This window comes from Peromyscus californicus, unplaced genomic scaffold, assembly GCF_007827085.1.
Source record: "Peromyscus californicus insignis strain IS unplaced genomic scaffold, ASM782708v3 Scaffold_16__1_contigs__length_79575227, whole genome shotgun sequence".
In the NCBI taxonomy this organism is placed as follows: domain Eukaryota; kingdom Metazoa; phylum Chordata; class Mammalia; order Rodentia; family Cricetidae; genus Peromyscus; species Peromyscus californicus.
This window is the reverse complement of record NW_026294458.1, coordinates 12,719,608-12,784,948: the sequence shown is the minus strand read 5'-3', so window position 1 is coordinate 12,784,948 and position 65,341 is coordinate 12,719,608. Positions and strand designations below refer to the sequence as shown.

The 65,341-nt window shown below is 43.7% G+C and overlaps 1 protein-coding gene and 1 long non-coding RNA gene across 2 annotated transcripts; one reads left to right on the top strand and one right to left on the bottom strand.

Moving 5' to 3' along the window:
• Positions 1 to 6,302: 6,302 nt before the first annotated feature.
• On the bottom strand, positions 6,303 to 20,385 carry Ropn1 (rhophilin associated tail protein 1). Its single transcript, XM_052739746.1, has 5 exons — positions 20,086 to 20,385; positions 16,926 to 17,043; positions 15,459 to 15,620; positions 8,509 to 8,684; positions 6,303 to 6,659 (listed from the first exon to the last, which is right to left on the bottom strand). The coding sequence occupies exons 1-5, from the start codon at positions 20,199 to 20,201 to the stop codon at positions 6,593 to 6,595; spliced, it is 639 nt and encodes a 212-aa protein (XP_052595706.1). The 5' UTR covers positions 20,202 to 20,385; the 3' UTR covers positions 6,303 to 6,592.
• Positions 19,186 to 43,088, top strand: LOC128111487 (uncharacterized). The gene is made up of 2 exons (XR_008218658.1): positions 19,186 to 19,747; positions 42,311 to 43,088. It is a non-coding gene; the product is annotated as an uncharacterized LOC128111487 (long non-coding RNA).
• The last annotated feature ends 22,253 nt before the right edge of the window (positions 43,089 to 65,341 follow it).

Genomic DNA, 65,341 nt, shown 5'->3' with positions numbered 1-65,341 from the left:
GAAGCTTCTGTGTTTGCTCTCAGATTAGCTCAAGGAAAGCTCTCCTTCCATCTCCAGCCTGCTCCTGAATGCAAGGTTGTTGCCCCAGGCGAGGATGGAGTAGCATCAGTTCTCATCACTCTAATCTTACGGCTAGCTCTGTGTCTGCGTTCTCAAGTAGAATTTTGTGTCTGTGAATGCAAAGACTTTGCCTATTCAGTGCAAATCTGTTGTCTTAGCACAATGCCTTGCATGTGGTAGGAATTTAAAAATTATTCAAGTAAATACATTAGCCAATTATTTTGGGGACTGCTGTGGCAAATCAGGGTTGCCAGCTACTTGAATGCCCAAGATTCAAGGCCACCCAGTGCTAGTCCTGTGAGTCTGGCATGGAAGTTTTAGTTCCTCTGCTAATTTGAGTGCATGGCTCTACTTTCTTTATTCAATCTTTTTATAACTCAGCACATTGGACCAATGACTTTCCAGATGATTCATCCCTGAAGGGCATAAGTCTGTTCATGTTGGACCATGTTCCAAGAGAAAACCAGTGTTGCATGTATATGAAGGTCTGAATCTAAAACACAGCTTTAAAGCCAGATGTAAAAACCAAAAGCAAGAGGCTGTGGGTAATGTCACATGCTGGGTGCATAGTGAGCTCAGCTGGGCTTGGAAGGGTTTGAGAACTATTCTGTTGCCTTTCCCCAAGGCATTTGGTGCTTCTTGGAACTATTTCCAACCAAAAGGTTTTTGACCTTTACAACTTTGAGACTCACTAAAATCTTTGTAAATTTTTTTCCTCAGGAAAAAAAATGCTAATGTGTACATTTCTGCAACATATTTGCATGGAATTTCATCAGAGGTATACAGGAACCACTCCAAGAATTTCAAGTTAAGATTCTTCTAATCTAATTCAAACCCAGCTGTCCAGAGTCAAGAGTCCAGCTCCTCTTGCTCAGCAAGGTGACCCTGGAAGTTGTTAGCTAAATAGGGATGGTAGGAGGAGAATCCCCAATTGAACAGCATCAAGGAGGTGGCAGGGCATGAAATACAGTGAAACGGAATTAAACCATGTTTTTGCATTTTCCACTGAAGCTTTAAATGTATCTGCAGCTTTCACTTTAATCAAAATAGCTTAATTTAGGGGAAAAAGAACCCACTTCTTTTTTCTTTATAAAATCCTGAGTTTATTGCTTCCTGACTTTTTTTTTTCTTTTTAAGGAAGAAACACATACCATCTGCTCCGTGGAGCTCTGTTGGACAGCTTAGCCAGGGTCATGCTAGGATTCAGAAATTGCTGAGTGTGAGAGGGAGGCCTGAGGTGTGGGTCCGATAAGGGCATTGGCAGGAAGGATCAAGAGTCTCCTTGGAAAGATCTCAACCTAAGCAGTTTGGGCACGGGGGTGGGTACTGCCAGGCTTTCGGGTCACATGTGAATTTTAATACATCTCCTTGTCAGCCCCACCTTGCTCTACAGCCTCGGGGACTTGCATCAGACCCATGGAGAAAGAAAAATAGTGATTAAATATTAAAACTTCATTAAAGTCTATGTCAAGCCTAGCGTGGGTCCTGGTGACTGCTTATTGTACATACCTGTGACTTCCTGCCTGAGAGTTGATTCCTGCTGCCAAAGAGCAAGCCTGGGCAAAGAACAAGGGAAAGGTGAAGCCTTTAGACAATTACAAATAGGGGTTTGGTGAGGATGCCACCCTCAACATCGGTGGGTCAAGAGCTTCTTCACGCTCCAGACTGGGATAACCGCATATGTTCTACACTGTCTCCCAGAGGTCCTCAGCAGGACTGGGCTCCAAGGCTAATAGGCTAGATAATGCACCCTTTATTACTGGCTTTCTGTCCACAGTTTTCTTACTCTGTCTCCTCATACTTCCTGGGATTGTCTCCCTTATAAATTACTCTACCCTTAAATGCAGGAGTATCTCAAGAGTCCTTTTTAGGGGGGTCCTATGTGTAGTCAGGCCCTGAGCATGTAAACAAAGCAACACAGGCTAGGAGTCACACGGACCTGGGTTCAAATCGCTTTTCAGTGACATTGAAAAACCTACTTGTTCTAAGACGGTTTCTTCATGTATCAAATGGGACAACGGCATAGATCTCAGACAGTTTGATTCAAAGAAAAAGTTGAGACTGTGCTTAAACATGTTTCCTATAGTCTTTTGCATGTGGTAAATGATGACTGGATAATGGTTATGGTTATTGTATTCAAATTTTTATGTCATTGTGACCAAATACTCGAGAAAAGCAACTTTAGAAGGAAAGATGCATCTTCTCAGTTTCTGTTTGTCATAGTGGAGAGGGCGTGACAGAGCAGAGCAGTTCCATCATAGAAGCCAGGAAGCAGATAAAAACAGGAGTACAGGAAGAGGCCACAGCAAGTTATGTCCACCAAGCACACCCTCCATGGCCTACTTCTTCCGTCTGTGCCCCCATCTCCTACTTCTTAACAATCTCCCAATGATGTGATGTAATGAGTCCATCAAGGGATTATTTAAATGATTAGGTAAGAGATCCCAGAATCTAATCACTTCCCAAAAGCCTGTCAACTGGTAACCAACTCCCCAGTTATATGAGCCTGTGGTCAGCATTTCACATTCAATCCATACCAATCATTAACATGACATGGTATGAGATTTTGAATAAGAAATGTCCCCCATAGGTTCAGATATTTGGCCAGTTGGTCCCCAGTTGGTGATGCTGTTTAGGGATATTAAGGGGGACGGGTGTGCAACCTTGCTAGAGGGACATCAGTTGGGACCAGCTTCCTTAAGTTGCTTTTGGTCATGGTGTTTTGTTACAGCATCAGCAAAGTGACTAATACATACAGCATAGCACTGGAGGCCAAAGCTGTTTTCCAGCCTTGGGTGAATGCTGAGGATGACTCATTTGTAATCCCAGTGTTTCTATAGAGAGATGGGGCAGGAGATGGGGAGACGCCAGGAAAATCTTGTGGGCCAGGTAGCCTGGCATATAGAAGAAGCAAATAAGAGGGGGCTACTAAGAGTTAGACAGACTCCCTGATCGGCAAGCAAGGAGGACCATGACTAATAAAGACAGTCAAGTTGCAAAATGGATGGCTTCTTCCTCACCCTTGCAACTGGGACAAAAGCCTGGCAACTTAAAACAAAGGCCAAGTGGGTTTTTTCTCCTGCCAGGAGGCCCCTGCTGGTGGACTGATGCATCAAGTTCAAGGAAGGATCAGGACATGTCTTCGTAACAGTTGTAGGCCAATCAACCATCCTATGGTTCTTCTTCCAATGGACCAACTCTAGGCTAGGGCAGAAGACCCTTCAAAGACTTAAAAAAACAAACAAACAGAACAGCCCATAGGGACTTTGGTTTCCCTAGTCACTGCTCTGCTTAGCAGAGGGTCTTTCTCTGTGCCTGATCTATGTTTCTTCACCCTTAACAGAAGCCTTTCTTCAACTGCCGATTCTATGTGCTTCTGTTTGTGGTGTTTAAGATTTCTCTGCTTGGCCGGGCGGTGGTGGCGCACGCCTTTAATCCCAGCACTCGGGAGGCAGAGCCAGGCGGATCTCTGTGAGTTCGAGGCCAGCCTGGGCTACCAAGTGAGTCCCAGGAAAGGCGCAAAGCTACACAGAGAAACCCTGTCTCGAAAAACCAAAAAAAAAAAAAAAAAAAAAAAAAGATTTCTCTGCTTAAGTTTTTTTCCTGCCAGGCAGTGGTGGTGCAAGCCTTTAATTGCAGCACTCGGGAGGCAGAGGCAGGTGGATCTCAGTTCAAGGCTAGCCTGGTCTACAAAGTGAGTTCCAGGACAGCCAGGATGGTTACACAGAGAAACCCTGTCTTGAAAAAAAATTTTTTTCTGTCTTTTAATTATTTAACTGGCAGAGAAAGCAAACAGGATCCAGACTCCTAGACTGTAACAAAACCAGGTGAAAGACAGAACCGACATCTAGGCTGTCCCCTAACTTCCCACATTTGCAAACCTGAGGGGACACACACACACACACACACACACACACACACACACACACACGCACTCCGAAGATTTTTTTGCCAATTGCTTTGTCTCACCTGACGACTACAGTGCCATCAGTAACTTCATATCTGTATCCCAATCCACACACTCCCCGCCCCCCCAGCCAAGACAGGCTTTCTCTGTATAGCCCTGGCTGCCCTGAAACTCACAGTAGACCAGGCTGGCCTTGAACTCATAGAGATCCACCTGCCTCTGCCTCCTGAGTGCTGGGATTAAAGGCGTGCGCCACCACCGCTGAGCCCTAATCCACACACTATAATGGATGAAATTCCAGTCTTATTCTAGGATTATGCTCAGGGCTGCAGAGACTAGGTTTCTGATTTTTGTCTGTTTTCCCAAGTGTACAAGAACCCTTTTCTCTTTATGTTTAGGAACTTAACTTTAGAGTTTGGGTCAGAAAGGCCAGCAGGATTAGCGCTTCCCACCTCCTCCCTGCAGGTATGAGCTTCTGGAAGAAGCTAAGAATCCACAATGACTTCCCACTACAATCTTTGTTTACCTTAGACACTAGCAGACGCATTTCCCCCTAGTTTATGTAGAGATGTATATGGATACAAGCTAATGTGGCTCACTTGACCTTGAGAAAAACAATCAGAAGACTTAGGAACGGTGGGTGAAGGGCCTGCCATGTGAGCATGAGACTCTGGGTTCAGATCTTCAGAACCCAGCACCAGCACCATTTGTACTCTGGTTTATTAAAGCAGCAAGCAGATGAAGGTCACAAAATTGGAGGGGTAGGGAGATTGGAGGTGAATCTGAAAGGAACAGGGGGTGGATATGAACAAAACACACTGAATGGAATTCTCTAATTCATAGAAATATTCTCTTTTTTTAAAAGCTGGCCAAGGCTGCTGCAATCGGGGGGGGGGGGGGGTGGAGTGGGTGAAGAGGGGATGGGGGTTGGACCAAAACAAGTGCTGGGAACAGGCAAAAGCACCTTGTGCTAAGTGCTTCTGTTTTGACTTCAGACTCCCATTTTGCCTGTGGGGTGAAACAAAGTTCAGGTTCCCAAGCCCTAGGGGAGCTGGGAACCTTCCAATAACTGATCCGCCTCCTTCTTAACTATAGAAATAGTCACTATGCATCTTTAGTTCTCTAGAAACATCACGGCTGTTCCTAACAACACAAGGAACAAATGAATCTGATTGGTTGGGCTGAAAATCTTGCATTGTGTGACAGTTGACAATGACTAAACATTCAACCCCTTAAATCTCTAAATCCTGATTGGTGAAAACTGTAACTGTAACTTGGCAACAAATGTTTGTGATTTTTGTGCTTAAATACTTGCTGCAACTGACATTGGGTTGCACTTCAGCTCCCGAGTCTGTTCTGTGGCCCTGATGGATCAGCCCCTCCCCTTCCTGGCTTCTTTTGTGCTGCCCTGCATTAAATCTTGTGTCTGCTTGGGTTGATTGGGAGCCTAGGACCATGACCCAACCAGATGCTTGGGACTCACTGGCCATCCCAGTCTAGCTGATCAGTGAGTCCTGCATTCCAGTGAGAGACCCTGCCTAAAAAATAAGCCAGGTGAGGTGGTGCCCACCTTTAATCCCAGCACTCAGGAAGCAGAGGAGGAGGGTCTGTGTAAATTCAAGCTAGTCTAGTCTACATAGTGAGTTCCAGGCCAGTCATAAGACAATATGAGATGCTGTCTATAAAAGCAAAATCAAACAAGAAACAAACCACAAATGAAGAGTTGGAGAGTGACCAGGGAAGACACGATTGGACATCCTCGGGCCTACACACACACACACACACACACACACACACACACACACACACACACACACCAATAACCACAGTCTATTCATTTCCTATTTCCTTCAATAAAGAAAATCCCTTAAGAATGTGCCAGAGGATTTGCACTCATACAGGGGATGTTCCTTGGAGGGACAGATCACATACATGAATCTATTTCACAAGAACCTGTTGCAATGGATCTCTTGAAAGACTAATTTCTGGAACAGTCTATTAGTACTTCTCAGGTTCCTTAAAGTGACTTACAGTCTGTCTTAGTGTTAGACTAGAGTTTCCTAAGGGGAGAACTCGGATCCAATTAGCTACAAGTACCCAGGAGCTTCCTACGTTCCCACCTAGGATTGCCCAGTCTAACAAAATCAGCTAACCAGTCATGCAAATTCTTGTTATTCATCTGAAATTCAAATTCAACTGGGTGCTTTGACTTTTCCCTGGCAACTTTATACATCAACAAAAATTGACAAGTAGCTAAATGAATGGATGCCCGATGAGCACAGTACCAGGGAATGGAGCAGTGGATGAGCAAAGGTTGATGACCGTGACCCTCATGGACACGACAACCAGCAATCACAAAGCATCAAAATCACATCAGTCGGCCTCCTGCCTTTTAAAATCCAATCTGGCTTTGACTTGAGATGTGTTTTGTAGCCGAGCTTTGTCAGCCACCTTCGCACCATATGCAAGTGTCTTGCCCCAACAACTTTACATCTGAATTCCACACGTTCCTGGCTAATTGTTTATTAGTTGTGCCAGCTGTAAAAGAAAATTGACTTTGGATGGTGTTCAGCTATGCTGAATGACACCTCTGTATCTTCCTTTAAAACTGCCAGAATTGTGCTCTTATTCCAGCCGAACCCTAGGGTTTTGAGTGAAGTCATTCACCTTGATTAAGCCATCAGGACCAATTCTGTTTGGAAAAAACACATATCTGGAATTAGTTTTAACAATCAATTAAAAAAGTATATAATATATATTTACATATGTATATATTACCCCAAATTAATTTCACTGCCGCTGCCCTCAGGGCTCTTATTCTTTTCATTTTTAATTAAAAAATGTTATTATTGTATGTGCACAGTGTATGTGTGGAGGTCAGAGGACAACTTTAAGGAGTTGCTTCTATCTAGCATTACACGTAATGGTGGTTTGAATGAGAATGGCGCCCCCTAGGCTCATATATTTGAGTGGTCCTCAGTTGGTAGAATTGTTTAGGAAGGTTTAGAAGGTGTGGCCTTGTTTGAGGAAGTGCATCACTGAGGGTGGGCTTTGCAGCTTCAGAAAGCTCATGCTATTCCCACTGTCTAGATCTTTCTCTGCCTCATGCTTGTGGATCAAATGTAGGCTCTCAGCAACTGCTTATGGCCGTGCTCTCCCATCATAATGGTCATGGCTCTATCCCTCTGGAATTGTAAGCAAGACCCCAATAAACTCTTTCTTCTGTAAGTTGCCTTGGTCATGGTATCTGTTCACAGCAATAGGAAAGTCATCAAGACACATGGGCTCCAAGATCAAACTCAGGTCATCAGGCTTGGCCAGGAAGCTCCTTTGCTCCAGAGCCATCTTGTTGGCCCTTCTTTCTTTATTCTTGATTGCTTAATCTTCTGTCTCCCTCTGCCTCCACCTCTTCTTCCTCCTCTGTTGGTCAACTTAAGCTACCCAGAGGCACCTGGCAGGTTTATTAAGACCCAAGTTCCTGGGCCTCATCCCAGAATTCCTTATCCTATAAATCCATGGTGAGCCTTGGATTCTGCATTTCTAACATGCTCCAGGTGGTTGCTTCTTCTAACTAACCTCAGAAACCCTCCATGGGTAACTCCCCTGTTCTGTTCCCTCCTTTTCTCAAATCAGTATTTCATGTTCCTCAGAACAGAAAAGTGTGCAGATGTTCCTTGACTTATAGTGGGGAGCAAGTCTTTGACTCCCTGTTGTAAATGGAAAATATCACGTTGCGGGCCTGAGGAGATGTTTCAGGTGTTAAGAGTGCACATTGCTCTTGCAGAGGACCTGAGTTCACTTTCTAGCACCTATGTTGGTTGGCTCATAACCATTTGTAGCTCCAGCTTCGGGATAGCTGACATCTTTGACCTCCAAGGGCATGTGTGCTCACACCCACATTACCACAACCTCCCCGTCATTAAAGAAAATAGCAGACCTTTAGATGTAAAGAAGCTTTTCTTTTCCAAGAAAATATCGTGTCAATAATGTGCTTAATACACACCCAGCCTATCTGGGCCATCCCAGCTCAGGCACACAGTAAACTGTAAAGTATTGCTTTCCCTAGCAATATAAAAAGGCATGTTGGGCCGGGCGGTGGTGGCACACGCCTTTAATCCCAGCACTCGGGAGGCAGAGCTAGGCAGATCTCTGTGAGTTCAAGGCCAGCCTGGTCTACAGATCGAGATCCAGGACAGGCACCAAAGCTACACAGAGAAACTCTGTCTGGAAAAACAAAAACAAAAAACAAACAACAACAACAACAAAAAGGCAGGTTGGGAGCTGTAACATGGTGCATCTGTCAGTATCAGGAGAGATTACTGTACAGCGATACTGCTAGCCCAGGAAATTATATCAAAGTCCAAAAAAAATTGAAATTTAGTTTCTACTGAATACAAATTCTTTTATGTCATTACAAAATTAAAAATTATATGAATAAGATGAAGCTACTATATGACAGGGACTGTGAGTAGCAGCCTCACCCCTAGACCCATGCCACACCCCGGTACACTTCTGCTCTCCCTTGCTGATGGTTTACTCACACTTCTTGTTCAATATAGTTGAGCATCCTGCTAACATGGGATGAAGAGATCTCCCCATCCACCTCAGCGATGTATGTGTAGAGAAACTGGAAGGTGCTGAAAGGAATCCGGGGTGGTCCTCCATCATGGTCACAGGATAAGACTTCACACACTATCTTGAGAGTTTTGGCAATGGTCTAGACATAAGACAGAAGGAGGAGAAAGTCACTCTTCCAGGCTAGATCCCTGAGATCAGTTTAGACTCAAGAAAGAAAACGAAACCGTTACTCATGTAAGAAGGAGTGAGGCTGGATCCAAGACTCCAGAAAGCTTAACATGTGTCAACCAATTCATTCTAAACATACTACCTTTTTTTCCTTGGAGGAAATTCAATTTGTAAACTGATAAATTAAGATATTGTTAATTTTAATTAGAATAACCTCGTCAAAGGGGAACCGACTTTCATCCTATAAAACGGGCACTATCTAGGGCCAGTGAGAGAGCTCAGGGAGAAAAAAGTGCTGGGCATCAGCCTGATGGCCTGAGTTAGATTCTCAGGACTCACGTGCTGAAGGTGTTCCAGAATTAACATGCCTTCCCAGTGGGAAATCACACCGAGTACACAGAGACTAATAAAGGAGAAACTTTTCATCATAGTGCAGGAGTAGTTCTGGCTAATGCACAGAAGGGAGCCGGGCTTGAATAGAAATCCCCATCAGTTTATGCAGTTTCACGGTCCCAAGTTACATTTTGAGTAATTAAATACATTCCAAGGTTTGGTTGTTTGGACGAATGGGGAGACTTACAGTGTAAAATATTATTAGAGTTATCTCAAGCCAGCCCAGGCTGCTCTTCCCAGGCAGCTGTTGACCAAGGGTATCCTGCCTACCTGGTGATTCATGCTTTTCCTGATAAGAGAACCAGAGCGCTCCTTTGGCTAAATTCTGTTTTGTGTAACATAGCATTTCCTAAGCAAGTTTAGCAGACCCTTTTTAACATCAACTTATTATTCCCAGTCTTTCCTAGAAGAGAACCAACTCCTGCAAGCTGGTCTCTGACCCTGTGCACATGCACACATCCATGCATAGTAAGCAAATAAAAAAAAGAAAATTAGAAATATTTCTTATTGCCTTCCAACCTTATCTTCTAAAGCTTAGAGATATTCATCTATCCATCCATCCATCCATCCATCCATCTATCTATCTATCTACCTATATAAATACATATAAAATACTAGATACACACACACACACACACACACACACATACACACACACAGATACCTGGGGCAAAGCCATAATAAGGGAGAAAAGTTAAGAGGAGTATACTGTTTTTAGGGAGATAAGAGTCCTACAAGATACAAACCCATTCTTCATTGAGATCCACTTAAGTAAAATCATCTAATTAATAATATATATATATATATATATATATATATATATATATATATATATATATCTCACTGTCCTGGTTAGTTCTTATTGTCAACTTGGCACAACCTAGAAGTACCTGGAAGAGGGAGCCTCAATAGAAAAATTGCTTTGATCAGATTGGCTTGTGGGCCTGTCTGTCTTTATGACTAATTGATGTAGGAGGGCACAGCCCACTGTGGGTGGCACCATCCTTAGGTAGGAGGTCCTGGACTGTATAAGAAAAGCTATTGATATAAGCTAGTGAGTAGTAATCCAGTAAGCAGCATTCTCCCATGGATCCTGCCTTTACTTCCCTCGATGTGGGCATGGAAACATAAGGTGAAATAAATCTTTTCCTCCTCAAATTGTCTTTGGTCAGATATTTACCCCAGTATCAGAAAAGTGACTGTTTTTGCTTACACACACACACACACACACACACACACACACACACACACACACACACACACACACACTTTTGCTGGCTTGCTAAAGCTGCCAATGTAAAGATACACCCTCCAGGGCTCAGTCAAGAATTAGTCCTGAGTGGTGAGCTAAGTGTGCTGGGGTGACTGAGCAGCTGCTCTATGTCCTTATGTGACTGGCCAAAGATGTCCCCTGCACTGGCAACTTTCCTGGCTGTTCGGCTCCCATCCCTTTCTGGAATGCAATGATTGTCTAGATGGTGCTTCTTCTACTGTGAGGCTAAGAGGATGTGAATAAATTTGGCTCATCTTCCTAGAGACAGCTTTACTGAGTGGCGGTGATTTTAAAGGTCTTTTGCCCTAAGTAATTACTATTCATTTTGAGTTAATATTTAAATTTTATTTCCATTTAACTAACATTTTATAAAATAGGATCTTCAACATATAATAGTTTAAAAATTATAAGGGATAGATGTCAAGAAACTATTGAGGTTTGTAGTTTTGTAACAGGTCGGTCTGCTGGAGCCCCAGGAAAACACTCATCTAGGAAGCCTCATTCTGGGCATTTGCATTAACCTGGGGTTGGGTCAGATGGCAAGATGTGTGTGTGAGGCTGTTGTGGGTGGGGAAGGCCTAAGTGTGAGATAAGGTCAACAAGAGAGTGGTTAGGAGTATATTTGCAAGCATGAGTGTGTGTGCTGAGCTGCATAATTCTGCCCACAGTATTTCCTACTTCTCTAAAATAATTCTGTAACCCTACTTCATTATGCTGGCCTCTTTTTGGGGTGCTGCTGTAGGTGGAACTGTCTTCCCCTCAAGTCCTAAGTCCTAGAATCTGAGAATTTAAAGAGTTAATGAGAACTGAATGAAATGATGCACACATGTAATCACAGCACTCAGGAGGCTGAGGCAGGAGGATGGACAGTTCAAGGCCATCCGGAGCTATATAACGACCTCCTGTCAAAAAGCATAAAGCCAAACCGAAACACCACCCATCATAAGTGTTAAAAGGTGAATTAAATTGCAATGAGATGATTAGGCTGGGCAGTGGTGGTGGCGGCGGCGGCGGCGGCAGCAGCGGCGGCGCACGCCTTTAATCCCAGCACTCGTGAGGCAGAGTCAGGCGGATATCAAAAAAAAGAGATAAGTAGGACTGACCTTAGTTCAGCGTGACTGGTGTGTTAGAGTGACAAAGGACGAAGAAGTTCCCCATACACCAGCAAAGGAAGCTTCAGATGAAACAACCTGCTCACACCATGACCTTGAACTGTCTGGCCTCCAGAACATAAGACAGTACTTTTTGTTGTGTAAACCACCCAACCTGTGGTAAGCTGTTATCACAGCCCTTGCAAGCAACCAAATGCTTCCCACCTCAACTGTTTATTGATTATTGATACAGGCCTTTAAATTCTAATGTCCTCATCCTTACAAAATATTTTATTTTTAGTTATGTGTCTGTGTGTCTGTGTGTGAGCATGTGCACATGAGTACAAGTAACTCAAAGTCTAGGCTAGGGTGTTGGTTCACTTGGAGTTGGAGTTACAGGTGGCTATGAGAGGCCTCAAGTGGCTGCTGGGAACTGAACTCAGGTCCTCTGGACAAGTGCAAAGTGCTCTTAACCACTGAGCCATCTCTCCAGCTCTCTTCATAAGACTATAAAATATTTTAAATAAGCAAAACAATATCATGGCTAAATAATTTCTTGGAGTGGAACTTTTTGAAAATTTAATTTTAATGTAAACAGATCTTCACATTCTCATCTCAGATTCGTGTGTGTGTGTGTGTGTGTGTGTGTGTGTGTGTGTGTGTGTGTGTGTGTGTGTGTTGGGGGAAAGGGGGGATACTTCATACTGGCAGTCTCCGGCATCATACAAGACTTTGTTTTAAAGTCAGATGTGAACACACTTAGTCCATACATGACCTCTTCCTTTTTACGTGCAGCCATGGTGGAACCTCAGGGGGTCTTGTGGCAGCCTGGAGGGAGGAATTCTGGACAGGAAGAGACACAGGTCGCCAGTCGTAGCATGTGGAACCATGCATGTCAGGTCCAGAGAGCTCCAGGCTGGAGTCACTATCCCTGTTTTCTACTGGAGTAATAGTTCCAGCCATTGGACTCTCACAGTGGGAGCAAAACCTGCTCTCCCAGAGGGGAAAAGATGGTAGCTTGCTTGCAAAGGAAGGAAAAATTCCTAGTAGACTGGTCTCCAAGGACATATGCCTAGATGGAACGCAAGCCCTCCACTAAAGGGTGACACCTTGACTCTCTCAGTTGGCTCAGGCTTCTATAATAAAGTATTTTAGACTCAGAGATTTAATACAAATCAGAAATCTGTTGCTCACAGTTTTGAAGGCGAAAAAGTTCAACATCAAGGGCTGACGGTGACGATTCTTCGTAGGTGGTGATTTCTTGCTGTAGTCTCACATGGTGGAAGGGGCAAGCAGCCTCTTCCAATCCCCATTTATAAGACTCTAGGGTCCCTGTTCCTGAGGACTGCACTCTCGTGACCTAAGGCTCCACTCATAATGCCATATCCTTGGGGCTTAAGATCTCAACATACAAGTTCAGATAACTGCCTGGTTATAGCACTGACCAGCCCCACAATTAAGGTCCAACATAATACAAGTGTATGTAGTGGGCATTGGCTACGCCCATGACCTTGGGCTATCTGGTCTGATAGGCAGTGCAGCTTATATGCCTACTTGACCGCTTAAAAGGGAGGAGAAAGGGAGTCAAGATCTCTTGGGTGGTGAAGACCGGATCGCGTGGCGTGAAGCAGTGTGTGATCAGTTCCCAGTTTTCCAAGGACTCTGCAACTGGATTTACCTTATCCTGTGTCAGTGAGTCTGTTTTCCCCATAAAACCCCTTAATGGATATCTCTATCTCTATCTCTATCTCTATCTCTATCTCTATCTATCTATCTATCTATCTATCTATCTATCTATCTATCTATCTATCTATCTATCATTATAGATGTAGGCATTGTTCCTGGATCCACAAGCACCTTTGGTACACAGGCTATATTTCCAGGCTGACTTTACCTCTGTATGTTCTTTGATGGGAACGATGAAGGGCATGCGGCTGTTTTGTTTGGGGCAGATAAGTGGGACAGAATGACAGCTTGTTAGAGGTGAAAGTACCTTAGAGAGCACTTGATCCAACTTCCTTGTTTTGGAAGAGATGGAAAAAGATACAGCTCACCTCCTGGCTTCCTCCCAGTTTGGGAGGCAGGCACATCAGAGAAAACTTGCCAGGTACATGGTGTGCAAAACAGGAAGGGAATTGGAATGTGGCTTTCCAAAGTCACCCCCAGGCTACTATGAGATACGGGGACAAGATGATGATGACTCAGACATCTCACACAGTGGCAAGAGGCTTAGACCAAAGTCAGGGAGCAGATGAGGACAATGTACAGCAAACATTGGGGGTGAGGCAGGCAGCAGGGACATCTGAGATGGGCCAGTGGGGACCATTATGACGCTTTAATCAAACCAAGAGATGCAAAAGCCAGAGTGACCAGAAGGCTGCATTGTAAGTGAAGACCAGAGGGCCTAAAGAGGCCACACCCCTTCACTCCAGATCAGCCCTTTCCTAAAACACTCCATTGCTACCTTGGAAAAGTGCAAGGAGAGAGGCGAGGGTTACCTGTAGGTGGTTTCATTTGCTGCAACAATCTAAGCGCTAAGATCAAATCTGCTTAGTTCCCTGCTCTATCCTTCGAGGGTGAGGTAGATGGAGGTCAGAATTAATGGAGAAAGAGAGTCTCGGAGCATCCTGTTAACGTGCAGCCTTATGAGACTTTGATAAAATGTGTGCATTTTAAAACAGTTTTCTTTTGTGATTTCTTTCACTCCTTGAGGCTTTCCCCGACAACTGTGAGCTTAGTCCTGGCTGACAGCTCATTTGCCCCGTTGCGTTTACCTCCCCTCCTTGGAGAACAGCCATTTATTCGTTATATAATGTTTCTATGAAAGACAATGGGAAAAAAAAACAACCACAAATAGTCCCCTCTTTCCTTCTCTCTGGAGAAACGATTATGAAGACGGTTGCAGGGGAAACCCACGGGAAAAGTTGGATTACAATATTTCTGCTAAATTTACCCAGGCACAAAAATGCCAAGTACGTGTTTGGAGCACAGTTGAAAAGAAAGACCAAGATCGTGCTTGGCTGTGCTGAGATTCAAGTTACTTTCTCATCCTTGTTGGCCTGCGAGGAGGCAATGGTTTCCTTATTGACTTCCACATGTATCTCGGGGCTTTAGAAATCAGTAATGACTCACTTTCCACTTCTGATTCATTTTCATTCATTATCAGTGACTAACAAGAGTGAATCCACCTAGACGATACCTCAGTTTTAAATGCATATAAAAGCTGGTTTCAGCATTTTTTTCTTTCAAAACAGGAAGATGGCTTTTCTAATTTTCAAACTAATTTGGGAAAAGGCCTGAATTGGCATGAACTTCCTCTCTCCGTGATTATGATTCTAGAAATCAAAATCTTCGTTTTTCCCCCGTTCCTTTAAAAAAATGTTTAAAATACTCTTGCTTTCTCTTTTTCTGAATCTTATGTCCACTGTGTTTACCAACAGCTTTCTATAAGGCTGAAGACCCCTTTAAGGGCTGTACCAGAATAACTTCTAGGTATCTAGACCCCACAGGTAAACAAGACTTATCATACAGCTTAGAAGTCATGAACGAAGTGGGCAGAACAGGCTGAAAATTAATCTGAGGGCAGTGGCTGAAAGTCACAAATAACCCAAAGCCAAACTTGGCCAGCTCTCTGCAGAGCCTGGTGATAGCTGCCCCCTCCTTCCCCTGCTTCTTGCTTCTGGTCATTGAGCCTGGAAATGACCTAATTCAGAGAGCAGAAGAAGCACAAAAGGCAGTTTTCCTTTTTACCTTTTCTGGAGAGCTGGGAGGGGGCAGATGGATTGTCCTTCCAGGCCCAGAGACAAGTTATGGGACATTTCAAAGTTTATCTTTTGTGTACTGAGAACTGAACCTTGGGGCCTCACCCCTATGAGACCAATGCACTATTACTGAGTCATTCCAACCCTCTGCCCGATGAGACACAACACACACACACACACACACACACACACACACACACACACACACACACAAAAAGCTGACTTACGACTCCAAGGGAGCTACAAGCAAGAGCTAAAAACTTCAGCCATTCAATCTCCTCCGTGAAGCGACCCACATTCATCACACTGTTAAACAGATCTGTTGGGAGATTCAGCACTTTCCACATCTGGGCCAGCTCGTCGGCATGGATGATCAGTCTGCCACCAACCTGCAGGACAGAGGACACACAAAACACATATGAGGAGGGGGATGGGAAGCTGGAGAGGCCAGAGGTCCTTGCGAGGCTGTGATATCGCTTTAATATTTTTAAACTCCAGATGTTGGACTTATGGCAAAGAGATCCATTTATAGTACATTCTGTTTTTTATGAAGCCTTTATGGTCCCTAGGTTGTCCCTGTAATGCAGATGGCACACCAGAGGCTTGCCTGAGACCTCTAATGAGGGGAATCAAGAATGACATTGTCACCAGGCAATGGTGGCACACGCCTTTAATCCTGGCACTCGGGAGGCAGAAGCAGGGGGATCTCTGAGTTCGAGGTCAGCCCTGGTCTACAGAGAGAGTTCCAGGACAGCCAGAGCTTCATAGAGAAACCCTGTCTCAAAAAAAATCAAAACCCAAAAACCAGGAAAAAAAAAAAAAAAAGAGTGACATTTTCTCTCCCAGACTACACAGAGTTCTCTGCACTAAATCTCATGTGTGTCCCTCCTGTCTCTGAAACAGTGATATGTGGTACCCTGTGGCTGACCTATAGGGTTTAAGATGGATGTGTAACATTGTTTGGTCCCAGGAACTTGAGAGCTGCCATGTTCACTCCAGAGAAAACTTGGCAGTTAAAAGGTAGAGGGGCAAGGAGGGATGGCTAACGATACAGTGAGGGGGCAGGTGCCCCATTAAGTGTGCCAACACTTTGCTGGGGCCCCTGAGCCCGGTGAAATGCTGAGCCTCTGGAACCCAAGCTCCAGCGAGTCCCCAGTCACCCAAGCCTCCCCTCTCCTGCCCCCTAATGTGGGGCATCATGCTGCTCAACTGTATCCTGGGAACTGGCCACGCCACCGTTTTTCTCAAGCCAGTCCCTCCTTTTCCCTTCACAGGCTCACTCCTAAGAGAATGTGTGGGGATCGGCAGGGTTTGCTCTTCAGGCTGGGCTGTGTCTGCACCTGGGTTAGTGGTGAAAGTACACAGCACTCACTTCCTCTCCAGACTCTGGAGGACCTCTCATGGTCTGGATCCATCAGGGAAATGCTGAGGAGCCTGGGGAGTTACACTCTCTAAGAAGGCAACATTCACTCCACTGAGCCCCTGAATATCCTTCCAGATCTGGGGGAATCTGTGATAACCCCAGGAGACAGCTCATCATTCAACTTCTTCCAAACTGATTGCTGTTTCTCGGAAGGAAGACCCACTTTCACGCCAGGATTTAGTAAACTTTGGGGTAGTGCTAAAGACCAGCTGCCTGGCGGAAGTACAGGTGGCCCATTCAGTCTCCAACATCATCCCCGAATGCTCCATACCCGAGAGTGCAGGACCTTCAGCAACTCAGGGGTCAGCTCAGCCCAGTTGGACAAAGTGACTTGCTCAGACCTCTCTCTTGCTGGAGGAATCTCTCCACGGGACATGGCCCCGAAATATCTGCAAGAAAAGGGATAGGGAATAGAGGAAGGTCCCAGGCTCCAGCGACCTCTGGATGCTTTATTTACTTTTTTTTTTCTTTTGAAGGAAGTGAGTGGATTAAAAAAACAAACAAACAGTATTTTACCATGTTTAGTTCATTTGCATACGGGAAAAGTCTGATTGCGTTATTTCCACTTTAAGGAGGGAAGAAAGCCTAGGGAATATAAAGGTTTTCTTTTCTCTAAGAATAATGAGGAACAGCCAACAAAACTTTGGCATGCAGTCACCTGAGGCATATCCAATCAATTCCCCCCCCCATCCCTTCTTAGTGTTTTATTCACATAGACAGAGAGATCCTAGGACATTTACAGGCTATCTTATCTCTGTGTGTTTGGTTGGTAGGGAGAAGGTGCTTATATGAAAATAAGGGCAGATAGAATGTTCCAGGGGTGAGTGCTTCTGGCCTGAGGCAGTGAGGCCTGCCTGTGTGGGACTTCAGCAAGGGGGAGAAGGGCTGGCAAGGTACATCAAGGAAGGGACAAAACAGCTTGATATGGTGCAGATGAAGTAGGCCCCAACTGCAAAAATATTTCAGTTAAATACGCCTGCTGTGTGCCACTGCTCTGTGGGATGGACTTCGTTTAGGGGTGATGGGAAAGACAGGTCAAGTCCCGTTTCAAGGTTGGCCTGATACGGAAACAAGCTGCCTGCCACAGGGAGTGGATGTGAGCAACATGGTGCCAGGGTCTGTCCCCATCAAAAGTCTTACGATCCCTGAATCACACACTTCTGCCCCTTCCTATTCCCCCATGCTCCACCACTTTCTCCATTAACCAGGTAGTATAAAATACAGAGTGTTTCATAAAAGGCCATTTTAGGGTTGATATACACGATGGAGCTAACTGTTGCCCATCTCTGAGACACAAAGCAAGCAGAGCTAAAGAGACATGGATCAAAGCAGCAACTTCTAATCCCTGGCTGGAGGTCCTCTGCAGAACGGGCTGTAGAAAAATGTTTTGACACTTTTGAGCCTAAACATTGAGCACTCCCTGGAGGCAGACCAGTGTTTGGGTGGGAGCCAATGGGATGCCCAGAGTGGGGTTGTGGCCTCTGTAATGGCAAGGATAGCGGTACCACTACACCCCATTATACAGACGTGCCTGGGTGGAGTTACACTTGGCACTCTCCGAACAGCACAGCGTTGGAGTTGTTAGTGTCATTGGTTAGAGAACACGAAAATGAAGCCACACCCCTGGACTCAGTCCTCTAAATCTTTGAGTTCCATTTGCAAGTGAATGATTTCATGGTTACAGCTGTACAGATTTAGGCTGTCACACACACCTGCTGCAGGACAAATTGGTATATGCTCTGCTGATGTCAGGGGCATTGGCTTCTACCTTGTTGGGCCTTAGGGAAGGAAATTCCTGCATGTGATGAATTAGATACCTATTTTAACTTGGAGAAACTTGATAGAGTTCCATCTGCTGGGACGCTACAAGTTTGTAAGCCACAGACAATGATCCAGTGAGTGCTTTTGATGTCTAAATGTGATGGAGAACATTCTTAGGTCATGTTTTTTTTTTTTTTTTTCCATTGCAGTTGAAGTATAAAACTGATCTTGCACGGATGTCTAAAAAATCTATAGCACACCATATAATATGGAGCAAGCAGGCTACAATGGTAGGGAGTTTTCCTCCATAAATGTCAGGGACAATATCAAGAAATGTCATTTTTCTTAACGATAATGCAGGAGCACAAGAACAATAAAACGGAGTTTTAAGCAATCACGTGGCATAAAACAAAGTCTGTCTGACTGCCAAAAGAAATTAGTCTTCTGACATTAAAGTGTAATCTTAGAGGTAATACTTATAATTCAAAATAGAAAACGACACAGGATTCATGACTAGGCAAAGCAACTCTCTTTAGGCCATTTAAAAGCGCCAGGGCTTTACTTTCCTTCTATTCTAAAAAGCTTTCTTCTGGCTCAGCCTAGAGCAGGAGAGCTTGTGCCTTCAGAAAGGGCTTCACAGCTTGTCTCCACCATCTGCTGGATACACCCACTCACACCTCAGGTTCCCTTTCCCCAGCCCCTCCGCTCCACAGTCTGAGGTATCTTCCCACAGAGGCACCGCTAAGGAAGTAATCATCCAGCGAGAAAAAGCTAGAAAAGGACCCAGGAGCGTCTTGTTAGCTCCCAGCCCTGGCACCAAGGCTAGCCCAGTTTCCAGCAGGCACGTGTAAGAAGCAATTTCATAGTTGAGAGGCTGTCTATGCGAAGTGGCCACGGTGAGGTCAGCCTCTGTTGTGGAAGTTCACCCACTGAGAGCAGCCTCTAGGGGCTCTTGAAGGAGTCAGTGTGCTAGAGGCTCACCATAGAGCCCGACTGGACCTCCTCACCCAGCTCTGCCTCCTTTTCCAGAAAGCCATGTGACCACGGACATCTTCATGCAGAAGGGAGTTTAAAAAATATATATATAATAATAATAATAGAGAAAATAAGAGCCCCCTCCCCCTCTCCAAGACAGGATGCAAAATGTCTTTATTCTGGCACAGGTTTGAGTTTGCCCAGCCATGAAGGAAGGTGTTTCATTAATCAGAGGGAACCAACCAGCTTGGAGAAAGCCCACCTCCTTCTCCCCGCGGGGATCGCGCACCGCTCCACTAGGTGTACTGCTGCCACCTAGCGGTGAGAAGAACACGCTGAGGCGTAAACCAAGGAAAGGTGAGTGGAGCCGCAAATCAGATTCCCAAGCCCCTTCCAACCAGGACAGGCGGATGGGACGCAGTGATGAGCTAGGTGGGTGTGTGTTAAGCGTGACGTGGTAAGCTAACTGGTCCTCTTTGCCCCAGGACACTTGGCCTACTGTCCTCATGCTGCTACGAGTTTAGGGAAGGACATCCCATCCTCGTCCTGCTTGATGTATTTATGTGTGGATTTTTAAAACTCAGCTTCTCCTTAACAGCCCTCGCTGCCTGACTGCGGGCTTACCAACCTCTTCAGTTTCCCACAAACCCTCCTCTCTCTTTCCTCACCCCTGCCCTCTGAGAGGAACAACTTACTCGGCGGCCCACTGGATGAGATCCGGAGGCTGGGTCCGAATGGCAACCTTGGTAAACTGCTTTAGCAGTTCCGGCAGCTCCGGTGGGATGCATACTTGCTTGTCTGTCTGAGGCATTGATCTCTTGACCTAGGCGCACGACAAAAACAGAACACGGGAATATTATTTGAGTATTCAGCCATCAGGAATCGTAAAGCTACGTAGCAGTCTGGAACAAGAGATTTCCCCAGACCCTAGGTAGCACTTGTTTTGGAGGGGCGGCTAGCCCACAAGACAGATGCAGTCTAGAAAGCAGAGTACTAATCTCATTGTGCTGTAAATAGTTATGTCCTTTGCATGGAAAAAAAAAAAAAAGAATGCTTAAAACATAAGAGGCCAGCAGAAGTAAACAAAAATATTCCCTCATTATGTCGTCCCCAAATCTTGGATGTTTTCTTGTGAAAAAAAAATTTCAACCTATATATGTATAGTGTGTGTGCCTCTCTCTCTCTCTCTCTCTCTCTCTCTCTCTCTCTCTCTGTGTGTGTGTGTGTGTGTGCATAAATAAAAGATGGGGTTACACAAAGCAGCTTATGCAGCACTGAATCATGAACACCTTTCTGTGTTCCTTCAACACTTCACTGGATGAAAATTGTAGCAAAATTGACTTCACGAGTCCTCTTCTATGAATTGACTCTAGTTATTTCCAGGTCAAGGTCATTATTAAACAGTCAATCGATGAACCACTCTCCATACTTGTGTGTTCTTGTTTACTCTCACAATTTTCATGTGCAAAGGTCAGTAGAACCTAAATTTCAATTTTTTTTGAACTTTGATATAATTTCCTGGGTTAGCAGTATCACTATACAGTAATCTCCCCCGGATGCTGACAGATGCACCATGTCACAGCTCCCAACCTGCCTTTGTTATTGTTGTTTGTTGTTTTTTTTGTTTTTGTTTTTCCAGACAGGGTTTCTCTGTGTAGCTTTGGAGCCTGTCCTGGATCTCCATCTGTAGACCAGGCTGGCCTCGAACTCACAGAGATCCACCTGGCTCTGCCTCCCGAGTGCTGGCTGGGATTAAAGGCGTGCGCCACCACCGCCCCACTTCTGTGCCCACTTTCTAAGGAATCACATTTCCAGAGTATAACAACACATTTGTTTCTCCTTTTCCCTTGGGGAGTTACTGCCACTTGAATGACCTTCCTTCCTTTCTTCTGTTCAAACCCTACATAACCCCAGAGTTCATCTTTCCTAGAAAACCTAGGTAGCAGCAAATATTGTTGGCAGTACACATTTTGTATCAAATCCTGCTCTTCCTCTTTTACTCACTGGAGCAGAGCTCCTTAAGGTGACTGTGGAGATGGCTAACAGGTGTAGAGCGGGAAGGATGGCTGTAAACAGTTTATAGTGATACAAACTTTACAACCATTTACAAGTGTACAGTAGTTGAAATTATATTTGAATGCTGTTTGGCACAGTCAGTAAACTTCCAGATTTCAGTACTTTGTGTGTGTGTGTGTGTGTGTGTGTGTGTGTGTGTGTGTGTGTATGTGTGCTTAACCTTTTATGCATAACACCTGCCACCAGGCATGCATAGAGGACTTTCCCTGTCGTACATAACAATAAAACCATCCCTGTAAATCTGATTTTTGCTTTAACTGTGATACATTTATTATCAGTATCAATCTTTGCTCATGTGTGTTTCAAAGTATTTTTTAACTTGCTCTTAAATTTTCACCTTATTTCTTGGTAACCAAGTATATGCTTCCATAAACCATCATTATCTGTCTCTAATAATTTACATGTGTTCATTTATGACTAAATCCTTATTCTAGGCTTTTTGTGTTGGGGGAATTGAACGCAGGGTCTTGCACAGGGTAGGCCAGGGCTCCACCATCGACCTTGGGTTTTAAGACAAGATCTCACTGAATGGTCTAGGTTGGCCATGCACTCCAGATTCTTCTGCTTCCCAAGAGCCAAGATTACAGAACCACCATGCCTGGCTAGTTTGGCTTTTGATGTTAAACACCAATCAGACATTTAATGGATTAAAAAATAACTTCTTTTGTTTATAGAATTTACAAATGTTTCTTTCTAAAAACAGAAATGGAAAAGAATACAATCAATTCAATAAAATCTTACTTTAACATTGTAGAAAATTTCAAAATATTTAAATTTATTATATAGTTCTTGAAATAAATACCTATATTGAAATATTACCATTTTAATCATTACATTCAATATTTTCTAAAATTTTCCCTTACTTAACAGCTCAAATTTTCAAAAGCTTCAACTTGACTTTCTTTGAAAATTGATTTTTGCTGCAGCCCAAAACACAATCTCCTTCAGCACTTTATATACACTATTTCCTGCTGTAAAGAATAATTTTGGCTTGGGGTTTTAGTTCAGCAGTAGGGCACTTGCCTAGCAGGTGAGAGGCCTCTGGGTTGGTCGTCTGCTCCAGAAAAAAAAAGAATATTCTTAAATATTATAAATTTTATTAATTAGCTCAGCATTTCTTTAAAGACTTACAAATCATTCAGTAATTGAAATATAATTCACTTAGGATTACACAGAGAGGACTATTTTTAATTTGTACTCTTTTCTCTGTTCAAGTTTTGTAAGCCTAAAACTGCTTGGGAAGACCAGCAAAAGAACAAAACTGTGCCAGATAAATTACGCCAAGGCCTTAATAGAAACGTTCTAATAATAAAATGTCTCTTGTGAATGAATGCACTTATGGGGGTGGGGTACATGTGCCACAGTGCACCTGGAGAGGTCAGAGGCCAACTTCCAGAAGTTGATTCTCTTCTTCCCACCATGTGGCTCCCAAGGATTGAACTCAGATTCTCAGGCTTGGCAGCAAGTGCCTTTGCTGACTGAGCCATCTTGCCAGTCCCCAAAGAGATTGTTTTTAAAAATTACCTTGTGTGTGTGTAATTTTTTACTTTTTTTTTTTTGTTGTTTTTTTTCGAGACAGGGTTTCTCTGTGTAGTTTGGTGCCTGTCCTGGATCTAGCTCTGTAGATCAGGCTGGCCTCGAACTCACAAAGATCCACCTGGCTCTGCCTCCCAAGTTCTGGGATTAAAGGCGTGCGCCACCACCGCCTGGCATTTTTTTTACATTTTTTAATTGAGAATTTCATACATGTGTGTAATGTGTTTTGATCAAATCTACTCCTGTTCTCTCTCCTCTGGTTCCCCCCCCCACTACTTTTCGCTCCCAACTGCTTTTGTTAGTGGTTTAAGTCTATCAGCATTCGCTATTTTAGAAATCAAAACTGAGAAATTTAATTATATTTAAAACAGGAAGAAATCTCTTAGATATTATTGCAGGCGGACATGTGCAGGAGAAGTAGCCGAGAGCCCATCTTGCAGGGAACAGGAAGTCAGCTGAGACACTGGGAGTATCCTGAGCATCAAAGCCCACCCCCACAGTGACACACTTCCTCCAACAAGGCCACACCCACTCCAACAAAGCCACGCTTCCTAATAATGCCACTCCCCATGAGATTATAAGGGCCCATTACATTCAAACTACCGAAACTTGCCTCTGTGTTTTAGGATGCTGCGTGATAAAAGGAATTTACTGGCAGTTGTTGAAATCAATTTCTGATAAAAAGCTGAGCTTTTATATAGTGTTAAAAAAAATTAGGGGCTGGGGATTTAGCAAAGTGGTAGAACGCTTGCCTAGCAAGCGCCAGGCCCTGGGTTCGGTCCTCAGCTCCGGGGGGGGGGGGGGGGGGGGGGGATTATGACAAAGCAAACTGTAAAAATGCTGGTTGTTAGGGGAACAATTAGCTGCTAATTTTTATGACGGAACTAAAATATTGATCAGAAGCCAGGAAGAAATGAGGAGACAAGTTGACAGTGTGGACAGACTTCTTTTGATTGCAAAGAAATAGTTTCCAGGTGATCACATTGGTCAACAGTCCCTGGTACTGTCTGAACAGATTGGGAGCAAAACGGAACAAATGTGAAAAAGCAAAGTGACCCAGCGTAGACACGGGATAGCACTTGGCACAAGGCAGTGCAACCTCTAATTAGTTAACATAGACTGAAGTGGTTTGCCAAGTTGGTAGGACGATGGGATCTTTTAATGTTTCTGATCACCTGTTAGATTTATAAGAACACCAGCCAGGCGGTGGTGGTGCACGCCTTTAATCCCAGCTCTTTGGAGGCAGAGGCAGGTGGATCTCTGTGAGTTCAAGGCCAGCCTGGTCTACAGAGTGAGTTCCAGGACAGCCAGGGCTACACAGAGAAACCCTGTCTCAAAAAACAAACAAACCAAAACAAAAGAAGAAGAACACCCAAAAAAAAAAAAGAAATTTTGAGATGGTCATGTGATTCTAAGACTGTGCAAGCTAAGTGTGCCTCTATAGAGAGGCCCCTGTGGTATTAGCTCAGTTACCACATTAAGTGGGATATGCTGACTCTCCACACTTACTCTAGTGTTAGACTTGTGTCTAGTCAGGCTTCATATAGCTGGTAGTCACATTTGATCCAGGTGGTTCTTGAAGCCTTGCTCCATGTTCATTTTGTAAAACCCAAGCTTTACAATAACACATCCATTGCAATGATCCCCACTTTACACCACACCTACCAGGTAGCTGACCTACTAAGCGCCTCTGCCTAGTATCTGCTCCCCAGCGACCCTAACCCAGTTTCTCAATTCATCCCTAGCCTGCTCCCCACCCTATGACTGTCATCACTACGCAGAAGACAGGGTCACTTCCTACCTTCGATTTGAACTTCCACCCCCACCCCTTGGCCACCCTCAGTGTGTCTCCAGGTCTCTGGTCCCCTCCTCCAGCATTCAGAAACTCAGTTCTTACCCTGCACAAGGCCCAGTGAACAAGACTGTGACATTTATCGCTTTGCAGTCTCCGGAAAATGCCATCCATGTCACCTCCACAGCACAGCTTCCATTAAGTCAGTCACAATCTGCACTCTTTTTTAAAAAATGTTTTTTGATCTCATTACACCTCGAATGATCTCATTTTCTTCCCTGCTGGACTTCTCAGGCTGCCCCCAGATTGAGTCCCCTCCCTCTGCAGAGTGCAGAGTGTCTCCTTGGCTTCTGGAAAATCTTCCATCCAATGACTGCCTTGCCACTAATTTCACAGATATAAGTGAACAGTCTTTCTTGTTTCTAAATCTAATGGTTCTTCCGGTGACATATTTTCTTCCACGATTCTCTGTTGCAAAGGTCCCTCAAGAAACACTTCGTTCCATTGCAAATGGTTATGCCAACTTGTTTGTCCATACTGCATTTAGTTACTAAGTGCGCTTGATGTCGCTCATGTGACTTTTTTTGTTTTTGTTTTTTGTTTTTCGAGACAGGGTTTCTCCGTGTAGTTTTGGTGCCTGTCCTGGATCTCACTCTATAGACCAGGGTGGCCTTGAACTCACAGAGATCCTCTTGGCTCTGCCTCCCGAGTGCTGGGATTAAAGGCATGCGCCACCACCGCCTGGCACTCATGTGACTCATCACTTTAAGGAAACATTTTCTAAGGGTCTTCCCCCCCCCCCCCCCGCATCTGTGTTTCTTCTTTAGATTGTTCTTGTAGATATTGCATGTGCACTTGAAAAGGAAGTTGAATGTGTAGTTGCTGAGTGTCATGTTCTGAACATATCCGGAGGGTTAGTTAGGTAGTTCAAATCTTTGACATCGTATTTCCTTTCCTGCTTGCCACTCTATGAATAACCAAGGAAGAAGTAAGATCACCATCTAAACTAGGCCGAGTGGAACACACCTGTGACGCCAACACTTGGGAGAGAAGGGCAGGAAGACTGCAAGATCGGATTATGTTGCAAAATTACATCTCAAGGGAAAAAAAAGAATTAAAAAAGGAAAAATATGGGGAAAAGTGTCTACATGATAATCTTTGTCTGTTCTTTTAGTTATGCACATTTTTACTGAATTTTCAAGCTGTTATAGAGCACACATATGTATTATATATATAAATGTAAACACATATATATGTTTAGATTTAAAAATCTTCCTATTAAATGAGCTCATCATTATATTATAGTTTTTTATATATAGTTATATATAATATTATATATAGTTTTAATACTTGTCTTAAAGTCAACTTGGCTTGTCAGTTTTATTTTGTTAATTTTTTTCATGATGCATGTATTCCAAAACTTAGCTTTTCAAAGTATAAACTCTTAAAAAATACTGAAGATTTCTCAATTGAATTATTTCTATACTTTTCAACATATTGCTTTTTTACATTCATATCATCTCTTTTTGAGTTTTGGAATTGATCAAATATTTTTAGTGATTTAATTTTTCTCATTTATTAGATTTTGAGATATACATTATTTATTCCTCCATAGATTGCCCCTAAGGATTGCGATATGCATCCTAAATTTATTAAGTCTACCCTTAATTTATTCTTGGATGGTGAAGGGACTTATAATTTAACTCAATATTCTTTTCCTCCCCCCTTGTATTATTGTTATCATTTATTTCTACATATAGTTTTATCACTGTTGACAGATAACATGATCACTTCTTAGACCGTCAGTATTAAGCTATTTTTTCCCCATGTAATTACCCGGTGTTCTCCTTTCCTGATGGCCAGTATTACTTTCTGGGATCATTTTCCTTCAACCTAAAATGACTCTACTAGAGGATGGAAAGATGGCTTAGTGGTTAAGAGTGCATACTGCTCTTGGACTCTGGTTCACTTCCTGTGAGCACCCACATTGAGTACAACTGCCTGTAATTCTGGCTCCAGGGAAGCTGATGCCCTCTTCTGACCTTCAGGGGCACACACACACACACACACACACACACACACACACACACACACACACAAATGTACACCATTTTGTAAACCAAAAGCATTTTGTAAATCTAAAACCCGTTCTGCTTTCTTTCTCTTGGAGAAAAGATTCCCTGCAAGGACTATGCAGAACACTCAGTTCAGAGCCTGAGTTGGCAAATGTCACCAGGCAGGAAAACAGTTTAAGCTCCCAGATATCTTTCTGAGACTTTTAGAACACATTTTCAATGGGTCTGAGACTTTTACAACACATTTTCAATGGGGGCTGACAGGACAGTTAGGTAAAGGGCTTGGCACACAAGCCTTCAACCCGAGTTTGATCCTCAAGCCCCATAGAGAGATGGAAGGAAAAAAACTGACTTCACAAAGCTGTCTTCTGACCTACCTCCACATGCACACCATGGTATGAGAACTGGTATACACACACACAAACTCACACACACGTAACACACTCATATACACTCATATACACACATACAACACACTTGTATGTGCACACACACACAAACACATACATACACACACTAAAACCAATTTAACAGTTTTTTAATGTTTTCACTTGAGACTTGAACTCAATTTTACCATATACTAGTTGAGAGAAAGATGACCGTTTGTGACTAACTTGGACTCTATGCTGACAATTACCAAAAAATTGTAAATTCTCCACATATCAGTTACCTATGGTGGCATTCTCTTACTGCATCAAAGCATCCCTAACTGACTTCTCTTACCCCCCTCAATTGCCCGACTGTCACACATCATAACCATGTTAGGGTCATCTTTTTCTTTCAGTCCCCATTTCAATCCAGTGTGTTTAACTTTTTCCAATTAGGAGCATAAAAACAAGCGTCATTTCAAACCACCACCAAGAGGCTTACATTCGAGTACAGTTCAGTGTCCTCAGGACGGATGGATGAAGGGGTATATGGTGCACACAGGCAACAGGCTGTGTTGTGCTGAGACACCCATGTCCGCACTGTACCGTACTATCTCTCCTTGAAGGGGGTAATTAAACGTCAAGGATTTTTCTCCAGGACAGCCCCCAATTGAATAAATATTACGTTTTCCAGTTCTCACAAATAATTAAGATATCCTGGATAATCTCACTTGCATCATGTAAAGTTCATTCTTAGCCCCCAGGGTAGAACATAACTCATCCATCAGAGTAGGTCCTAATTTTATGCCCAGGTTTTTTTTTTTTGTCATTGTCTTTTTAAGCACTTCCTGACTGTTTCTGTACATGAAGGGACGCTCAGAATAGGGCAGGCATAAGGCAACCATCACACGCTCTCCATCGCACTAGTCCTCACAGGAACCAATGGGTAGGGAAGCTCTTATATTAAGAATTCTCCACACCAGGAAACTAAGGCGTTTCCTTAGTTCCTCAGATCAGTGTTCTTAACCACCCAAAGCACCACTCAAAAACCTTCAGTGGATCTTCATTTCTTTTCTAATCAAAATGATACCCCATGTGACTTTCAAGATCTCTACAAATTAAAGCCTGCTGTGGTGGAACATGCCTGTAATCCCATCACTCAGGAGGCAGAGAGAGGAGGAGGATTACCCAGGAGTTTGAGGCCAGCCAGGGCTACATAGTGAGGCCCTATCGGGAAAAAAAAAATGTTTTTAAACGCTCCACAATTTATCTTATTTATATTAGCTTTGTTTATTTCTCCAACTTTATATTATTGAAGCCTGGATCTTTTACCCTGGGCCAAATCCATGGTCAAGCCGATGCAGCGTTCGGATGCCAGCAGCAATATTGCTAGGAGAAGGCTCACTTGACCTTATCCTTTTTGGGGGTAGTTTTTTTTTTTTCCTTTTCTCTTTTTTCTCAAGTTCCCAAACTTGCATCTCTATCATGGTAGTACCACCTGCCAGAACCCATAAGTTCCACATTATTTAACAGCTGGACAGGTACTTCTTTCCATCTAGCCTACCTTAGTCACGCTTATATTTCAGAAAGTTCCTCCATGTTCACGCCGTGGCCCCCAAATGCCAGGCGAATATGGCTTGTCCATAGACTGCCACATGCTTCCTAAAGTTGTCTAATGTGACTTCCCGATTTGGGGATCTGGTGTATCTATTTGGTACAAGCCTTGCCTTTTCTAAGTATATGTTGGAAGTATTTTTATATAAGTATACAATGGAAGTATTTTTATCTAGGTATATGATGGAAGTATTTTTCATTTTTTTATGAGTGAACTATAAAAACACTTCACACCATTCCCCCTTTATGTGTTCTCCCTACTTCTAGTATAATTGTAGCAATTTCGACTCAGAGACTTGAAGTATAGGAACAAAAGCTCTCGGGTGAATGCACAATAGTTTATAATACAAGATCAGGACTATGTTCCTCTCCTGTTTCCATTACCATTCTCTATATTTATAACATTGCACTGTTCTTTTCTAACATCACACACACACACACACACACACACACACGCACACGCACACGCACACGCACACGCACACGCACACACACATAGAGCTACTGCCTCTCATAGCAAGGTGTAGCATAACACTCCAAATGGCTGGTGCTCTAGTGAAGGAGCTCTCTTGGCTGCTGGAACAGGACTCTAGACCTGGGCATAGCTTTAATTACTGGATCCTGGGAAAGCCATCAACCCAATCAAACTTCATGTGTTTTCTTGGAATTAGACTAAACACTGGAATAAAATAAATAGGTAAAATAAATAAATAGGTAAAATAAATAGGTCATACACACTGAATTCATGAAGGAATGGAAAGGAAGATCAGTGATTAAAACAGAGTATGATATCCAGCAACTTATGGGAGCAGATGCAGGGTCCTTCATCCAAATATTAGGCTGAGCTCAGGGAGTCCTGCAGAGGAGGGGCAGGAGGGAATCAGAGGAACCAGAGGGGCCAGGGACACCAGGGGACGAGGTTTATAACATCAACTGACCAGGACTCCTGGGGGCTCACAGAGATCAGGGAGCCTGTACGGGTCTGACCTAGGTCCTCTGCATATGTGTTCTGGCTGAGTAACTTGGTGTTCTTGTGGGATTCCCAGTAGTGGGAGTGAGGGCTGTCTCTGATTCTTTTGCCTGCTTGTGGGACCCTTTTCCTCCTCCTGGGTTGCCTCATCCACCCTTGATGTGATGGTATGTGCCTGGTATTATTGTAGCTTCGTATGCTATGTTTGGTTGATGTCCCTGGGAGGCCTGCTCTTTTCTGAAGGGAGGCAGAGGAGGGAGGATTTGGGGGAGAGGGGAGGTGGGGGGAGGGGCTGGGTGGAGAGGAGGGAGAGGAAACTGCAGTCAGGATGTAATATATGAGAGAGGAATAAAAAGATAAGAATATGGTAAATGTCAAGGAGCCTGTACTAGATAGAACGAAGGAGTGGGGACAGATTAGAAGATAGTTTCCAAAGGCTGGTGCTGATATTTGAACTGAGATTTAGGGAGGCCCGGATGTTTATTGCTCTGTTCTCATCTACCAGAACAGTCCCGAGTAGACAGCAATTATTCAGTAAACATGTTTACTGTTGAGAGAGAAGAGGGAATTCATCAGTCTTAAGCAGCTTGGAGGTTTTAGAAGCCAGTGAGTTCAGTAACTGTAGTCATGGTGCTAGTGTGGATGGGAGGGGACTGGTTGGGTCTAAGGCTGGGTCTGTTAACAGCTCAAGGTCTGAATACAAAAGCCCTTCTGAGGCTTTGTACCTCAAAGGTAATAGAGAGTCTCGAGATGATTTGTGGGCTGGGGTCACACAGTCAGATTTTGCTGATACACCGACCATCAAATCATGACCTCTCAACTCCAGAGCCATCCTTCACTACCTCAGCAAAAATGGAAGTAGGTTCTTTTAATGTTAGCCCTCTACCAGCTATCATCATGGTAAGCTTTGCCTGTACAGAGCACTGGAGGGACATGGGAGGAGGCAGCCATTTTTCTTGAAGGTTCAGGTGTGTTCTTGCTGAACTCCAGAAACAATCTGAGTGTCTCCAGCATCTCCCACTCTGGACCCACAGGGTCTCTAGCATCCTATTCCTGCTCCATGCCATCTCTCGAGTGTCTTACCGCTACAGTGCATGTCTGTGGTACCCATAGCTGGCATTTCTGTTTGTACCATGGTTTGGTAAGTAACTAAGTCTGTATGTTAAAAGATCTGGTCCCCAGGGGATGCTCCTGAAAGAAGCCTGAACTTCTGAGAAGTGGGGTCTAATGGTAGATTCTTAGCATATTGTGAGTTTGCCCCCAGCAGATAATGGGATCTTAAATTCTTCCATTTCTCTTTGCTTCCTGGCTCAGGACATGAGTGGCTTGGTCTGCCACAGTTCTCCATCCTTACTTTATGATGTGTTGCTATCGCCAGAGGACAAAATTAATGGGATCACTTGCTCTTGAATTGGGACCACCAGAACTGTGATCCAGAGTAAGTCTTGTCTCTTTACCAGTTAATTACCTCAGGCACTCTGTTATGGTGAGGGCAAGCTAACACATGCTGGGTGGCACCCTCTTGGGAAGCTCTGTAGCCGAGTGCAGCCAGTGAGTCACCATCTCATAGACTGGGTCTCTGACATCCTTGAGAGTCAGTTCTGTCTGGGTGGCATCTCCGAAGTTTCTCTGACCTCCAGGGAACTGTGGCCACAACCCTCTACAACAAACTCTGGATTAGTCTTTTCCTGGAGGGGTCCAGCTCACGGCTGCTCCTTATATTTGTGACCCCTGCATACTTCAGTTCTTCCCTATCTCTTTTTAGACATTCCTCCATCACGCCAAACCCATTGGTGTTAACATTTTTTATTTTTGTGATGAGCCTTCTTTGTTAAAATTACTTGGTGCTATTTCTCTTTGTTGGACCCTGAAATACACTGGCCAGTAGCTTCATGAATGAGTTAAAGAGAGTAGAGTGGGGTTTTGGGTAGGGAGCCCGGATAGGAGAGCCTGGCAGTTCTTAGGGCACGAGAGCTTCAAGTCTCTAGTAAGTAGGGAGGAACAGGAGGAAACAGACCTTTGGGAGATTGGATATACAGGATTCAGGGAGAGGTGGGGGAGGAAGGGGAGGAGGGGGAGGAGAGAAGAGTCTGGAGTAACTCCCAGCCTTCAAGCTGGGATGGCAAGGGAGGAGGTGGTGTTACCTTTTTGAAACGTCCAACACAGCAGGAGAGTCCAGAGCAAATCTCCCTCTACTGTCACTTACTTTCAGGAGTTCCGTGCACTCTTGGGTCACAAAGCTTTGGAATCTTAGGTTCTTTGTCATCCAGACTCAACTTCTCAGCCTTTGAGGAGCACGGCCGACTTACCTTCCTTTCTTAGAGTAGGGGAATGGTCTATTCCATCTGACTATTTGACCAGTCCAACACTTTGCAAAGTTCCTTTCCATTCTTAGAGCTCTTGGTTCGGGCAAGCTTCCTTCAATTATACATTCCAGGGCTCACCTCCAATTCTTACAACCCAATAAATGCCCGATTAAGCGAAACCTTCACGCCTCCCGGAGGAGAACACTGAGCCAACACATACTTGCTAAGTGCTAAAGAATATAGGTTTATCAAGTATCACCTATGGGCTTGTTTCTGGAATTTCATTTGGTTTTACTGGTGTGGTCTAAAGGTTCGTTACAGAAGTTAAGCTGTCCAGTTGCAGGAATGAAAGGCTCCACACCCTGGGATCTGCGTTGTTTTCGATGAACAGTTCCTGGAACTCAGGACCAAGCCACCGAACATCCTTGCTCTTATTTGAAATAGGGAGCAGTGGGCTTGGGACACACAGTTACTCTGGCTTGTAATGCACTTCCTACTTTACACAGGCTAATTTTTTCCCTTAGAGCTCAGCTTAATTCTTCCCTGGCCTCCATACCAGTTCCATTACACCCTTTCAGTGACACGTAGCTCCAAGTTGACACGATTTATGTGATTCTTCGATTAACATATTTTTTTTTTCTCCATACACTGCAAACCCCAGGGCGGGCTTGGTCAGTATTTTGCTCACTATAGAATTCTAGTGCTAGCCTAATGCCTGGAACTCAGAGTTCAGTAGATATTGGTAAAAATGAACAAGTGGTACCAGTTTATAGTGTGTCAGTCACGCCTGTTAGTCCCCACAACTGTCTCTCCAAACGTGTTCTTACACTCGTATTACAAATGGAAAAGCATGGGGGAAGGGGCTCCCCAGATTCCATTGTGTTTCCAAGCCACAGCATACAGTATTAAAAGAATAAAATAGCAGTTCTGGGTAAAAAACACAATTTGGCCGGAAAGCAATACACTCCCACTTAAAGATCTCTGCGTGCCCTTTCCCTGTTCTGTGGGCAAGGAAGGGTTGGGAATCCGGATGGGTTCCGCGCGGCCATGGCAAGGCCAGGGCTCCCCACCCCTCCTTCCCCTCCGGGGTGGCTACCTCAGATTGGCTCCCAAAGGGGCTGTCCGGCATCAGGTGACTCCTGGTCTCAGGAGGGAGGTGTGGGGAGTGACTGGGACCCTTGGCAGTGGGAGAGCAGCAGGACCTACTCGGAAGGGCGGGATCACCACAGACGCAAGCACCACTCAGGGCTTTGTTAGCGGAGTGCCTCGCTGGGCAACCCTCTGCCTGCCCACCAGGGAGCAGGAACACTATGTGACGTCATAGACTCCCCAGCGCTCAGAGTTTGCAGGAGGCAGAATGCTGAAGGCCTGGGGTGGGGTGGTGGTGGTGGTGGTGGTGGAGAACGCATAGGATGGGGGCGGGAATTAGGAACCCTGGGCAGATGGGAAGCAGTGGGCCCTTAGGTTTCGTTCACGCCAGGGCATATTGTGAATGCAGTTCAGGCATTAACTCAGTTCGTCCTTTCGGCCACTTTTACCTCCACATTCTCAGTTGAGACAACTTGGGCATTAAGCAACTTGCCCAAGACAAGGATTAAGTAGAGGTAGGTCCAGGCTAGCTCCAGATTCCTCCCTCCTAAACTCTATCATACTAAGAAAGGGGTGGAGCTAGGGTGTATAAGAGCTATCCCAGAATGCCTGCAGACACAGAGCAAGAAGGAATATGTATTCTCCCCGCAGAGTGTGATCATATGTGATGGGTGCTTTTACACACACAAAGGCAATGAAGTCTCCGAGTACCTTTACTGTAGGGAGTAACACCAGGCTCAAAGCTTGGGGTAACTTGTGTATGGTTAGATCCCTGGCAGTTGCCCCAAACCCAAGTCCGAGTCTTTTGAAGATGATTTTTTTTTCTTTTAGAGGCAAGCAAAGACCCACTGTGGTCTGCTACCTCCTTTGTTACTCTACATCCATTTCTAAGGGGCTGGTCACAACCATCCAGTCTTCCAGTCGGTTTACGCAGTGGTGTGCATTAGCTAGAATCAATGAGTTCCTTCACCCAGGGCCTTCAAAGGTTTCTGTAGTTGTGAGATGAAAGCCGTTGTCTCTCCTTAAAGCAATTTCAAGCCTCAGTGAGCAAGTGGGGTTTTGGTTTATGTATGCAGAGGGCTTCTCACAGCCCGCTGCCATCCATTTGCAAAGGGCCTGTCCTGCTGTTATTTGTCAAAATCCTGCAGGTGCTTGCACACCTGGATGATCTGAGAAGCCACTCACCCACAGGCAAGATCTGGGGATGAGAGAAATTAATCACTGGCTATCTACTGCCTACCCAAGGCCTTGGTGGAGGAGGCATTCAGTTGTGGTATGGGCCCCCCACTAGCAGCATGGGAGGGATTGGCGGTGGGGGGGGGAGGGGGGGAATTGGCAGGTATGTTTTCTAGGAGGAAAAAGAAAGGAGCTGGAGAAGCCTATTTGATGTCTCCTGGGCTCTGGCCACGGAGGTCTGGTGTGGATGTGCATATGTAAAGATGTGCTGGTCTCTTCCTTCAGCAGGAATAATACAGACAGGAGCAAACCATGATTTTCATGCAGAAGGGGCTTATCAGACAAAGTGGGAGCCACCTGGTGATGGAATATGATTAAAAAAAACCCCAAAACCCTGAAGTTTAGTGTGCCAGATGAAAATATAAGAAAGGAATCCCACAATGCTGTCCGGAGCAGTCTGATGTCTGTCTGTCTGTCTAGGAGGTCGAGAGGCAGCTCGGTCAATCAATACCATGAAACAGAACACAGTGAAGAAAACCCCGCAAGGGCCCAGCAATCACACAATTCAGGGATGATGTTTTCCTCTGAGAGGCGGGTGTAGGACAGGAAATGGGGTTGCTGGTCTAGCCTTGGAGTGGGTGGTGGGTTCACAGGTGTTCGTAATATTCCAGGATTCACACGGACTTTTGGACGTGCCACGTATTTTAAAGGAAACCAGTCAAATAGGTTACACCCTTCCCCCCGCTGCTTTCCCGTGGACCTGAGTGTTGACTGTACCTTCCTCATCACCATTTTGTTTTTCCTTCCTCCGCCAGATTGTCCTCATCAGTCTGCAAACATGGTCTAGTTTCTCCCACTCTATCCCCCTCCATTCCCACCCTGCTTCTTTGCCCCTCTGCATTGCAAAGTCCTGCCACGCTGCTCTCTCTCTTAGTCTCTTTTGTATTCGCTCAAATTAGGGTTTCGTCTCTATCACTGCATCCCGTGATACACTGAGATCATTTCTGAGCCTTGGCTCCGCATCATCTGACCCTGCCATTCACTCTCTCGTCCTTGAGATGCTTTCTCTCGTGGGCTTCCAGGACATATCCAGCTCACGATCTCCTTCTCTGCTGACGGCTTCTTCTCAGCCTTGTCCTGTGGCCTTAATCGGAGGCTGATCCTTGGATTTCTCTACCTGTGCTCACTCTTTCTTACCCCCAGCCCCTAGTCTCACATTTTAGATGCCAAATTTAGGTCTCCGTCCTGAGCCTCTCCTTAAACTCCTTATCAGAACTTCCAGCTGTCTTCTTGAGTGCATCATTAATGTCTCCTCCCCTTCCCTGGCTTAGCCTGTCTAAACCTCATGCCCCACATTTCTTTGCAAGCCAGCTCCTTCAGCCTTTTCCACACCAGCAATGGCAAGTGTAGCTCTTCTAGTGGTTCAGGCTCGAGGTTGTGGCTTTACTCCTGAATGCTATCCTCTCATAGCTTCTATCTAACCTGAGCAAATTCTCTTCGATCTGTTTGTAAAAGTCACCCACCACTTGAACACACCACCTCCAGTACCCTCATCTGGGTAAGCCACACTCATCTGTACTACGGCGGTGGCTTCCTAGTCCAATCCCCCGCTTCCGTTCTTGCTTTTCTGTGGCTTCCAGCACCATCCTTTGGACACTGAAGACTGATTGTGTCAATCCTCTCCTCAGACCCTTCAAGTGTCTCCGACTTAGAGTAAAAGTCAGAGGGATCCACAGGCCTTCAGACTCCCCAAACCTACCCTGTTCTCTGTTCACTTCCCCCTAGCCACCCTGGCCACGCTGCCTCACAGAAAGGTCAGACTCACTCCTGCCTTGGAAATACACTTGTGTTGCCTCTGCTGGGACTACAACTTCCTCAGATCTCCACACAGCTAACTCCTCAGCTTCTCAAGCTTGTATCTAAAAGTTACCTTCAGAAGGGGGCATCTCTGACCCCTCCATTTAAAGGGGAATACAGCATCCCTTTCGAGTTCTCCCTTACTTTACCCTCACCAAATGTTACATGTTTTTAAAAATTCACTTGATTAACTTTTGATATTCTGCTATAGGAATATGTGGGACCTTTTAGCTTTATTTTATTCATGTTGGATTTTGGGGCCCTAGAATAAGACTGGATGCAAAACAAGCTCCATTAATGTTCAGTGACTTAATGAGGCTCCCCCTCTTTCCCTTCTGCCTCTATTTCCTTTCTTCTCCTTCCTTCCAAGAGGATGTCCTGGGAAGTGATAGTCCAGTGTTTGTCCAGCTGGTATCTCTAACTGGTCTTAGGAACTAAAGCTTTACCTGTGCCAGAAATGATCTCTGGTCTCTATACCACTACCATCACAGCTATATCATAACTACCACCCACCCACACTAGCCATGAGCTCAGAGAGGTCCCCTCTCCTTCACGGTCTGCCCACAGCTCACTTTCTCCTGGTCCTGCATTTACTATTTCATAAGAAGATGGGAGAGAGATGGTGCTACCTGATGCTTGGGTCACAGTGAGGCTGAGATGGAGCGGGTGATGGCTGTACATAGTCTAGACCTTGGCTCAGGTCTAGCCCACTTCCGGGGTTTGGCTGTGGAGTACATTTATCCGTCTCCTTGGAGTCGATGCACCCTGTGTGTGTTAACTCCGGTTAAGGCACATTCATGTTCTTTTGCAAACACTGCAGTTTAAAATTTTCAGCTCAGTTCCTAAGGTGCAGGAGTCTGGGGAAAGGCAGCTGTTCTCTAAGAGCCTGTATAGGCTGCCATCCAAGACTCAGGTGACTGCGATCTGAATTTGAGGTTGTAGCCCTCCTCCTGGCCAATGACTGTTGGCAGGATTCCATTTCTTGTGGTTTCAGGCCAGTTTTCTTGCCAGCTATTAACGAGAGAGTCCACTGATTTCCAGAAGCCCCCCTCAGGTCTTAGTGACATGCTCTTCTCACAGAAGTCACAGCCTGGCTGTTGCTTTTGTTTTCCAGTCTACCAGAGGCATCTTCTATTTCTTCTTGCCTTTTTAAAAGGCTCACAGGATGAAATCAGGCCAACTGGAATGATCCTTCTTTTGGATAATTCCAAGTCAACTGGTTGGGGACCATCATCACATTTGCAAATTCCCGTCTGGCACATAAACATCAGAGGAGTGATGCTCCACTAAATTCACGGATGCCCCCACACTCAAATGGATGACAATGTAGTTGAACATATACCACAGCAGACACAAACTGTGGCAGGACCTTAGAATTCTGCCTATCACAGCATGCCTCTTGGTAGGGTGACACAAAGAGATCCATCATCTTTCTCCAGAGACTCAGGACCCTCAAGACAGCAGACACAGCTACCATGAGTGGTCCTGGATCGCCTTTCCCTCCTCATATCTCCTTGGGCAGCCATTTCTTGAGATCCTTCTAGAACTAGTTAGGAAAAGCAGAGTGATCCTCATAAATGAGAATAGCCACCTAATCAGAATCTGCTTAAGGACCTGAAACGTGTGTGTGTGTGTGTGTGTGTGTGTGTGTGTGTGTGTGTGTGTGTGTGTGTTACTAAGTACCACAGTGGGATGCAGGATATGGATGTGGCTCTTTGTGATTTTTTTCTTTTGCAGTTGATTTGACTTTCTGAAGAACTGCCCTGGCCTATATGATACCTTTACTTACAAGGGACAAGGTGGTCCCAAGGCAGACACGGCCTCAGCATATGGCTCAGCAAGTGGGGCAGGAGCTGGACTTCAGCCACTACCATCCCTCAGAAAACTGCCTGCTTTTCCTGCCCCCAGACTTTCTATTCCTATCTCACATTATTCATCTTCTAAATATGCACAACACTCCCTCCCCCTCCCCAGGAAAAGAAAGAATAAAATAAAATGAAACACCCTCTTCAGTCTTCTCCACCTTCCCTCTGCAAGAACTCTAATCCTTTCTTCATGCGGAGAGAGGTTTTTCTAGCTGTCTCTGTATAGATGATTCAAATCTGTACCTTGGTCCCACTTCCCTCTTCAAATCTCAGTCCTGTGTCTAGCATCTCAGATCCCAAGTCCACAGAGGATGCATAGTTTTTCCTCAGGCCAATTGCCCCAGACAATTCCAGTGTGCTAGTGGAGATGTATTTGTCCTATTACCCATGACATACTAAAAAGTCAACCTGACATCCTTCCCTGTCTGTAATCGAACCTGGACCATTGTCCTTTTCCTGCTGGTCCTTCTGCTCCACACTGATCTAAGCCTTTAGCTTCTCATGTTTGCACTCAGATTTCACGTCAAGTGAAACAGTTTTCTGATCATGGTCCTTTTCCTTTCCTAGCGGTTCTTCCTGAGGGCAGTTTTGTGTCCCTTTGGGTGACATATGATCACATTTCTGGTTATCACAACTGGCTGTGAGCTGCTGTTACCAAATGGTTAGCAGAGGCCAGGGATGCTGATAACCATCCTATAGAGCACAGGTTAGCCCTCGGAACAAAGACTTATCAGCTGTGTCAAGATGGAGAAACCATGGTCTACGTCCCTTCCTCCACACCCCTTGATGCCACAGCCTGATTCTACTTCAGGAAATGCCTTCTGCACATACTTACCCCTCTCTTTATATAGATAAAAAAGCCCAGTTTTCTATACTCACAAAAGCTACCTCTGCCTGAGATAGCTTCCGTTTTCCTTTTCATGCCAGTAAATCTTTCCATTCTCTTAAAGTCCATACACAGCAGCATCGCCACACTGTGTGTTGGGTTGGTCTTCTTTGTCCCTTTAAGCCCACTCTTGAGTCGGCTCTGTCTTAGCCTGTGTATCAGGATGGCAGCTTCTGGGCTCTGATGGTCTTCAGTGTCTGGTGAGTTTGGCCTATGGAAGGAAATAATAGGTGTTTTCCCCCAGCTCTGAACCCAAGCCTCCTGCCTTGGATGTCCAGCATCCGCTCCAATGTAGCGCCTCTTCTTCCACTCACCATTCACCTACCTTTGCTTGTGGATTTATTGACTTTCAGATGGCCTTTCACCATGCAGACCAGGCTGGCTTCATGCTCATGAGTCTCCAGCCTCAGTCTTTGGGGTGTTGGGTTTACAGGTAAGGATCTTCACTCCAAGCGACATGCAATTCTCTTTGTTCATTGGTTTTTTAGTTTTTTGAGTCAGGGTTTCTCTGTGTAGCCTTGGCTGTCCTGGAACTCATTCTGTAGACCAGGCTGGCCTTGAATTCAGGGATCCAGCTGCCTCTGCCTCCCGAGTGCTGGGATTAAAGGCGTGCTCTGCCATATCTGGCTTGACATGCAATTCTGATAGGCCCCAGAAGTACTGTTTCCTCAGGGGTTGTAGTTCACTGGTTTTACTTACTGCTTGCCTTCCTAGGTCTAGGGATAGCAACAATTTCCCACAACTGCTGGTCCTTGGGTTTACCACTGTGATCAGTTTAGTAAACTCCGCCAGTCCTCAGTAAATATTTTCTTAGCTAAACTTTCCTTTTAAAAGATTTTTTTAATGTTTACGTTATTTGTATGTGCATACATGTTTTGTCTGGATGTATGTCAGTGTATCATATGTGTACTTGGTGTCCACAGAGGCCAGAAGAAGGCGTTAGATCCTCTGGAACTGGAGTTACAGGTGATTGTAACCGCTGACCCATGCTAAGTGGGTGCTGGGAATTGAACCCAGGTCCTCTGGAAGAGCAGCCAGTGCTCTTAACCACTGAGTCATCTCTCTGGCCCAGCTAAGCTTTCTTGAGTGTACCATATGCTCCTTACTGGATCCCCACTGCCACAGGAGAATTCTCTCTTCTCTGGGCTCCTAATTCAGAGCTGGCTGTTGGGATCACTCCTTTGCCATTCAGTGTGGATGGATGCCCTACAGTGTGGTGATCTATTTATGTCTACTATTTTCTGTGTTTCTACATTCTCTTGGCATAGTTCCACACTCAGCAAATGTTTACCCGTGAAAATTATGAGTTTCCTAAGCAAAGTGAATTTAAATTAATTCTTTTGTACCAGAATTTTTTTGAGGGGACCTGAACTCAGAGATGGTTCTTTGGTGGTTCAGAACTGAGCAAATCATGGACCCTGTGATATGAATTTTGCTGTTCAGACGCTTAGTTCCGTTTAAGTTCTGGTGCCAGAAGAAGTTCTGTCTATGTGTTGCTGCTGAATAAGGAATTCTCATTAAAATGGATGGTTTCTGGATTGTCTTCCTCCCTGGAAACCAATATCGCCTTCCTCTGGGACTCTGCCTCACTATCCTGCTGCTGGTCTGCAGGGAGCCAGTGTTCCACTTGTCCCTGGGTCTAAAGCCTAGTGCCACACTGTGCCCAAGCCGTGCTTAATAAATGCCTCTTTGTCCCATGATTCACTTCAGTGAGTTTTTATTTAAATATTTAATGAAGTAAAATTGGTATAAGTGCCTCCTTCGGGAATCTTGGGAAAGCACAGGGATGTAATCAAATGGTTTGCAAATTGTATTTACTTATTTATAACTCTAATTTGAAAAGAAGGGACTGGAATTTTGAAAGGGGACACTCGCATTTCATAAAGAGTCTCCTATGGAACGAGGGGGAAATCGTTCCTAGGAGAAGGGGTACATGCCAAGCCACTGTCTGGAGTTACTGCTTCCTATCCATCTGATGCGGTAATGGTTATTTGTAGGGGTAATTAAAACAGCAATTCTTTCTGACTGTTGCTAAATACAGGCCCATCTGTCTGCTTGTGCTGTGGAGGTCTGAGTGCAACCCTGATTCTGGTTATTTTCATGGCAAAAAAAAAAAAAAAATTCCTGCTCAGGTTTTCAGTGTGCCCGAGTGATGAGGGAGGGGAGGGGAGGGAAGAGGAGGGAAGGGGAGGGATGGAAGGCGTGCAATCCACCTGAATGATTTTACAGAAGAGCTTGCAATCACTGAAGCTACAAACAGGCTAAATGACCCAGTCACATTATGTTTTTTTGTGGGTTCCGGCACTTATGCCCTCATAGGTCTCCCTTTCATTAAGAATATAAAAATTCATCTTTGACTACTGTGTTGATGTGACAAGTAAATAAGTGTTATGCATAAACACACTTTTGTGGACCCCTAAATTCATTTCGTTCTCTAAGTACTGGTTCTCCGGTGCCTAATGAATGCCTCTAAGTGAACAGAATGGAAAGAAAAGTTATCTTAGCCCCCTTTAGATGATTCAGGAAGACTTGGGCCCAAATCTGTTCTCAGTGACTCCTGAAATGGGGGGGGGGGTTATGCTCACAAACAAGATGAATGAATATTCTTTCTCTGAGAACATCCCAGGTGTGGGCTGCTTACATTGTAACCTGTCCTGGGCCAGCACACACATGACCTTCCATGGTGATTGCTCCCTTTCTCACATGGGGACTGTGAGAAATGGGTGCGTTGATCTTTGCAGCTGACTCAGATGCAGCAGCAGAAAGAAATGTTTAAAATAGTTTTTCCGATGATGAAAGTGATCCTGGTTTGTTGTGCCGTTTTGGAAAATACAAAAAGTTAAAGAGATTTAACAAGACCCTCACTCCCCGACCCCTTAGTTCTACCTCCCAGAACCAATTGCTGCTTTAGGCTTCCCCGGTGAAGCCTAGCCCAGATAGGTTGGGACAATTCCCATTCCTGGGAGCCTGAGTGCCAATTGCTGGAGCCCCTGTCTGATGCTTCCTCAGCTGGAAAATGCCTGCATTCTACTGCAATGCCTCCTCTCCCCACAAGGCTGATAAGCTGGAACATTCACTGAAAAGGACAGGTTACAAAATGTCTATACAGTATGGTCTTAATTGTGTAGAAATGTCCATTAATATGGATAAAAAAAATCAGGTTCTTATGTATTAGATGACTCAGAACTGGAGAAGCTCTGGAGTGGGGGAGGGAGAACGTTTTGGAGGATCAACATCCAAACTCTCCACCCAAAGCAATTTCTTCATCTATCTAGTAATAATGTCACTCACTTCTATTTATCTTCTTTAGGATAAGAGGGACAGTGACCTCTCCAGGTCTAAACTCCAGATCTTTGGAGACGGTTGTCTTTGCTCATCTCTTCCTGCGCCTTCTCAGAGTGATTTCTGCAAGCCTCGATTTGTATTCCACACTGGCAGTGGGTTTTCCCAGCCATCCTCCTGGGAACACGAGTCTATTCTCTGCATAAAAGCAAAGATACAATTAAAGCTACGCATCAGAGAGCAATGAAAGGAACAACTCGCATTACCATGGAGAGGATGCTACCGAACAAGGCGGTTTCTGCAAACGTTCTCTGCTCACCGTAGCCCCAAACGCAGAAGAGATGCTCCTGGTGCCTGCCTGCCTCTGCAGCCACCTGAGTCGGGTTCGCCTCAAAACACCAGGATCTGCCCACAAAATACGCCGTCTTCCTCGGGGGCCTGGTCCAGAGACTACGGTGTTTCCCCTAGTTCTCCGTGTATCATCCCACGTTTGCTTTCCTCGAAGACCGGAGGCATTGGCTCCTGTGTTCCTATCAGATAGCCTTCCTCGGATGAACCCGGACGGCCTGCTTTTCTGCCGCTGGTTCAGATTCTAATGTCTTGCTGTTTACTCAGCAGCAGAAAGAGGAAACAGACATTTTGGTCCATAATTCATCTCAACGGTTTCATGGAAAGGCTTGGAAACTATGACTCTATGAAATTGATACAGGTTAAGTGACCAGGGCCACATTATGGTTTTTGTGGGTCCTAACTACTTTTGCATTTGTGAGCTTCTCCTCCATTAAAATATAAAAACTTGTGTTTTATAGTTGTTGGCATAATGACAAACGCGTCATATTACAGAAACCCAGGTTGACACTTTTTTTTCTAAAGTGTTGACATCGAGCCTTGGATATTAGAATATTACTAGGAATAGGAGGCTTTGCACCTCTTGACAAAATATCCGACAGAGGAACTTACTGGGGGGAAATGTTTATTTTAGTTCATGGTTTCAAAGAGTAAGCCATGGTAACATGGATCTGGTAAGGCTGAACATCAGTCTCAGCAGTGTGTGTGTGTGTGTGTGTGTGTGTGTGTGTGTGTGTGTGTGTGTGTATGAGGAGGCTATTGACCTCATGGTGGACAGGAAGCAAAGAGAAATAGAGGACAAGGCAAGATTGTATATTTTGAAGACATGGTTCTTTTTAATTTCCTCCAACCAAGCCCTACTGTCTACAGTTTCTAGAGCCTTCCACAACAGTGCTGGGACCAAACATTTAACACATGTACCCATGGGGGACAATTCATATTCATAATGCCCAGTAAAAAAGATGGCTCATATAGTAGTTTAATTCAACAAATAACTGTTTGATCACCCTCTTTGTGCCACCCAGAGAAGAAATAGTCAAGGGACAGAGAACACCACAGATATGAACGGCCCATGCTGCCTCTGACACTGTTCAAAGGCTTCAAGCCCTCTTTCGGCCTTTGAAGTGAGCTTTGACATTGGATAAAGTTCAGCTGGATCCATTTGTACCCCTTATTGCTCATATTATAAAGAGAAGTTGTTCACCTGCTCTAACCCCAGTTTTATGCATAGGAAGCAGGCACGCTCATACTCTGTGCAGAGGTTGTGGAGTGAATAGAATCATTGAGGCAAAGCATGTTTCTTAAAGTGGAAGGTACTCTGCACCGTTGTACCTTCCTTCAGACTGTAAAATTATTTGGTGAGGAAAACATTAGAAATTTTCGGTGTCATGTGAACTTGGCTCTTAATTTAAAAACGTGACTTTGCTCACGTGGTCCACTTTGTGGATTAACTACAATTCCCAATAGTGGCACACTAACTCAGTTCATGACTTAATATTTAATATACCAGTATTCGATATTCATCTGTTCACTCGACAAAGAATAAGCCTCCATGTATGATGTATTTGGGAGCTGGGTGGCGGGTCCCCCAAAAGACCAAAAACAAACAATATCCATGTACATGCACACATGAGTGAATGACCTGCACACACCTGTGTACTCACACGCATGCATGTACACATGAATAAACATACATGCATACCACACATATACATATGCCAAAGAAGACCCTTTAATGGAGCAGTCAATGCATGCTTGAGGAATAAAAACCATCTTTAATATAAGCTTGGTCCAGACATGATCAGGAAAGGAAATCTGCCAGGAAGAAAGAAAACCTTGCACAGGAGGAGTTTCCAGGACCCTGGAAGACAGGCATAAGTACCACAGAGATGCTCACTGAACCCTGGCAGAAAGAATTCTAACAAACACCTGGCTGCAGAGAGTCCCTGGAGCTGGACTTGCCTCTCATTCTTGAATTGCATTTATTCTGGGAGCCACACAGAGTGCTGTGTCAATCTGCTACGAGGGAGGCAGAATTATAAATAGAAAATATGCTGAAAATAGGAAATAAGATGAAAGATGGCATTTGGGGCTTTCACGGCTCCCCCCCCCACCCTCCTTCAGGAGAGAGAGTGAAAAGCCACCCAGTTTTGGTGGAGATAAGAATTCAGGAGCCACTGTTCTGAGAGAAGCTGAAGGGAGGGAGGAGGTAGGACGTGGTGAAGAGCAGAGGGCTGGGAGGGTCGGATGAAGCCCTAGGCAGATGAGAGGAGGTGGAGGAGAAACAGCAGGGTAAAGGGCAAGGATTTCCCCAGCAGGAGGGAAACTAAAGTGAAAATAGCGAGACAGTGATAACGTGTGGCCAGAAAGAAAGACTGGTCAGAGCAAGTAGTGGAAACTCAGGTCCAGGCCTGGGGAGTTGGACCAGTTGCTTAAGAGCTTGCTTTGCAGGCATAAAGACTTGAGTTCAACCCCCAGAACCTGCACAAAAAAGGCAGGGATGATGGAATGCCCTTGTAATCCCACCACTGGAGAGGTGGAGATAGGCGGGTCCCTGGGGCTTGCTGGCCAGACAGCCTGATCTAGTTGGTGAGTTCTGAGCCGGAGAGAGATCCTGTCTCATAAGAGGTGGTGAATAGTACCTGAAGAATATCACCTGAAACAGTCCTCTGGTTGCTACATATGTGCATGCACGCACATTCTCTCTCTCTCTCTCTCTCTCTCTCTCTCTCTCTCTCTCAATTAAGCTGGAAGGAAGGCTGACAGGGCTAAGAGACAGAAGACCCAGGAAATCAGGTTGTTTCATTTTCTCCTTTCCCCAAAGCAGCCCTTGGCCCCCCACTCAAGATGAGTGTAGTTGAAGGTATTGTTGAATCCGTAAACAGGATGGCCTTCCAACAGGCATGTGGAAGGATGTTCCAGCTGTGGCCGAGGAGGGCTGTAGTAGGAGAACATCTGGGAACTGGAGGAGCATTCAAGACTTAGTATTACCACTAGACTTTTGACCTTGAATATGTTGGCTGGCTCAGGTCTATAAACTAGGTTTGGATATAGACTCTGTCACAAATTTCCAGCGTGTTTGCTGTCTTTCTTTTTTCAGGGCTGGGATTGAACCCAGGGCCCTACCAGGGCATCACCCTCTCAGCCCTTCCTGTTTAATATTGATAAGCACACTTCCCTTATATAGATTTTTTTTTTTTCCCCATACAGTGTGGAGCAGCTGCCTGCTATAAAATCCACTTCCATAACTGTGTGAATACTCAACGTGGGCAAGAATACTGTGACTCCTAATCTAATCTATATACAGCACACAGCTCTCACGGAGATCAACCTGCTTAGCTGCTGCCTGTAGATAGCTTGAAGTCTTCTAGCCAGAGCAGCCCTCCTTCCCTTAAAGCAAAAATATTCAGTCCTCCTACTTCCTCTCCGTACTGCAGGGATGCTGAAGTTGAGTCTGTAGAGACTGAGTGCAGGAGCTGCAAAGTGCTAGACAATTGCTAACTACCCAGAGTGATGCCAAGAAGGCCTACAGAGGGCATAAAGAGGAAACCCCAGAGGGATGCTAACATAGCACTCTGCTTAGGGCATGTGATGTATCTAGGCATTTTGTAAGTAGAAAGGATAGGTAGAACTTGAGGTACTGTTCTGTTTGGTCCCAAAGCACCAAAGGCTTAAATGTAGCCCAGTGCCTTGGTTAGAATGATAAATGTCTTCTACTGTCTCAGGCATTTGAACACTTGACTTCCAGTTGATGGTGATGTTTGAGCAGATTAGGAGGTGTGGCCTTACTGGAGGAAGTATGTCACTAGGGGTGGCTTTGAGAATCTCCCACCCCCATCCCCCACCCTCGCTTTTTGTTCCTGTTGCTGGGCCTGCCACCTGCTGTCACGCCTCTGCACCATGATGGACTCATCCTTCCTGAACCATAAGCCCAAATAAACTCTTTCTTCCTTAAGATGTCTTGGCCATGGTGTTTTAGAACACTAACAAAAATGTAATGAATACTTTCAGGTTGGCCTGGAGCTGCTCATGTGGCCCAAGCTGATCATCAGACCCATGACAGTCCTCTTTCCTCAGCCATCCCAGTGCCCGGATAATTGGAATGTGCCTCATGTCCAGCATAACAAATCAGTAGCACAGAACTCACTGAGCCCTCAACACTCAGTGGCTAAAGTTCCAAAGTGACAACATGGTCAGGTCTGTCACAGCACTACCCCACTTCTGGTATCCATTTCTGTCCTAATTACGGTTACTGTTGCTGTGATGAAACACCATGACCAAAAACAACTATGGGAGGAAAAGGTTTCTTTGGCTTACACTTCCCCATCATTGTTCACCACTGAAGAAGACAGGAACTCAAACAGAGCAGGAACCTGGAGGAAGAGGCTGATGCAGAGGCTGTGGAGGAATGCTGCTTACAGACTTGCTCCTCATGGCTCACTCGGCCTGCTTTCTTGTAGAATCCAGGACTACCATCCAGGGGTGGTCCTATCCTCAATGGGCTGCCTCCAACATCAACCACTAATTCAGAAAATGCCCAACAATTGGATCTTATGGAGGCATTTTCTCAGCTGAGGTTCCCTCCTCTCTGATGACTCTAGCTTGTGTCAAGTGGACATGAAATGAGCCAGCCCAGCTTCTCTTCTGAGGGTTATCATAGTCCAGTCATTTACATTGTGGTATGAAGAACTTCATCAAACTATCCCCCATTTAGCACATTCCTGTTTAGAGTGAGAATTTTAGTTAAAACTGCGGGGATCTCTTAGACCCCAGTTCCTGACACCCCTATTATTATAACTTTGGTACCCATCACACAGACCTAGCACACAAGGAGATGCAACATGTTTTTATGTTTTTAATGGACTTTATTACAAAAATGAAAACAAATAAAGACATCACACATCAAAATTAACCAGACCCAAGGTCGACACAACTTAATGACTTCTATACAGTTAGAAGAGGCATGGAACAGACACTGTGGAGCTTCACATTGAATTTTACACTTTAAATATCAACTATATTTTATGTACTTATCCACCACCCAAACCAAAAAGCCCAGGACAGAATTAGAACTAGAAAAACACTTCGCTTTAGATCCTCTTTCATAACTCATGTCCGTCACTTACATTCAGTCCCTCCTCGTCCCCTTATATTTAGCCTTTCCTGTTCACTTTTCTTCATGCTACACTGTACCGACATGTACATTTGTTTACATAGATACATATATTATTGGCTAGATTCTGCATATGAGAAAGAACATGCTTTTTTATTTTCTTTCTGCGATTGTGTGGCTTTGCTTAATATTATACATCCGAAGTCCACATGCTTTTATTTGGCTAAAAAACCGGTTAACAATGAAAAAAAATTGACTCTGTGTGTGTGTGTGTGTGTGTGTGTGTGTGTGTGTGTGTGTGTGTGTGTTTTATGGTCATGTGCTTTGTTGCAGTAGGTAGTACAATAGACTTTGAAATGGCCATGTTATTGATTTCCAGAAACTGGGAATGTGTTTCCTAACACAGCAAAGGGGAACTGAGGTGAGGTGGCTGGTCAGCTGTTTTCAAACTCTGGAGGTTGCCCTGGATTGTCCAGGTCAAATGCAATGACTAAGGTTCTGAAGAGTGGAAGAGGAGGCAGAGGAGAAGTTAAGATCAGAGAAGATGTGAAGAAGGATGGACCTGTCCTGGCTGGCTTTGAAGGCGGAAGAAGAAGGCAGCAAACAGGAACACGAGTGGCTTCTTGGAGGTGGGAAAGGCAAGACAACAGACACTTCTTTAAGATCATGGCAAAAGAACATGGACTTCCAGTCCTTGTATGTTCCCAGTAAGATGTATTGTACTTTACACCTGCATGACTGTATGATGATAGATTCACACTGCTTTAAGCCATCAAGTCTGGGCTAATTTGTTACACCAGCAACACGGAACGGAACACCAGGGAACACAAAGCCCATTCATTCAGAATTTGAAAAACAGGCAAAACACAAGATCTGTCTCTCTTTTCTTTTCTTTTTTTATATGGTTTTTGGAATTCAGGTGTACATGCTTAAAGTAATCTTGTTCTCCATTTAGTATCATCTATCCAAGGGAGGACCTTCCCTGTGTTTGAAACATTAAAAATTTATCATTTTCCCCTTCCATCTATCATTCCAAATCCTACTGCTTCCTCCCCCAAACTTACACTCTAATGCATTTAATAGTTTTCCCAATGAACCTGACAGTTATTTAGATGTAAGAGCACCCTTACAAAAATATACACAGATGGTTTGTGTGTGGTTTTGATCGATGGAATTGTGTTGCGGGACTCCTCTTGACTTTCTTTTCTCCTTCAAGTCCATTTTAGAGACTTTTCAGCCATCTGCATGAAAATCTAATTCATTTTCTCGTTTATATGCCCTGGGTTTACATTGCTAGAGATGGAAGCTCAGGTTGCTCCCAATGAAGCTCCTTAGTGGAGTGTCCTTGTGTTCCCTGGGAAGAATTTCCCTAGATACATAAATGTTGGTGTTTATAAATGTGGGCTTGCTGGGTTTATGGTGCTTCAGAACGGCTGTGTCATCAGGGAATGAGGGTCTTCTCCCCTCACTTCCTTACTCATCTGTGGTCATCTCTGACCCCACAGCTATAGGCAATAGCTAGCTAGAGACGGGAGTAGAGATGACTAAGGAGAAGTTATGTTGTGTATGTGGAAGGGACAGGGATAAAGCAGAAATCCATCCTTGGAGTGAGAGAGTGTTATAAATATCTGGGTGGCTGGAAAGGAAAAAGCCCTCAAGGGAGGGAAGATGCGTGCAGAGATCCCAGAGACTCAGTTCTCAATACTGGGCGGTCCCTACGCACACGGAGACCACTTTTCTTTTTCACCAGAGCTGCCAGCTGCTCATTGAAATTTGTTCCTCTTCTCCCTCTGCTATGCTTGTAGCAGGGGAAAGGTCTTCACTGAACTTCCCTGGGATGGGAGGTTGTCTTGAATTTCAGCTTCTGAATATCTGTCTTCTTTAATTCCCTCCTCGACATTTGGCGAATTTGTGCAGTTGGATGAGTTTTGAAATATCCATACCCTCCGGGAATCACAGGGTGTACAATCCCATGATCTCTCAATGTCCCTGCCACACATGCCATCTCTTCTGTCACTGGAGTCACGGAGCTGCTCATCTGCTTTCTGTCAATTCAGGAAAGTGTGCATTTTCCAGACTGAAATAAATACAATTATATTGTGTGCATTTGTCTATGCATGCTTTTTTTTTTTTTGCTAAGCACAATTACATTGGGGTTCATTTATTTTATTGGCATATTATAATTTATTTCTTTCATTGATAAATAACACTCCATTATGTAGCATTTTATCTACTCACTTGTTGAAGGACTTGAGTTGTTTCTTGTTTGGGGTTATTATCACTGAAGCTGTTATGAATATTTATGTACAAGCTTTTGTGTGGACATGTGCTTTAATTCTTTTTTTTTTTTTTTTTTTGGTTTTTCGAAACAGGGTTTCTCTGTGTAGCTTTGCGCCTTTCCTGGATCTCGCTCTGTAGACCAGGCTGGCCTCGAACTCACAAAGATCCGCATGCCTCTGCCTCCCGAGTGTTGGGATTAAAGGTGGGCGGGCGCCACCACCGCCCAGCATGTGCTTTAATTCTTTTTTTTTTTTTTTTTTTTTTTGGTTTTTTTTTTTTCGAGACAGGGTTTCTCTGTGTAGCTTTGCGCCTTTCCTGGAACTCACTTGGTAGTCCAGGCTGGCCTCGAACTCACAGAGATCCGCCTGGCTCTGCCTCCCGAGTGCTGGGATTAAAGGCGTGCGCCACCACCACCCGGCATTAATTCTTAAGGATAAACACTTAGGAGTTCATTGGTTGGGCCATATATCAGTCGTATATTTAAACATTTTAAGAAGCTACTACATTTCTTTTTCAAAGTAGCTGTACCATTTCACATAACCTAAAGCATTGTAGGAGAGTCCGGTTGATTCCAGTGTCAATTTGCTATGGTTAGTGTTTTTAATTTCTTTTTTTTTTTTTTTTTTGTTTTTTTTTTTGTTTTTTTTTTTTTGGTTTTTCGAGACAGGGTTTCTCTGTGTAGCTTTGCGCCTTTCCTGGTACTCGCTTTGGAGACCAGGCTGGCCTCGAACTCACAGAGATCCGCCTGCCTCTGCCTCCCGAGTGCTGGGATTAAAGGCGTGCGCCACCACCGCCCGGCTTTAATTTCTTAAAATGCTAATGGGTATATTATGTTATATTTTATTGAGGTTTTAATTTGCATAATGACTGATGCTCATTAGTAACTAATTATGTTGGGTGTTTGTAATGTCTCTATAGACCATTCATCTATCTTCTTTGGCGAAGGGGCTTTTCAAATATTTGCTCATTTTATTTCATTCTTAAAGCTTTTGTTACATTTTTATTCATTTAATGTGTATGTGTGTGCTCTATGTGCAAGCATGTGCCTTGACACACATGTGCTTGTCATAGGCCAAGCACCCAACATAATTAATTTATTCTCTTTTTCCATCACATGGGTCCTGGGGATTGAAAAGGTCTTTAGGCTTGGAGACCTTTGCTTGCTGAGCCATCTTGCTGGCCTCTTTTGTTTGTTTTAAAACTATATTGTTTAATATATTGAGTTATAGGAATTCTTCATATATTCTGTATACAAGCCCTTTGCCAGATACGCATATTGCATTGTATCCCATTCTATAGCTTAACAGTTAATTTTTTTAAAACAGTCTCTTTCAAAGAACATTTAAATTTTTTTAATTAAATCCGATTTGTCAATTTTTAATTTCATCATTTATGCTTACTCATAGTGAAAAGCCTTTGTCTACTCTCGCACACATTTCTCCCATGTTTTCTTCTGGACGTAGTAGAGTGATGGATTTTACATCACTCATGATGTAAATCGTTACATCATGCTAATCGTTACCTTGATAGAAACTCACCTGAGAGGTGAGCCTCTAGGTGTGTTGGGGGTTATCTTGATTGCATCCATTGAGGTGGGAAGGCCCACCCAGTGGGTGAGTGGCATCTCTGGCTGAGACGCCAAGCAGGGAGCTGAGCAGCAGCGTGCACTCCATGCTCTTAGAGATGGCAGGTGCAAAGTGACGAGCTGCTTCAGTTCCCGCAGCCTTCACTTCACCGCGATATATATTTTTTTCCCTTGAACCATGAGCTGAAATAAACCCTTCCTTCATTAAGTTGCTTTTCTCAGGCTATTTTTCATCACAGCAACTGGAAAAGAAACTAAGACAGAAAATTGGTACCGAGAGGCTGAGTCATTGCTGTGATAAGCTTGACCATGTGGTGCTTAGCAATTTGGAACTGGTTTTTAGGATGAATGTAGAACAATTTGGAACTTCGGGCTAGAAAAATTCTTGGATGATGTAAGCAGAGCTTAATGGGCCATTTCTGTGGGAGCTTAGAAGACAGGCAGACCGAGAGAAATGTGGACAGCAGGCTTTCAGCCCCTGAGGTGTCAGAGGGGAACAAGGACTCTATGAGGAACTAGGAAGGGGATCAGTGGTGTGTTATTTTGGCTAAGAATCTTGCATTATTCTGTCAGGGTCCTGACAGCTTGAGTGAATCTGGATTTAAAGGCAATGGATTAATTTATTGGGCAGAAGATATTTCAAGACAGGAGAGCATTCGGGCAGGGTCTGAGAAAGCAGCTATAATTGTTAAAGAGATCAGCACCACTGAAGAGAAGCCTTCTGCATTCCCCTGGGACAATAGGAAAGGTGTCCTGAAGGCAAACTCACAACCATTGGAGGCTCCACAGAGACCTGGCAGCAGAATTTGGCAGTGTTATCCACATGGTGCTGGCTTTAGGGGCAGGAAAGATGCACGATGGAGGAGGCCATGGAGCCTTGCTTTATAGTTTTGGAGAGTGGCTGAGGCTAACTGATGTGTGGCAGGGTCAGATTCCCTTCAAGGAAGCCCCAAGAGGCCATTTTCTGAAGCTGTTAAAGGTGAAGACTGAGTTACAATGAAGACCTCACAATATTGGGAATTCCAAGACTGTGGGGGTCTGCCAAGGAGAGCTGTGCACAAGGAGTTACGCACACAGGAGAGAGAGGGGTGGGGCGCTGTGTGTGATACAGGCCACAGAGATGGAGAGGTGGGTGAGGCTACTCCAAGCCCTTTGAAGCCTAGCCGATTTTTTCAGCAGCTTCAGATGTCAGATATGAAGTTATAGGATTTAGTGTTTGCCCTGCTGGATTTTAGTCTCGCTTAAGTTCAATCATTCCTTGCTATGCCCCAATTCTTCCTTTCTGGAATAGACATGTTTATTCTGTTATTATATGCTGGAAGTATGTAACTTGTCTTTATTTCATAGGAGCTCAAAGTGAAGAGACTTTGTTGCTTTTAAGGTGTTGAAATGATTAATGACTATGGGACTTCTTATGCTAGTCTGGATGCATTCTACATTATAACGTAGTTATGAGCCTATGGACACGAGAAGTGGAAAGTTATGTTTTAAAGTGGTTTATTTGGGAGTTAAGTTGAGGCGGGGGCGGGGGGGTGAAGTTGTGAACCGGTGTTGTCAACTGAACTTGCCTCTGGAATCAACTGGGAGATGAGCCTCTCGGAGTGTCAGTGGGGGTTGTCTTGATTACACTAATTGAGGGACGATGGCGCACCCGCAGTGGGTGGCACCATTCCCTGGCTGAGATCTTGAACTGTACAAATGGAGAAATGGACCTGATCAGCAGCACGCAGTCATTGCTGTTTACTGACTGCAGATGCAATGTGGCCAGCTGCCTCAAGTTCCTGGTGCCTTGGATTCTCCACCATGATGACTATACATTGAACTGTGGGCTCAGATACCACCCCCACTAAGTTGCTTTTGTCAAGGTATTTTATCATAGCAGCAGGCAAAGAAACTAAGACCCTTATGTATAATCTTTACTTTTGATCTTTGTGGTCTTTGGGTTCATGGATTTTTTTTTTCTAGAAGGTCATTAGCATCTCTTTTTACCACAATAGGAAAAAACTTCAAGACGTAGAGCTTTTACATCATCATCCATTTGGCCTTAAAATTTCACAGACATTGCTATGGCTTGAAAGTGCCCTGAAAGTTCATGTGCTAGGAAATTAATCCCCAAATAAGGATATTTGGAGGTGGAGTGTAGGGAAGTAACTAGGATTACATGAAGTCATAACAGTGAGATCCTGCTATTGATACTAGTGGTCTTTTAAAGAGAGAGAGAAAGAGAGAGAGAGAGAGAGAGAGAGAGAGAGAGAGAGAGAGAGAGAGAGAGAGAGGGAGAGAGACCTGACTGGGAATGTTTGCTCTTCCTTAGCACATGGTACTCTCTGCTAAGTTATTATATAGCAGGAAGGCCCTTGCCACATGCCAGCACCATGCTCCTCGACTCCCCAGCCTCCAGAGCAGTATGCTAATGAAACTTCTGAGCTACCCAGCACGTGGCACTCTCTTACAGCAGTGAAAAATGAACTAATGTAAACATATGGAAGGAAATGGAAATTTCTTTCCTATTTAGGAATTATAATACAGATGTATTAGCTTCCTTTCTTTTGGTATGATAAACACCATGATCAAAAGCAACTTGGGGAGGAAAGGATTTATTTGGCTTACAAGGTCTAGATCACAGTACATTGAGGGAAGTAAAGGCAGGAACTCAAGGCAGGGACCTGGAGGCAGGAACTGAAGCAGAGACCACAAAGGAGTGCTGCTTACTGGCTTTCTCCCCTTGGCTTGCTCACACACCGAAGGACCACCTTCCCTGGGGTAGCACCACCCACAATGGGCTGGGCCCTTCCACATCAGTTATTAATCAAGAAACTGCCCTACAGTTTGGATACAGGTTAATCTTATGGAGGCATTTTATCAATTGAGATCCCTTCTTCTCATGTGATGTGTATCTAACCAGTATCAAGCTGACAAAACAAAAATCCTAACCACCACAGTGGACTGTGACTGTTGTCTAAAGGGAAGGAATTATGTGCTCTACTATGCCACCCACCCCCGAGGAAAAAATGGGCAGGAATCCAGGAGCTGATTTGGTTAATGGGAAGGGGAAAGTATTCATGGTGAAGTACCTGGTGAGAAAAGAAGAGTCAGGAGGGCGACAGGTATCTATCCTAGGTGCTTCAAATGAACGAAGTTCTGGGAAATCAAACAGAAAATTCAGGGTACTATTTCATAGCTATTGTGTGGCTGAGGAATGCGAGCCAAGATTGACATTCAGGGGTAACATGTCCTACATCTCATTGTCTTAGCGTGACATCACCCAGGAGATCCTGTGCGGCGTACAAGGTTACGTTTCTATCACAGGAGCTTGCGGCTCCAAGAGCCACCAGTCCTGGCATCGATATCAGTGTAAGCATAGAAAAAAAAAGAAGAGCTTAGAAAATGAGAGGCTGTCCATAAGAATGATCAGAAACGCAGAAGCAGTGGGGTGTGATGGGACACATCTCGAATCCCATCGCTGTACAGACTGAAGCAGGAGGATTGGGGCTAAGAGAGAAGGGGGAGAGGGGGAGATGGAGAAAGAAGGGAGGAGAGAGAAGCATAGGAGAGGAGAAAGATGAAGAAGAAGAGGAAAGGAGGAGGAGGGAAAAGAAGAGTACAAGAAAAAAAGAAGAAAGGAAGCCTAGAAACTTAACTCTTGGCTCTTGTGAGTAAACACAGGAAATGAAGCCTGGATACACCGTTACAGTTACAATGAAAATGACTGGTCCAAGTGAACGCTTCTGATCACCAGCAATTATGAAGGAGGTAGATGACCCATGGTTGTATATTTGGGCATTCTCCATCATTCAACTATTGTGAATAATGTTGCTATAAATGTGTATACAAAGAGCATTCTGGTTCCTTGCTTTAAATTCTGTTGAGTCTATATCCAGAAGCAGATGGTTGGGGGATGTAGTAGTTCTAGGTTTAATTATTTGAGGAATAGCTGGACTATTTTCTGCAATAGTTAAACCATTTCACTGTCTCATAAGCAAGGCACAAAGACTCCGACCTCTCCATACTCTCACCAATATGTATTATTTTCTATTATTTTCCTTTTTATTGATGAAGTCCATCCCAATGGATATGATCTCTTTGATATTTGCATATTTTCTTTGTAGAGATGTTCATTCAAGTCCTCTGCCCATAATTTAACATAGTTTTGTTGTTATCATTGAATTGTCAGAATTCTTTATATATTCTTATCAGTATATGACTTGCAAATATTTTCTCCCAGTATACAGCTCGCTTTTTTTCTCTCTAGTGTTCTTTGGTACACATAAGCTTTCCATTTTGATGTAGTATGATTGATTCACCCATTTAAAAAAAGATTGTACCCTATGTTTTGGTATAGACTCCTATCAAATGCTGAATTATATGACTTACATTATATTGCTACATTTCTAGACTAGAAACTTCATTAAATTCTTTTGTCAAGAACATATTGTGGGATGTGTTGTGTGCTTCCTAAGGTATAAAGCACAAAGTGTACAATACCAGACTTCCTGATGCTCCTGGGGCTGTGCTTGGTTACCTAGTTAAACAGGTAGGTTGCTAGATATCTAAGTTACAAAGTATATTTTCTCTTTGTGATTTATAAATACTCTGAGAGATTATATTTTGGCGTAATTATACCTTTTAATTTTATTATTACTGTTACTATTGTTTTAATTTTTTTGAAACAGTTCTCATTATATATGCAGGCTGGCCTTGATCTTGATCTGTGTGTGTGTGTGTGTGTGTGTGTGTGTGTGTGTGTGTGTGTGTGCTTGTGACCAGCAACAGTGGTGAAGAGAAGGGAAGGGGAAGGCAGTGGAAGGGTATGTCAGAAGGTGGCACAATGCTACAGGTGCATGAAATGTCATGTGAAACCCTTTATTTCACAAGCCAACTCAAAACTAATAATAATTTAAAATGAAAAATGAAGAGCAAAACTGAAAGGAGAAACTAAAAGAAAAATTAAAATAAAACAAACAAAAACAAAGAATAAACATTTCTCCAAAGAAACCATCTACTTCTGGATATAGAATTTAAAGCAAGGAACCCAAATGCTCTTTGTACACACATGCTTAAAGCAACATTATTCACCATAGCTGAATGACGGGGAATGCTTTTCCGTGGATGACCCGAGAAGCAAAACATGATTTTTGCATGGACTCAGTTAGTCTTGAATAGGAGGGAAATTCTGACACATACTACCAATTCAGCTAAACCATGAAGATATTATGCTAAGGGAAACAGGCTCGTTATAAGGGGAAGAGTGTTGTGACTCTACCTCTGTGAGGATCTGGAGTTGTTAAATTTATAGAGATGGTTGCCAGGGCCTGTAGGGAAGAAAGATGTAATTTTAATGTTGCAAAGTTTCAATTGAAGGAGATGAAAAAGTTATAGAGATGAACTTTAACAATGTGAATGAACCTAACGACATTAAACTTTATGCTTTAGAACAGCTAAAATGGTCAATTTTGTGTTATTTATATTTTACCACTATGAAAGAAGCTATAAATGACATTCTGAGAACAATTAGGGAAACTTGATGTTCTGTAATTATTACATTTCTTAGAAATCATAACAAGAGTAATAATAATAATCAACTTATATGAGAACAGGACAATGTTCTTATTCTTAGAAATATATTTTGAAACATTGATGATAAAATGCCATGATACGTGTGACTTACTTTGAAGTGGTTTATAGCAATTAAAAATGAAGAAACCGGACACACACACACTGCACACACCTGTCACACTTACAGATGAAGCAAATGGAGTAAATTATTAATATTGGTAAATGAGGAAGAGGATATCCAGGTGTTCTTTATTCCTAGAACTTTTCTCTATGCTTGAAATGTTTAAAGAGCTCAGAGTCAGGTGGGAAAAGATGGCCAGCAGGCCTCAGGAAATGCCCAAGGCCTGCCCCAAGCAGAGTACACCACCTTTTCTCTTCCTCATGACATTCCTAAGGACAATATATAACCAAGAATCAATGACAAAGGCAAGCAGTGCTCCATGAGCTTGTGTTTGAAAGACTGAGCCTTTGTTAGGTATCCTGGGAGCACTTGGCCTCACCTGGAGATTTCCTATGTCTCTGCTTTCTCCAAAGCACGAGCCTAAGTTGGGGACTTTCTTAATGGGATGAGACTCTACAGAAAGAAACATGCTTACTTCAGCAAGTACGGGAGATGAGACTGAATATCAGTTCTTCTTTTTTCTTTCCTTTAATTGAAAAAGGATTATTTTCTCATACAGTATATCCTGATTATAGTTTCCCCTTCCAGTTCCTCCCTACTTTTCCTCCCCTCCGGATCCACTCCCTTTCTGTCTCTCATTAGAAAAGAACAGGCTTCTAAAAAATAATAACCAAATACGACAAAATAAAATATAATAAGATGCAGCAAAAACGATCTTATCAAAGTTGGACATGGCTGCTCAACAGGAGGAAAAGAGTCCTAAGAGCCAATACGAGAATTAGAGACCCACTTGTTCTCACACTCAGGAGTCCCACAACAATACTAAGCTAATAGCTGTAATAGATACAGAGGACCTGGTGCAGACTTGTGTAGTCCCTGTGCATGTGGCTTCAGTCTCTGCGAGTTCATATACGCCTTGTTTAGTTGATCCAGAGGGCCTCACTCTCCCGGTGTCCTCCATCCCCTCAGGCTCTTACGCTTTTTCTATCTCGTCTTCTGCAGGATTCCCTGAGCTCTGAGGGGAGGGATTTGACAGAGACCTCCCTTTTAGACTCTCTCTCCATATAATGTCTGTCTGTGGGTCTCTGCATCTGCTCCAATGTGCTACCAGAGGAAGCTTCTCTGGTGATGACTGGATAAGGCACTCATCTATGAGTATAGCAGAGTATCCTTAGGAGTCGTTTATGTTATCATCAGCCCCCTCCCCCTTTTAGACTAGTAGTGTTTGGTTTCACCCTAGTTCTCTGGGCTTTCTGATCTCTGGTTCTTGGTTACCCAAGCAGTGCTGGTTATGGGTTCTGTCTCATGGAATGGGCCTTAAGTCAAATCAAACATTGGTTGGCTACTCCCACAAATTCTGTCACCACTGCCTTGGTATATCTTGCAGGCAGGACAGATTCTGGGTCAAAGGTTTGTGGTTGGGTTGTGGCCTCTCTTTTGGTAGCCTACAGAGTACCTTCCCAAACCAAAGACACTAGAATGTAGTAGTAAGCACCAGATGGACTTCTCTATATTCAGTGAGTGGTGTGGGTGTTGTCCTCGGCAATGGGGTCACACCGTCAGTTTGTAGAGAGCATGCCATTGTCTTAAAAACAGCCTGGGTTGTTTGGGGGATATTCATATGACCACCTTGGCCAATAAGTCAACTGAACGCAACCCAGTCGTCCCACTACTGGAAGCCTTGTTTGGTAACGAGAGATAGCCAGCTGAAACTCTGTACCCCCCCATTATTAGGAGACCTCATTAGGATCACCTTCATACATTTTAGGAGGTTTTCACTGTACTAGCTTTCCATACCATCCCTCAAATGCCCCTCAACTCCAGCTGTCTTTCCCTGCATTTTCTCCCTCTACCCTATCTCCCCATCCTCTTCCCATCTGATCCTCCCATTCCTGTCCACACCCGACCCCAGTCCACTTGTAAAATCTATTCTATTTTCCCCTCCCAGGGAGATATATGTGTCTACCTTAGACCCTTTCTCTGTACCTCACCTCTATGGCTCTACAGATTGTAGTTTGGCTATTATTTACTTAATGGCTAATATGCACATATAAGAGAATGAATGCATACCATATTTATCTTTCTGGGTCTGGTCCTTTCTCAGAATTTTTCTAGTTCCATCCATTTGCAAATTTCATGATGTCATTTTTTAAACAGCTGAGTAATACTCTATTGTGTAAATGTACCACATTTTCTTTATCTATTATTCTGTTGAGTGACATCTAGCTTGTTTCAAATTTCTGGCTATTATGAGTAAAGCAGTAATGAACATGGCTGAACAAGTGTTCTTGTGGTAGGATGGAGCATCCTTTGGGTATACACCCAAGAGTGGTATAGTTGGATCTTTAGGTAGATCGATTTCCAACCTTATGAGGAAATGCCACACTGATTTTCATAGTGACTGTACAAGTGTTCACTCCCACTAGCAATGCATGAGTGCTCCCCTTATTCCACATCCTTGCCAGCATGAGCTGTCACTTGTGTTATTGATCTTAGCTATGCCGACAGGTGTAAGATGGAATCGCAAGATAGTTTTGATTTGCTTTTCTCTGATACCTAATGATGTGAACATTTCTTCGTGTTTCTCAGCCATTTGAGTTTCCTCTATGGAGAATTCTCTGTTTAGATCTGTACCTCATCTTAAAATTGGACTATTTAGGTTTTTGATATCTAGTTTCTTGAGTTCTTCATATATTTTGGAGATTAGTCCCCTAGTGGATGTGGAGTTGGTAAAAAGAAATTATCTTTTCCCATTCTGTAGGCTGCTGTTTTGTTCTTTTGACCGTGCTCTTTGCCTTACAGAAGCTTTTCAGTTTCATGAGGTCCCATTTATTAATTGTTGATCTTAGTGCCTGTGCTGTTGGTGCTCTGCTCAGAAAGTCTTCTGCGGTGATATATCGTGCACCCCAATGTATTATGTACCCTAATAAACTTATCTGGGGATCAGAGGACAGAGTCAGCCACTAGATTAGACATAGAGGTCAGACAATGGCAGCACACACCCTTCATCCTATCTCTGAGTTCAAGGCCACACTAAGGACAGAGCCAGGCGTTTAATCCCAGAAGTAGGAAGGAAGGAAGATGGCAGGGCACAGAAAGGTATCTAAGGCGTGAGTAAAGAGGAAGTCTTGCTCTTGAGGCTGAGGGTTTCATTCAGAGGATTTGTGGAGTTGGTGAGGTAATAGCTGGCGGCAGTGGCTGGCTCTGTTCTCTGATCCCCAGATAAATTTATTAGGGTACACAATATATGGGGGTGCACAGTCTTCTCCTGTGCCAACATGTTCAAGGTTATTCTCCACTTTCTTCTCTATCATATTTAGTGAATCACCCCCAAGATATTTTACATTATTTGAGGCTATTGTGAAAAGTGCTGTTTCCTTGATTTCTTTCTCAGCCTGTTTGTCATTTGTATGTAGGAGGGTCTTTGATTTTTGTGAGTTAATTTTGTATCCAGCTACTTTGCAGAAAGTGTTTATCAGTTGTAGGAGTTCCCTGGTGGAATTTTTAGGATCAAATATGTACACTGTCATTTCATCTGCAAATGATGCTTTGACTTCTTCCTTTCCAATCTGTATCCTCTTGATCCCCGTTGGTTGTCTTTTTGCTCTAGCTAAGACTTCAAGCACGATATTGAATAGATATGGAGAGAGTAGACTGTTTTGAATATTAATTTAAGATGTGTGACATTCGTTTATGCTGTGGAGCGTTTGTTTAATGATGCAAAGTTGTGTTGCATTCTTTTATGTTATTTGTTTAACTCTGTGAAGCTGTGTTACTTTGCCTGTCTAAAACACCTGATGGCCTAATAAAGAACTGAACAGCCAATAATAGCAAGGCAGGAGAAAGGAGCTGTGGGGCTGGCAGGCAAAGAGAATAAATAGAAGGAGAAAAAAAGGGGGATTGGAAGCAAGAGAGATGAAGGAGTGAGAAAAGCAGGGGCCAGCCACACAGCCACACAGCCACACAGCCACACAGCCACACAGCCACACAGCCACACAGCCACACAGCCACACAGCCACACAGCCACACAGCCACACAGCCACACAGCCACACAGCCACACAGCCACACAGTCAGGCATGGAATAAGAGTCAAAGTAAGATTACAGAAGAAAGAAAAGGGAAAAGCTCAGAGGTAAAAGGTAGACAGGATAATTTAAGTTAAGAAAAGCTAGCTAGAAACAAGCCAAGATAAGGCTGGGCTTTTATAAGTAATTATTACTCCATGTGTGATTTATTTGGGAGCTGGGTGACACCCTCTCCAAAGAATAAAGGAGTAAAAGACAACCAACAATAGTGGAAAAATCTTGCTTTGTTCCTGATTTTGGTGGAATGGATTTGAGTTTCTCCCCATTTAATTTGATTGGTTTTGGCTTTCTGTGGACTGCCTTTATCATGTTTAGGTATGTCTCTTGTATCCTTAATCATGCCAGGATTTTTTTTTTTTAATCATGAAGAGGTTTTGGATCTTGTCAAAGGCTTTTTTTCTGCATCGAATGAGATCACATGGTTTTTTTCTTTCAGTTTGTTTATATGGTGGATTATATTTGTTGATTTTCGTATATTGAACCACCCCCCCATATCTCTGGGATGAAGCCTACTTGATCATGATGGATGATCTTTTTGATGTATTCTTGGGTTTGGTTTGCAAGTATTTTATTGAATATTTTTACATCTATTTCCACAAGGGAGCTTGGTCTGTAATTCTCTTTCTTTGTGGGGTCTTTATGTGGTTTTGTATTAGACTAACTGTGGCCCCATAAAATGAACTTGGCAGTGTTCCTTCAGTTTCTATTTTGTGAAATAATTTGAGGAGTGCTGGCATTAATTCTTCTTGGAAAGTCTGGTAGAATTCTGTGCTAAAACAGTCTGGTCATGGGCTTTCCTTGGTTGGGAGACTTTTAATTACTGCTTCTACTTCACTAAGGAATATGAACCTTTTTAAATTGTTAATCTAATCTTGATTTGGTAAGTGGTACCTATCAAGAAAATTATCCTGGGCAGTGGTGGTGCACGCCTTTAATCCCAGCACTTGGGAGGCTGAGCCAGGCAGATCTCTGTGGGTTCAAGGCCAGCCTGGGCTACAGATCGAGTTCCAGGACAGACACCAAAGCTACAAAGAGAAACCCTGTCTCGAAAAACCAAAAAAAAGAAAAAAAAGAAAAAGAAAGAAAGAAAGAAAATTATCCAATTCTTTTAGATTTTCCAATTTTGTGGAATACAGGTTTTTAATGATTCCTTATGATTCTCTGGATTTCTTTGGTGTCTGTTATGTCCCCCTTTTCATTTCTGATTTTATTAATTTGGGCATTATCTCTCTGCCTTTTAGATAGTTTAGATAAGGGTTTGTCTATCTTGTGGATTTTCTCAAAGAATCAACTCTTTTTTTAAAAAAACTCTTTGTATTGTTCTCTTTGTTTCTATTTTATTGACTTCAGCATTGAGTTTGATTATTTCTTGTCATCTACTCCTCTTGGGTATGATCACCTCTTTTTGTTCTAGAGTTTTCAGGTGAACTGTTAAGCTGCTCTCCAATTTTTTTTTTTTTTTTTTTAATCTTGGCGTGATCAGACACCAGACAGGAGTTGAACCAGGGTCCTCTGGAATATCAGTCAGTGCTCCAAACCACTGAGCCATCTCTCTCCTTTCCAATTTCTTTATGTAGACACTTAGTGCTATAAACTTTCCTCTTAGCACACTTTCATTGTGTTCCATACGTTTGGGTATGATGTATATTCATTTCCATTGAATTCTAGAAAGTCTTTAATTTCTTTATTTCTGTCTTGACCCAATTTTTTATTTAGTATACAATTGTTCAGTGCCCATGAGTTTGCAAGCTTTCTGTTGTTGTTGATATTCAACTTTAATGCACGGTAGTCTGATGGGACGCAGGGAGTTATTTCAATTTGCTTGTATCTGTTGAGACTTGCTTTGTGTCTGAGTGTGTGGACAGTTTTGGAGGAAGTTTCATGGGTGCAGAAAAAAAGGTATATTCTTCTGTGTTTGGGTGAAATGTTCTGTAAATATCTGTTAGGTCCATTTGCTTATAACATCAATTAGCTCCAGTATTTCTCTGTTTAGTTTTTGTCTGGATGACCTGACAATTGGTGAGAGTTGGGTATTGGAATCTCCCATTATCAGAGTGTGAGGGTCAATATGTGATTAAGCTGTAATAATGTTTCTTTTACACACTTGGGTGTTCTCGTGTTTGGGGCATAGATGTTAAGAAATGAAATGTCATCTTGGTGGATTTTTCCTTTGATGAGGATGTAGTGTCCTTCCCTATTTCCCTTGGATTAATTTTGGTTTGAATTCTGTTTTGTTAGATGATAAATGGGTATACCTGCTTGCTTCTTGGGTCCATTTGCTTGGAATATCTTTTTCCAACCCTTTACGCTGAGGTAATGTCTATCCTTGATGTTCAGGTTTGTTTCTTGGATACAGTAGAAGGATGGGTCAGTCCTGTTTTGACATCATTATGTTAGTCTGTTTTTTTTCTTAATTGGGCAATTAAGACCATTGATATTGAGAGATATCAATGACCAATGATTGTTGATTTCTGTTATTTTGTTGTTGGTGGTATGTATATGTGAGTGTGTGTGTGTGTGTGTGTTTACTTTCTGAGAATATTTATTCCCTGTGTTTTCGTGGGTATAGTTAACCTCCTTAGGTTGGAGTTTTGCTTCTAGAACCTTCTATAGGCTGGATTTGTAGTTAGAAATTGTTTAAATTTGGCTTTGTCATGGAACATCTTATTTTCTCTATCTATGGTGATTGGTTCTGGGAGGGTAGCCTGGGCTGGCATCTGTGGTTGCTTAGTGTCTGCAGCACAGCTATACAAGCTCCTCTGGCTTTTAGAGTCTCCACTGAGTAGTCAGGTATACTTTTAATAGGTCTGCCTTTATATGTTACTTTGTCTTTTCCCCTGCGGCTTTTAATACTCTTCCTTTGTTCTGTATATTTAGTGTTTTGATTATTATATGCCAAGGGGAACTTTTATTCTGATCTGGTCTATTTGGTGTTCTGTAAACTTCTTGTATCTTCATAGGTATCTCCTTCTTTAGTTTAGGGAAATTTTCTTTTGTGATTTTGTTGGAAATATTTTCTGGGCATTTGAGCTGGGATTCTTCTCCTTCCTCTATTCATTCCTAATATTCTTAAGTTTGGTCTTTTCATACTGTCAGATTTCCTGGATGTTCATGTTAGGAGTTTTTTAAATTTAACATTTTATTTGAACAATGCAGTAATTTATTCCATCATATCTTCAACTCCTGAGATTCTTTCTTCCATTTATTGTATTTTGTTGGTGAATCTTGCCTCTGTGGTTCCTGTTCCTAAATTTTTCATTTCCAGATTTCCCTCAATCTGTGTTTTCTTTATTGATTCTATTTCCATTTTCAGTTCTTGAACAGTTTTATTTGTTTCCTTCCATTGTTTGTTTGTGGTCCTTTTGGATTTCTTTAAGGGGTTTATTCATTTCCTCCAATTGTTTGTTTGTCTTTTCCCGGATTCCTTTGAGGGATTTATTTGTTTCCTCTTTAAGGACCTCTATAATCTTCATATAATCTGTTTTAAGGTCTTTTTCTTGTGCTTCAGCTATTAGAATATTCAAGGCCTGCTATGATAGGATAGCTGGGCTCTAGTGGGAACACATGGCCCTGGCTGTTATAGATTGTGTTTTTATGCTGGTGTCTTGGCATCTGGGTTTGGGATGATTATAGGTCTAGGTACTGATTTCTGGATTTGTCTTTGTTAGGTGGGTATTTTATTCCTTGGTTTCTATTTTTTCCTCTGGATTTTCAGAGAGTGTGAAGACTGTGTGTTGCCTACTTCCCTGTTCTGATCAGCTGGTGTGTTCACAGGGAATGCCTACTGGTGTTGGAGGCTGGGATACTGGGATGAGTTTGGGGAAAGAAGGTTGGAGAGGAAGGTCTTTGTGATCCACTGGGGATGGGGTCAGAGAGAAAAGAGAGACCACAGCAGGTTTCCTGCTGCAGAACTGGGGATGCGACTGGCAAGGTTGGAACTGGAGGAGCAAAAGGAAAGGTCTGAGTCTGCC

Coding starts and splice junctions, on each gene's coding strand:
- Ropn1 (XM_052739746.1), bottom strand. CDS start 20,201: ATGCCTCAGACAGACAAGCAAGTATGCATCCCACCGGAGCTGCCGGAA. Junction 17,044..20,085: donor CTCATCCAGTGGGCCGCCGA/GTAAGTTGTTCC, acceptor CTTTTCTTGCAG/ATATTTCGGGGCCATGTCCC. Junction 6,660..8,508: donor AACTATATTGAACAAGAAGT/GTGAGTAAACCA, acceptor TTTTCCAAACAG/AATTGGTCCTGATGGCTTAA.